General features: G+C 34.7%; 8 protein-coding genes across 13 annotated transcripts; 4 read left to right on the forward strand and 4 right to left on the reverse strand.

The window, feature by feature from the left end:
- Positions 1–8373: 8373 nt before the first annotated feature.
- Positions 8374–12568, forward strand: LOC114721879 (truncated transcription factor CAULIFLOWER A). The gene is made up of 8 exons (XM_028907773.1): positions 8374–8755; positions 10266–10344; positions 10773–10837; positions 11201–11300; positions 11395–11436; positions 11526–11567; positions 11670–11773; positions 12347–12568. Exons 1-8 carry the CDS (start codon positions 8571–8573, stop codon positions 12444–12446), a joined length of 717 nt encoding a protein of 238 aa, XP_028763606.1. The 5' UTR covers positions 8374–8570; the 3' UTR covers positions 12447–12568.
- A 3387-nt stretch (positions 12569–15955) lies between these two features.
- Positions 15956–17048, forward strand: LOC114721913 (uncharacterized). Its single transcript, XM_028907807.1, has 3 exons — positions 15956–16256; positions 16340–16425; positions 16527–17048. The coding sequence occupies exons 1-3, from the start codon at positions 15956–15958 to the stop codon at positions 16818–16820; spliced, it is 681 nt and encodes a 226-aa protein (XP_028763640.1). The 3' UTR covers positions 16821–17048.
- Positions 17049–17815: 767 nt separating this feature from the next.
- LOC114721876 (probable galacturonosyltransferase 11) lies at positions 17816–21699 on the forward strand. The gene is given in 3 exon segments (XM_028907769.1): positions 17816–18239; positions 19905–20862; positions 20865–21699. Coding segments are annotated over 3 exon segments (1605 nt in total). The 5' UTR covers positions 17816–18086; the 3' UTR covers positions 21359–21699.
- Positions 21700–23021: 1322 nt separating this feature from the next.
- On the reverse strand, positions 23022–26296 carry LOC114721878 (isoaspartyl peptidase/L-asparaginase). Of its 2 annotated transcripts, XR_003738121.1 has the most exons (5): positions 26016–26266; positions 25104–25337; positions 24096–24182; positions 23346–23950; positions 23022–23129 (listed from the first exon to the last, which is right to left on the reverse strand). XR_003738121.1 is itself a non-coding variant. In XM_028907772.1 (4 exons), the coding sequence occupies exons 1-4, from the start codon at positions 26175–26177 to the stop codon at positions 23465–23467; spliced, it is 969 nt and encodes a 322-aa protein (XP_028763605.1). In that variant the 5' UTR covers positions 26178–26296; the 3' UTR covers positions 23324–23464. The 2 variants fall into 2 exon arrangements, 1 of the variants encoding a protein (XP_028763605.1); XM_028907772.1 differs by lacking the exon at positions 23022–23129 and having other exon boundaries at positions 23324–23950; positions 26016–26296.
- Positions 26297–28489: 2193 nt separating this feature from the next.
- Positions 28490–41195, reverse strand: LOC114721875 (uncharacterized ATP-dependent helicase YprA). 4 transcript variants are annotated; one of them, XM_028907764.1, is made up of 27 exons: positions 40856–41194; positions 39908–40660; positions 39476–39584; positions 39281–39378; positions 38646–38801; positions 38022–38090; positions 36216–36332; positions 35987–36136; positions 35745–35876; positions 35586–35665; positions 35376–35470; positions 35208–35275; positions 34921–35022; positions 34766–34827; positions 33653–33760; positions 33406–33481; positions 32508–32644; positions 32202–32361; positions 31939–32118; positions 31708–31824; positions 31396–31551; positions 30851–31018; positions 30623–30735; positions 29652–29775; positions 29192–29287; positions 28965–29027; positions 28490–28885 (listed from the first exon to the last, which is right to left on the reverse strand). In XM_028907764.1, exons 1-27 carry the CDS (start codon positions 41015–41017, stop codon positions 28826–28828), a joined length of 3711 nt encoding a protein of 1236 aa, XP_028763597.1. In that variant the 5' UTR covers positions 41018–41194; the 3' UTR covers positions 28490–28825. The 4 variants fall into 4 exon arrangements, with proteins under 4 accessions (XP_028763597.1, XP_028763601.1, XP_028763598.1 ...); XM_028907768.1 differs by having other exon boundaries at positions 39908–40548; positions 40856–40936; XM_028907765.1 differs by lacking the exons at positions 28490–28885; positions 28965–29027; positions 29192–29287 and adding an exon at positions 29983–30028 and having other exon boundaries at positions 29664–29775; positions 40856–41195.
- A 5039-nt stretch (positions 41196–46234) lies between these two features.
- Positions 46235–50693, reverse strand: LOC114721877 (protein MICROTUBULE BINDING PROTEIN 2C). Of its 2 annotated transcripts, XM_028907771.1 has the most exons (6): positions 50357–50693; positions 49778–49861; positions 48033–48389; positions 47298–47516; positions 46920–47041; positions 46235–46541 (listed from the first exon to the last, which is right to left on the reverse strand). In XM_028907771.1, the coding sequence occupies exons 1-6, from the start codon at positions 50570–50572 to the stop codon at positions 46496–46498; spliced, it is 1044 nt and encodes a 347-aa protein (XP_028763604.1). In that variant the 5' UTR covers positions 50573–50693; the 3' UTR covers positions 46235–46495. The 2 variants fall into 2 exon arrangements, with proteins under 2 accessions (XP_028763604.1, XP_028763603.1); XM_028907770.1 differs by lacking the exon at positions 46235–46541 and having other exon boundaries at positions 46627–47041; positions 50357–50692.
- Positions 50694–60841: 10148 nt separating this feature from the next.
- LOC114721880 (uncharacterized) lies at positions 60842–63048 on the forward strand. The gene is made up of 4 exons (XM_028907774.1): positions 60842–61092; positions 61379–61820; positions 62348–62505; positions 62580–63048. The coding sequence occupies exons 2-4, from the start codon at positions 61446–61448 to the stop codon at positions 62689–62691; spliced, it is 645 nt and encodes a 214-aa protein (XP_028763607.1). The 5' UTR covers positions 60842–61092; positions 61379–61445; the 3' UTR covers positions 62692–63048.
- Positions 63049–64167: 1119 nt separating this feature from the next.
- LOC114721897 (dof zinc finger protein DOF5.4-like) lies at positions 64168–65925 on the reverse strand. The gene has a single exon (XM_028907788.1). The coding sequence runs from the start codon at positions 65424–65426 to the stop codon at positions 64476–64478; it is 951 nt and encodes a 316-aa protein (XP_028763621.1). The 5' UTR covers positions 65427–65925; the 3' UTR covers positions 64168–64475.
- Between the last annotated feature and the right edge of the window lie 4441 nt (positions 65926–70366).

The following is a 70366-nucleotide window of genomic DNA, read 5'->3' on the forward strand; positions in this document are numbered from 1 at the left end:
TTGTTATTCTTCAACTCGATCGGCTGTAACATTAGGTTATTAGTGTTTGCCTCTATCATTTTAAAAAAGAATTATTACAATTCCCATTTCATTGTTAGATGATGAATAGGGTTAGCTTCGTGTGATTTTCATGAAGTTGTCCCTGTTATTTGTGTTTTTATGTATATTGTCTCTTTCATCACAATCAATCTCTTTCTACTTTATAAAACACTTGTAAATTATTTCTGACTTTGAAGAATTGAAATGTTTGCGATTGAGGTCAGAAAAGACAATGAAAAGAAGAGGCGGGGGTGTATATAGAGTATATACGTACGTATATTGGGTGTGGGCGAAGGAGCAGAAAGAATCTATACTCCAATAATAATCATCCAAACTTTTGCTATGGGGTAAATATGGATCACAATATGACAATGTTACGCCCAGAAGAGACAATTCACCACTGAACGCGGAACATCCTCCGATCCACCGCCTTAAAAATATGTTTGAATTAGAATAATATTACTTCTGGTTTTTAATACAAGAGCTAGTCAACTAATTTTTAGTAGGTTTAAAAAGTTTGTTAGGTTAATTATTTGTAATAAATAGTTACTGTCTTCTCTAAAATATTTTTACTAATCATATGTATTAACTAGAACTATCATTTTATGAAACTTTTAATATGTGCAACTATTATAAGAACTGTTTTGAAAAAAATTAATAAATATGAGAGATAAAATAAATCAGAATTTTATATTTATGATCAAATTAAAAGCTGAACTAGTTTTTATATTAAGCATCAGAGTAGTAGAATATTGTGGCCAGCCCACAGAAATTAATTAACCCGAAGCTTATGATATTGTAATTCCATGTCTGTCCAACAACCAGACAAACTAAAGCACTCATTGTGTGACGCATTTCATTGCTGAAAGTAACAAGTTAATTAAAGGGTAGAAATTTGTGCATCATCATCATCATCGACCAGTAGCGCCAAGTGCACCATTTCAAATCATGTTTGCTCACCATTCATGCATAAACATGATTCTTATTCCTTTCATAATCATGAACGAATATGAACGGACTAAATGCTCTATCAAGCTACCCCGGCCATATAACATGCTATCTCTGATCTTTAATATAAGAATTAGTTTGATTTTTAATTTGATCCTAAATATTAAACTCAAATCCACTTTGTCTCTTCTATTTATCTATTTTTTTTAAGATAGTCGTTGTAGTAGTTATACATGTTAAATGCTTAATCAAATGACACATAATTAGAGAGGATATTTGAAGTAAAATAATACCTATTTATTATAAATAACTAAATTAATTTTCTTATTCTATTTAAATTAGTCAACTAACTCTTATATTAAAGACCAGAAATACTAACATGCAATATAGTGACTACTATTAACTATTCCCGAATAATAATGCAATTATATATGCGTTGGAAGAAGTAGAAGCAGAAGCAGAAATATTCAAAATGCTTTTCTTTTTCTTTTTCTCAATTGTTGGGGTTTTTACTATGACTTGATGTTATTATTATTAGCTACTGTGAGGTCAGATACCTTGGAAATTCACTAAAAACTAAAACTCTTACGTTTGTTTCGGATTTTTTTGTGTTGTTTTTTAATACACAAAAAGGGTATATCCCCCCCCCCCCCCCAACACACACACACACACATGTTACTTCTTTAAGTTTTAACTAGGTAAGTGCTGTGTGAAACCTATTCGGGGCTTTCTATTTTGTCCAAGTAAAATTCTGATGCTGGTCTCCATTTTTCCTCATTATTTTCTCCACCTTTGTATGCAAGTTTCTATACAATTGGGTTAAGATGAATAATGACTATATAAGGATCGATACTTTTGGGTCTAATTTAAAATTATCATGGACAGTATGCACGTACGTCAATTGTTTAACTTAATTTCTTGCGATGCCCGAGATACATTGATGTTTTTTGCTCAGCTCTGTTACTTTTGTTAATATTGGGAACTAGATCGGGGCGTGTTTGATCATGTTATCAAAGAAGAAACTGACACAGCTGTATATATATCATATAAATTATTATGTATAGGTTGGACGTATGTTCATTTGGGAAATTATTTTGCTGGAAATTGGGTCTCTATTCTATATCTCATATTCTATATACTGGCAACGTTTCTATTTCCGTACTGTAAAGGTCAGTAACACACACACACACACACACACACACACACACACACACACATATTTTTATGGTTTGGCTTATTTTTGATCGATGACGAAGAGCAAAGCCCTCATGCTATATATACCTAGCTAGCTACATTCTTGGGTATTTGTCCTTGGAGGAAAGCTTGTCCAGATTACTACATACACATAATGTGTTTTTAGTATGATTAGCAGAGAAAATGAGAAATGGTCTTGTGTATCCCGAGTTATATATCTTCGTATTTTGTGATTGAATTATTAGGTAACATATGTACAACACTAACACTAACTCTCTTTTGACGAAGAAAATATATAGTAGAAGTGAATGGGTGGGCATAGGGGAGGGAGAAAGAGGGACACATTGGGAAGCATGTCGCTCCCTTTTGTCGGAAAGTTAGCCTTAATGTTTGCCCTTTTCTTACTTTCACATACAAATCCTCTCCTCTATTCGCTCTAATATCCCTCATAAACTGTTCAAATCATTCATAGAGTATATTACTATCTCCGGTTTTTGAATATAAGTGTTAGTTGACTAGTTTGAGTAAATTAAAAAAATTAGTTAAGTTAGTTATTTGTAATAAATAGGTAGTGTTTTTTTCTAAGATATCTTTGCTAATAAAATATATTGGCTAAAACTACTATTATTATAAAACTACTTTTAAAAAAATAGATAAATATGAAAGACAAAGTATATTCAGGTCTTCTATATAAGATCAAAACAAAAGTCAAACAAACTCTTATATTAACAGTCGGAAATTGTATTTAATCTGGCAAAATCAATAACTTTTGGATTCCATCATATTGCTTTCCTTACGTGCATCTCATTTTCAACTTTTATTTCATCTTTAGTTTTTAAACTCTAAATCATCAATAATAAAAATAGACCATTTTCTGCATGAATTAAGAAATGTTTTTTAAAAAAAAATTACACTTTGGCATCGTGTGGTGATGCAACTGTATATTTTTTTTTTGGCATTTCCTGCTTCTTCTTTTTTGCATTTTCTGTTCATCACTTGACTTCATTATTGCAAAAAGTCTATTTTTTATTTTTTAGAGAAAAAATAGGTGAACATAAGATAGACAAATTAAAAGAAAATTGAACGTGCATGAGACAATTTATAAAAATTCTTGCTCCAATCACGAAAATCAAAAGAAGAGGGACAAAGTTAGGTTGTTGATTTGATTGGCATGGAATTTCAGAACCCAGAACAGCCGTTCGACTCGTGCTATACAGACAGGATAATCATACGCCGTGATAGGAGAATATAGTATTCTCGACATAAAACTTATTTAACTAAAATACTATAATCATTTTTTTAATATCTTCTCTCTCTTTTCTACTCAATTATGATTAAAAAGATAATAAATATAAAAATAGGTATTATATTTAGGACCAAAATCAATTCAACAATTAGGTCTTATATTAAGGATCGGAGTAGTATATATCATAGCTTTTAGTCCTGCATTTTCTTCAACAATTATGTTTTTGGGCCCCTTAAATCTCTCAATAAGTATTACTCCTTTAAGAAATAATTTTTTTTTGGAAAAAATAATTATTGATCTAATAATTAAAATACACGATTAAAATGGACTGTGTCAACATTATCAAAATGTGCATATACTCATTTTCTATACCATGCAGGTCCATGAGTAATATAAATACACACGCGCTTATAATATTTATATAAATGTTACTACTATATATTTCAAGTCGCTCAATCAATACAACATAAAATACTATATTATTCCTCCGGTCCCAAATATAAGACCCTTATATTAGTGTGTATAAGAGTTTTATATTTAGAACTGAAAGAATATACTATTTTGGGGAAGACGCATGAAGAAGAAACGATTAAAACTTTCAGCTCCCCTCATGGATCACTGTTCACAACGCAGAACAATAGTAAAAAATACTACATCTGGTCTTTAATATAAGAGTTAATTGACTAATTTGTGTAAATTAAGAAAATTAGTTAAATTAGTTGTTTGTAATAAATAGGTATTGTCTTTTTTCTAATCTAAAATACCCTTACTAATCAAGTGTTATTTGAAGAAATATTTAATATGTGACACTACTACAAAAACTATCTTGAAAAAAAGTGAATAAATATAAGAGATAAAATGGATTAGAATATTATATTTAGAACCAAATTAAAAGTCAAATAAGGGCTTATATTAAGAATAAAAATTAGGATTACTATTACTCCTATATAATATATCGGCCAGCGTTCAAGTTGGTTGAGTATGTTGACTGTTTTGCCCCGGTTTCGGTTTCAAGCCTCATTAATAACTCCTCCAAATGTTATATCAAAATAAACGTACATATACTCATTTCCTATCACCAAGGGCTATTATCTCAACTTCTCCAGTTATATATAACTATGCGTCCTTTTTTTTTTTAATGTAAATCTATAATTAATTTTATGTAAATCTATAACTAAATACTATTAAATAATGATATTTCAAAAATAGAACATAATCATATGTGATTGAAAAATCTGACATGATGAATATAACAAATTTGATATAAAAATTTTTCTAATATAAATACACTCACTATTTATTTACAGTCACTCAACGGATGTAATATGTGCGCGCACCCCAATGGCCTTTTGGTATCTCAAAAACTTGTAAACTGAAGGTAATATGCTTAATTTCGCCTGTAAACTGTTAGTCCTTATTCATTCAATTCTAAAAAGACTATATATATATACTCCTCCGATCCTTAATATAGAATCCAATTCTAGAGTTGGTTTTGGTCCTAAATATAAGACCCATTTATCATATTTATTAATTTTCTCTAAATTACCCCTATAGATATATTCTCAACCATAATCAAGTAGAAGAGGGAGATTAGGTATTAAGAAAGATGATTATAGTGTTTTAGTAAAAATGTGTCACTTTTCTTATAATTAACTAACTTATCTAACTTCCTTAATCTAATCAAATTAGTTAAATGGGTCTTATATTAAGGACCGGAGGAGTATAATATTTAAGTCAAATTATTTATATTTATTATGTCAAATTTTCTAACTATACATAGCCACGTGATTTTTTTAAAAAATATGAGTTTATAATCAAATGATGTTAAATGCTAATATTTCAACAATATAATAACACATGGCTGTGTGTGACCGAAGAACTTAATGAATATAAGAGAGTAGACCTAAATAGTGTCACGTTCTATATATATGTATAGCTGTTTGGTAATGGCATGAGACCCAGCCTATGAGAGGAGCGAAGCATGGTTTCAATCTAAGGCGAGGGCATTTTAATTTGCAGAATGATGAAGCTAGCACATCAATGACTTTTTTAAATTGTATGTGTGTGACTCTCTTTTGTCCACTTGATTTTGTGGTCATGTGTGACACCTTACTTAGCCGCTGTCCATTCCTCCATCTTATCACCTTTTATTTTTCTCATAGGTTCCATTTTTCAGTGCTTAAATTATTCTTTTTTTTTTTTTAGACCAGCAGTGCTTAAATTATTCTCCCTTTCAATTACGCAACGGAGTCATTGCTTTTATCTTCTTTTATGTCACCAATTAAGAGATGATGCAGCGTATTCAATTATTTATGACCTCATTTCCCACTTTTCTTCTTTCTTTATTCTTCAAACTTTTAGACACATTATTTCATATCCGATATTATTAGCTAGATTAAATTTGAATATTGTCAAGCCTCGATCAGAATAGTTTTTATGAAATTAAGATGAACCTTTTTCTTTTATATGAATCAGAATTTCTTTCTTTCTTGTTTTGCTGAAAATGGGACAAAGTCTCCGATTCTGCATTTACTTAATTTTGCAAGCATTGTAGAATATTGAAAAATTTCCCTTGAGACTAATTTGAATCACAAATTCAGCATAAAAAACCCTATCAATTGAAATTCCTTTGATCAATATCCTTTTTAAATTCCCTTTTTTTTTATCAATTGAAATTCCTAAGTGGAGGCACACAAAATCAAATTTGTTTTCTTTTTTGAGATGATCGGCACCAGAAGGGGCGCGTGTCCAATAAAGAGCGGGCAATGTACCAAGCAAATTTATAAATACACGATTGAATATGGTATACTTTTTCAATAACATCACAGTTAATTTTTTTGGCCCCCATAATATAACGTTAATTCAGTCCCAAATAAACAAAGGGGAGGATAAATAGTAACTGCAGGGAGTTAGTTGGGATTAAATTTTGGTAATAACTATAAGATTTTAATTTATTTTGTCTTTATTTTTTTTAAATATCCTTAGTGATTGTAAGAAATTTTTACTAAGAGATAATTTTAATCATTCAATAATATATATGATTAAAAAAGACAATTTATGCAGAATAACATCAATTTAACTAATTTCTTCACACTCTTATTTTAGTTTATTTTCTTGGTCGCTGATATCATGGAAGGGAGTAAGGGACACAGATTCTGGGCTTCTGACTGTGCTGCTCAGCAGGAAAAATGGGATGGGGTCCACCAGATTTTAGTGGGGACCGGTTAGCGTCTGGACTTTGGAATCAAAAATAGGAACGCGTACTCACTTACTGCCTTTGCTTGAGAATTTTGGGAGGCTTCTCATGACCTTCTTTTTGTAAGAAATTATAGAGTAACAATTTATTGTTCAGAGTATTTATTAGAATTTTTTATTTTCTTAAAAAATATACTTCTTGTTGAGATCAATTCTTAAATTCACTAATTAATATTAAATGAGAATATTTGAAAAATATATATTGTACCTGTTTGTGGATTAACAGGGGTTGGATAAGTGACCTGAAAATCTTAATAAGTTTGATTGTGCTTCACTCATTCGGGCTATTTGAAACTGAAAACCAAACAAGAGTCAAATCATATTGTCTTGACTCGAACATATGTCCTTTTTTTAAAAACTTTTTGTGAGATTATTTTTCTTGAGATTATTCGTTTATTATCTTATTCATACCATCTTTAGGACATTTCTCATCATTTCATTTTTTAAATCTCTTCACAATTTTAAAATTATTCTTGAATTATATTTTATGTAAAAATAATTGATGATTGTTGAGTATATATATTTTTACAAATAATTATATTCGATTCTATTATTATTTTCATAAACAACTGATTTTAAATGACCATAGTTATATTTTTTTAAAAAAATAAATTTTCAAATTCTTGGAAATATTTTTTAAATTTATGTTAAGGTAAGGCCAAACTCTTTTTTTGCCAACAATTTAAGGCCAAACTCAATCCAAACAATTGAGCATTAGGCTAGTCTTAATTGCACGTTGGACAGGATACCAAACAAAAGTGAAGTCGGGTTCATGTGTATCCCTAAATTAACTAATCTGGTGTTTCTTTTAAAGATGTCATCTCATGAATTTAAAATTAAAATTTGTTAACAACAAATAACAATTAAAGATCATATTTCAGCTTAACTATCAAGTTCTCCGTTAATAGTCAATGGGCATTATGCCATGCATGTTATCTTCATCTCATTACTAGATGCTTCAATAGAGATTAGAAAATAATTATTAAAATCGCACGTAAATAAATGAACCAGAAAGCACATATTAGTCATTGAAAGGTAATTTTGAAAAGTTTAAAAATATCGACTAATTCTTCTAACTAAATTTTTCAGTCCTTAATTTGTGGAAAGTCGCTACTCCCTTCAGTTTACCGTATAGTTATTACTAATAAATGTGCTTGCATTAATTATTTGTCATATTTTTTCATAATAAAATTTAAATAACAGGGTAATAAATACTACAAGAACTAGTTTGATTTTTATTGGTTCTAAATATAAAATTCTAATATATTTTATCTTTCATATTTATCTATTTTTTCTAAGATAGTTCTTATAATAGTTGCACATGTTAAATATTTTACCAAATGATACTTAATTAGTAAAAATATTTTAAAAAACATAACACCTACTTTAGCCAACTAATTTTTATATCATAGACTGGACCTGGTATTATAGATATAAAGGCATCTGCATTTACATCATTTTATATTTTTGAAAAAAATGGAAGAAAACAGGAACGGGCAGGAGGAGCGGGGGGGTCCAGACAACAATGAAATCCCTTTGAACAGTGAGGTCGTCCAATCCCAAGTCGACAACGTAAGATGAATCCACTGTGGTTTTTCAGAACCTTTTCCCGTTCTCTCACCTCCTTTCTTCCTATACCTTTTTTTGTTTTTTCATCCCAATCTCCTGTTTTTCCCAACCCCATAAAAAAAAGTCAGTAGTTTATTCCTGTTTGCCGATCGACGACTCCGCTTGACTCGCATCACCCGTAAACCTGGATTCTCACAGTCGCCTCGTAGTCTTGGCACGGAACACAGCATATATAGAAGAATCCCCGACTCCTCAATATAAGGCCAAGCCACTTGGAGAACCGAACAAGAACCAGAAGAGATAGACAGAGAGAGAGAATATGGGTCGGGGGAGAGTGGAGCTGAAGAGGATAGAGAACAAGATCAACAGGCAGGTGACTTTCAGCAAGAGAAGGTCCGGCCTCGTCAAGAAAGCCAGAGAGATCTCTGTGCTTTGCGATGCCGAGGTTGCTCTCATCATCTTCTCCACCAAAGGCAAGCTCTCCCACTACTCCAGCGACCCCTGGTATTCCTATCTCCCCCTCCATTATTCTCTCTTCCCACTAATGTATCTTTCTCTCTCTCTTTCTTTGCGTAGATATATTTGCCTTACCCGCTCACTATTCTGTTTTGCCCTTTCTCTACTGCTGGATTCATCCGTGACTAGCTAATTACCCTTCCACAAGATTGGCTCATTCATCAACATGCACTGCTCTCACAGATTGCACTATTTTATTTCGCCCTCACACTTGCATTATTTAATTCAATATTTAACTAATTGATATATACTTGATGCACAACCTACTACGACCTTGTCGTCGTTCCTTGGAAAGAGAAGGGTTGGTGTGTGTTTTTTCTTTTGTGGGGCGGCGGGTGGGGTTATTATCTCAAGAGGGTGTACGGAGTAATTTGCCTTGTTTATATAGAAATAGTGTTTCTCACTCGCCCCCATGTTAACATGTATACGTGACTTTGTCTTCTCGTCTCATCGTGGACAGACACCAATCTCAGGAAAGAGCAGAACTGTGACTAACACATAAAAGCTTATTTGTGAAATTTCAGTTTCCTTTATCAGAAAACCACTGCATGAGGGTATTGTCAAACACCTATTCCTTAGAATAGTTACTAATCTGCATTAGATTTTTCTGCGGACCATAGCGGCACTCTATTATTGAATTATCTATAAAGAATCCAACTGTTTTGCTGTTGAAGATCCCCTATTCTCTCTCTCCATAAAAATCCAACTGTCTGCGACACTATCTTAATTGCTTCTTTTTCATGAAAATATTGAACTTGTTAGACATTTCCGCGCGCCCTTCAAAAACCACTCAGTCGGACTAAATCAACCATTGGCAAATCTTAAAATATTAAATCCATAATCAATACCTTAATTCTCAATAACCAAATAAAAAACATGTTTTTAAATATGAATGAAATACCAAATTATGAATAAATATAGTGTAGTAGTTGTTTCATTTTCTTTGCATAAATTTGGAAATGATATCGATAAATCCTTATATATGCGGCGTACATGTTGTCTGATATCTATTTACTACATCAAGAAATGGAAGTGTAATACAAACAACTGTATGATTATGGATTTTTTTTTTTTGGTTTTTTTGTTTAGATGCAGTCTTGCAGATGTGGGTATTTAAATTGAATTCTTGAGAATCTCTTACCAGGTTACCCACAAAGAATACTTGATAACATGATAAAGGAGGAGCATATGAAAATTTACTCGACATATTTTGGTCTTGGATTAATATTTTTCTCAAATTAATTAAAGAAGCAGATAGAAAGTGAAAAGCAAATAGTAGCTAGTTTGACTTCATCTACTGCTCATAGGTAAATAAAATGAGAAATGACAGTGAAATGCTTTCGTGCATATAGGGGCACAAGGTGTTATAGTAGGACAAATACTCCATGATATGCTATTTCTATTTTCAAATGTAGTTTCGTCGAACGTAGATTTTTCATGTATGATGGATGCTGTGTGGATATAACTTGGTTCACTGCTTGGTTTACGTTGTGAACAGTATGGAAAGAATTTTGGAACGGTACGAGAGGCATTCCTACTCAGAGAGGCAGCTTGCTGCAAGTGATCTGGAATCCAATGTACGACACTATTTCTTCTATGCGTGTCTCAAGTTTTAAATTAAAAGTCCCAAAGTACATGATCCTTTAAAATTTTACTAATAATTTTGTTCATATAAATCAATCATGCATGTCTCAAGTCTTTTGCGGGGATCGAGGGGGATTCACTGTCATGTTTTCACAGTTTGAAAGTTACTAGTACATAACCTAAATTTAAACACAGTTTACTTTGACCTGTTGAGGCCAATTTTATGTGAACCCATTAGGATTAGAATACGAAGCTTACTATTTCTTCTAAGTTGATTTTACATTCCGTCAGATTAATCAAAAGACCTAGAGTGTTTTATATATATATATATATATATATATATATCCTTCATAATTACACCCTGTATTACTTTCCGCTTCAAATGGAAAAACCAACTAGGTGTATTTTCTTATTATCTTAGGACAACTGGACTTTACAACATGCGAAGTTGAAGGCGAGGATAGAGGTCCTACAAAGAAATCAAAGGTATATATATATGCTTATGAGAACTGCTTCTGCTTGGGTTTATTATATACTACTTCTAGTCTTTAATATAAGACATCGTTTAACTTTTATTTTGGTTCTAAATATAAGACCTCAATTCTCTTTATATCTCATATTTATTCATTTTTTCTCAAGGTAGTCCTTGTGATAATAATAGTTCTAGCCAATATACTTGATTAGTAAGGATATTTTAGGAAAAATAACACCTATTTATTACAAATAATTAACTTAACTGGCTTTCTTAATCTACTCAAATTAGTCAACTAGCTTTTATATTAAAAACAAGAGGTAGTGTGTGATTAGTGCGGATTCTGAAGGGTTTTTGAATGACTGAAACGGACACAGGCATTTCATGGGAGAAGATATGGAGGGCCTAAGTCTGAAAGAGCTTCAGAATTTGGAGCATCAGCTGGAGTCAGCTCTGAAACACATACGATCACGAATGGTAATGAAATTAAAATCATGGCACATTGCTATAACTCGATAAATCAACAGAATGTCAAAGTGATTATATATTCACGCAAGTGCTTCACTTGCAGAACCGGCTCATGAACGAATCTATTTCAGAGCTTCAGAAAAGGGTCAGCCTTTCTCACCTTCATGCGCTTCCTTTCCTATAAATATCCCAAACATGTAATGTTTTATGAATCTGTTACTTGTTGCATTATAGGATAAGGCACTGCAGGAACAAAACAACGTGCTGGCCAAGAAGGTAAAAATTTTGTTTCGTTTGTCAGTTACAGCTACATATAAATGGTTTCTGAATATAATCGGGTGAGTGAATATATATATATATATATATATATATATATAGATAAAGGAAAGAGAGAAGGCAGTGGAGCAGCAGCAGAAACAAGGGCCGGATGATTCCTCTGTTCTGTTAACACAACACCCATTGCTGCCTTTGAATATCATCGGGTAAGTAAAACGCCCCAAATCTTGTCTCTGGCGCTACAATAATGGGTAACTTTATATCTATAGTGCAAACCCTAGTTTTATTACGACGAGTCCAGAAGATAGTTATATTATGCCGTCTTCTAACAAAATTCATCTTAGCCTCGGTTTTTTAAAGCTATTATTTAATTTGTTTGGTCAAATAGATTCTCTTTAGTTACTTGTGCATCATGTAAATAATAAATAAGAATTATTTCAATGAGAAATATAGAGACATAATTCTAGGTTTCCATTATTATTATTATTATTATTATTTGTTTTAATAAGAGAGGTTAGCATGAATTATATTCTCACTTATATATAGGTTATTCTGATACTTTTATAACACGGAATTAATCAATTATAATTACGTTTATGGACCAAACTACATATGCATATGCATACCTACTGCTGATTGCTAGACATGATTATTCGAGCTATCTATCATACATTTATCTTGGTCTCCAAAGTATATTTGAAGAAAGAACAAAGTGCATGGATGATTCTAATTGAAGATGATATAAACATATATGTGTGTGTGTGTGTGATGAATTGCAGGGGATCAAGAAGTGAGGGTGTAGATTATGGAGGAAGTCTGAATCAGCCTCGACCAAATAACGCGCTGCTTCCTTGGATGCTCCGCCCCCTCAATGAATAGAACCCAGCACTCTCACACGTCCCTCTATTGCAGCTTTCATTGATCACACTCTTTCTCCTGTTAATTTCAATCATGGCTTCCCCCCAAGCCTTCTCCCATTATGATTATGATTATGATTATTGTTATTATGCATAAAGGTCATTTCCCTCCCCCTCCTCCTCCCCCACTTTTTCTGTATAACTCCACCACATGGGATTTAACCTTTATGCATTATATCTCAGACTCATTTTAGCAACTGTGACCGTCTATTGTGTAAGTTAAAGTTTGTGTGCGTGGGTATGAAGTGCTTGTATTATTTGTTAGAACAAGAGTATACAATAAAACAGGCAGTCGCTGGAGTTAGATGCATGATATAGTCTCAGATCGAGTGATTAAAAAATTAATCACAGCATATATAAGTTTGTGGTGAGTCCGTCCAAAATATAGCTTCAAACTGTTTTGATGTAAGTGACAAATCTTAGCGCACGATTAATGCAAAATTCTATTAATGATAAAGAATCATACTACAATCTATGATCAGTCCCTTGCGTGGTAATTACACAAGCATTTGCTTTCATTCTATATTCTTAATGTGCAAGAATAGAAAATTTCTCAGCTTCCAATTCAAAAACTAGTAAAATTAAATTTAAGTCTTTCAAACTAAATTCAAACCAGCAGGAAATCAGGCTTCCCCAATTTCCATCCCTCGCTTTCATCTGCTCACTTGTCGTTTTGACCCACTCTGACTCTCCCTCGGGCTTAGCTCTCTCTCTTTCTGTTTGGGTTTCGGGTGTTTGGGTCTAATAGACCAAGAGCTGCTCATCCCTCACAACCTTGCTGACTGGGCTTTCAAACTAGAAGTTGACAACCAACGAGACTTGAGTTTAGTAGAAAGGGTTAGTTTCTCACAACGTGACAAATGAAAATTCGAATAACTGTTGGGAGAGGTGTCCTCATTTAGTGTCTGACAATACCTCAAATAAGATTGCCTCTAATAGGAAGATACCTATACTTTAGCCCAAAAAAAAAAAACACTAGAAGGTGACATCGGACAAGTTTGTTTTATTTTTGCTTTAAAAAACACTAATAAATAAATAAATAAATATAAACCCAAAATAAAATAACATTATGAAATGACAACGTGTATATATATATAGAAATAACTCTATTTTTTATTTATTCATTAGCACGTGTCATTTTTGAAAATATAATGCCTATCAGAAGAATGAAAAGTAGATGGGATAGGTCAATTATTAAAAAGATCAACTTATTTAAAATAATTTTAAATTGAGAAAAACTTAATTTAATGATAATTAAAATACATGAAAGTATTGATTATATTATACTGCCTCCACTTCTAAATATCAGAATTAGATAAAAAGTTTATTTTGATTTTAAATATGATACCTAAATCTATGGGAGAATTGCAATTAGGTCCCAGTCAAGGGAATTAAATGCAAAAAGGTCCCTTAAAATCATGAAATTATTCTGAAGTCCCAAGGGAGTAATAAATTTTATTTGTTTAATTACCAAATTACCCTTCTTTTTTTTTTTTTTACTTTGTATTGACAACTCAAAAAGCAGTGGTTGACAACTCAGGGTGCAAGAATTGACAACTATCGCGGCTAGTTTGACAACATATTTTCTCAGCATATCACACCATAAGTTGTCAAATCAGCTGCGATAGTTGTCAATCCTTGCACCCTGAGTTGTTAACCACTGCTCTTTCAGTTGTCAATGCAAACTTAAAAAAAAAGGGTAATTTGGTAAGTAAACAAATAAAATTTAATGCAAAAAAATTTTGAGAATTTAAAATAATTTCATGATTTCAAAGGATCTTTTTGTATTTAATTCCCTTGAGTGGGACCTAATTGCCATTTTCCCTAAATCTATTAAAGACAATAGTCTATATATTAGAGGATCCACTGGTGAAAGTCAGAGAGAGGGTGGGGGAGCATTCATGGCTCGGCATAAACAGACAGACAATAGAATGATAGATCAATTTGAAGAAACATAATACTTTTGATCCTAAATACAAGAGTTAGTTTGATATTTAATTTGATCTTAAATATAATATTCTAATTCATTTTATCTCTCATATTTATCTATTTTTTAAAGTAATTCTTATAGTAATTGCACATATTCAAGATTTTATCACATGATAGTTCTAACTAATACACATGATTAACAAGGGTATTTTAAGAAAGATAACACTTATTTATTATAAATAATTAACTTAGTAAACTTTCTCAATTTACTTAAATTAGTAAACTGATATACTACCTCCAGTCCTAATTATAAGATCCAATTGACTAATTTGGGGAGATTAAGAAACTTAGTTAAGTTGGTTATTTGTAAGGAATATGTGTTGTTTTTCCTAAAATATCCTTACTAATCAAGTTTGTTATCTAGAACTACCATTGTTAGAAGGATTATTTTGGAAAATATATAAATATGAGAAACAAAGTGCATTAGGGTCTTATATTTAGAATTAAAATAAAAATTAAATAATATCTTGTATTAAGTATGAGTATTAAGGATTGGAGGTAGTATGGAAAATTGCGGAAACAATTCAAGCTGACATCAAACGTGTGTTCCACGCTCCCCTTTTTACTCGGGGCACATCCTTCCCACTATTGCCATTGTTTTTCTCATAACAGTCAACAATTAATTAATTAATTAACATCATGCGGCACATTAAAGTTGGAGCCTTCCCGTCCGTGCCGACACGTACGTATGGGATCCGTTTGACTTTCACATCCCATCCACCCCCTCTTCTACTTTAATTTTCCTCTCTTCTTAGACTAACTTTTCATTATCATTTATCACCATTATTTATTTATTTATTGTTCTTCAACATTTTAAATTAAACAACATTGTTTAATGATTCTACCTACTTTTTATATACTATTCAGCAACACAAGCATCCTCCGTTGTTGCTAATCATATCATTTCTGCCACCGAATTACTTTTTAGAGCAAGTTTATATCCTTCAGGTTTTTATTTATATTATTTAAAACCACAGCTTTAAGTTAATTCAATTACGGTTTTTCATCTTTCTTTCAAAATAACATATTGGAAAGAACACGACCGATGACTTTACTCTCACCCCTCCGGGACAGTCCTTTCAATATAATCAATCAGAGTGAAAAATCCTCATGTACCCTGGCCATGAAGGTCCATCCATCCTCATGATTCCTCCAATCTAAAGATGAATTTCCGCAGAGAATCCTGCAGGCGTGTGGAACCATTAAAGAGAATTTCTGCTGTGTTTGTCGTCTATCATCCAAATTCTTCGTGGCTGGCACGTCCTCTGACAGCCCCACAACGAAGAAATACTATAATCCAAACAAGCCAACTATTAATTGGTGTGTTGAAACATGTTCATTCATGGTTTCAAAGTCAAGGATTCCGTACATATAACGTCCTCCATCCTCCCTCTTCTTCCTTCTGCTTGTTCTTCTGCATATATATGTCAGTTAACACGGCTCAAGAGCTCTGCAAGTGAGGAATAATATTCACTCAAGAGAATGGGCAGAAGGCGATTCAGGCTGAAGCTCAGCTGTGTGAGCGTTGCGCGGGTGTTGTCCGCGTCATCGTTTGGATCCAAATCCTCCTCCGCTTCTATCAAATATGGGGACACGAGCGAATTCCCAAACGTTAGCCAGCAGGAAGATAGCTGTTGCGATATCGATGAGAATGGGAATAAGATAATGGTGGTTCTGAATTCCGGCTTTGAAGCTAAATGTGCTCTGGATTGGGCTCTCTCTCACGCCGTGCAGTCTCAGGACACGGTTCTTCTTCTTCACGTAGTCAACCCCTCCTCACAAGGTCAACTATAACTCATTCCACATGTCTCTCTTCTACTCCAAACATGGATCAAGCAGTACTGATAACACGTGTTGTGATTGCAGGTACAGAGTGTGAGGAGAGGCTTAGTCTGAAGACCTGCCAACTCGTGGTTGATATGAAAAATATGTGCCGGATGAAGAGGCCAGGGGTAAGTTTGAAAGAGGACTTAGGATATTTTGGTTAATTAGGTTCGAGTTAGTGAGATGATATATAGTGAGATGAGGATATATAGTGAGGTTGGTGTTGCAGGTGCAAGTGAGAGTGGTGAAGGCGGAAGGAGAGGAAGAGGGGAGAGCAATAGTGGAGGAGGCAAAGCGACAGAGAGTGGCGCTGTTGGTGATAGGGCAGAGGAAGAGATCCCCATGGAGGGGCTTGTGGCGGAGGCTGTGGGCCTGCAACAGGGCGGCTGCGCCCATTTCAGTGGCTGATTATTGCATTCAGAATGCTTCCTGCATGACCATCGCTGTTAAGAAGAAGAACAATAAGCTTGGAGGCTATTTGATCACTACTAAACGTCATAAAAATTTTTGGCTTTTGGCTTAAAACTACTACTTCAAATTAAGTTTCACGTTCCAGTTTCTGTATCTGCAACAAACAGCAGCGACCTCTCATATTGTTGTAGTATTATTAGCAGGGAATTCATCAGACCGCATGTAATAATTACACGCAACTGTTTATTGATGATCATAAATTCTAACATGATCTGCACGCAAAAGCCGACCTGAGACTAATCGATCACTCTTCATACGATACCTCTTATCTCTTCACTTTAACCACTGTCCATCTGGGCAGGATGCTGATTTATTAGTTATTACTGAGTCCGTCCATATGCTGAAATGTGAAGCTCTTTGAAGTTATGATTTTATCTTATGCGCTATGAGCCAAATTTAATTTTTAGTGTCATAAGCCACCGGCCATATATGTAAATGAGTTTTAGTCACCCATCTAATTTCAGGCATAAGTACTTGATTTATGATTTGCTAAAACTATAAATCAAAGTGCTTTGAATTTTTGTACGTTGAGTTAAATTTAAATATTTTCGATTTTATTAAAAAAATTAATGAACGTAGTTTATATCAGTTGAAATTCAAAAAAATTACAAATAATGCGTCGTTGACATTCATATTTACTTACAAAATTTAGCGATCACATAGATAGAACGTGCATTTGTCCAAATGTAAACATAAATTTTTCAGTGTTTTTTTTTTAGACTCATCCTTTTTACCCTTTTCATTCAGATTGACGTATAAAACGGGTTTATAATTTACTTTTCTTATTTATCACTTGATTCTATTCGTTTCCCTTTTAGACCAACCAAAGCAGCTAACTTCATCCCAATAATTTTTTTTTTTTTTAAAATGGGATGGTGATATACATAATTTTTTTAAAATCTATAATTTTATTCTTTCTGCGCCAACTTCCCCGTTCCCCTGGCTCCAGCAGTGAGCTTTCGCACAGAACGGTGGTTAGTTTATTTTTCTTTTTCTTTCTTCGTTTTTTTTTAATGGCTTTAATCTCTACTCGATTTACTGTCACTAAATGAACAGATCAGCATTCCCATTGCTCTTTTCCTAAACAAAGCCAATTGTTTTTCTGATTCTTGCTCCTTCAATTCTGAGTCCCAAGAAAATGCATGAACTGGATCATTACAGGGTCTGCGCCGTGAAGGCCAAGAAGGGCGTAGAGTGAATATTGCTGTCAAAAAAGCATTTTCTCCTTCTCTTGTGGCTTGTAAAACCAATCCCATCCATATTATGGATCTTTCTGAACCTTGATTCGGTGGTGAATTGTGGACGCAATCGGTGAAAAATGCGACGACGGGCGGCCGACTATCGGCGCCCGGTTCGACGGAGGTTTTCTTATTGGATCTGGTTGCTTCTTGGCTTGTTCTGTCTAGCAGGCTTTGTTTTGTTTGTCGTACAACACAATCACCACGAAGATCGGGGTGAGCTTCCCTTTCTGGTAAGAAAAACAGAGGAGCCGTGTGTTTCTTGTTTTCTTTTTCTGCGTAAGTGTTTCTTTTATTGGGCACGTTATTTAGTTATTAGACAAAGCATTTTTAAATATCTGAACCATAGGCTGTTTGAACTGGATTCGTAGTTTTGGCTTTACATCATTCATACACACACTTCTATGAATTGAGTTTTATATTAATTGATTGATTAATTAATCAGAATCGTTTATTAAGTGGTAAATGTATTAACTCCTAACTATTAGATCGTATTTGGGACTCCGTGTTATGTCAGCATTGCAAATCAGTAGATTCTGATCGTTGCTGAAATGATAGAATCGACTTTGGCTATTATCTGCTGTTTTGCTGTATTGTTCTGTTTTATAATGCAGTGTATATACGTTTAAGTAATAAGTTCTTTTGCTCTCAATGTGGTTCAAGTGTAATCAAGAATCTGAATCATTTGCATTCTCCTTCGCTACGTATCCATAAGTTTCTTATGTGGACGCTGCAAATAGTCAGTAGCTCACATTGTTTCTTCCTCCTCCTCCTCGCTTTTCTTCATATATCTTGACGGTATGGAATATGTAACTGTGCTTATGGTCTTTGTCTCAGGAACCATAGGTAGCTATTGATTATTGATGTTTTCGGTTTTAAGTTTGGATCACAACTGATATGATCAACTGCAATGGAATATGAGGATACTATGTAAGCCAAATTTAAATTTGATCAGAAGATGGAACAATATCTTCTTGTTAGTTTCTCTTGTTAAACCAAGCCTAGTTTTAGTGCCGATGGATTTTCTTATCGCTGTGATGTAATTTTGGGCGCAAGGCTGACTTGGTTTTTCTTCAAGACATGTTGCTATTTGGGGGGGGGGGGGGGAGAATAGGACATGTATTTCAAAAATTACTTTTTTCCCTTCCCTTTTGCTGGATGAATCCTTGTATTATGGACATCATAGTGTGTTTTGCTTTGTACTGTCTTTGAACTGCTGCATTGACTTTTATGAACTTTTAATCGTGCAATCTTTTGTTTTATTGCAAAAGATATTCTTCTTAAACCATGAACTGGCTCTTTGAAATATGCTTAGTTATTCTGTGATTCTGTCAATGCATGATATGTGAAAAGGAAAATTTAAAAGAAAAGCAGAAAACACCCTGGATCTTTTTTTGCTTTGATTATGTACTCTTATGGAAGTTTATTTATGAATATGGAGCTCATCAGTCCGATTTTCTTCTATCACGTATAACTGTTATAAAAAAGGGCATTTACGTTGAGGTTTCCTGATAGCATTATAAAAGTTGAGTGATTGGTCATTTGAAGCAGCAGATATGAAATTGTAAACATGATTGGGGCCCCTTGACTCTCTATGGAATGGTTAAGGGGAGGTGGTCTATGGTGATGTCTTCTGAGATGGATGTGAAAAGTCGCCTAGATAGTTTTTGAATGAAAGATGAGGATCTTAGACATTTGATGTATCTTTATGCTCCATTATGACATATGTAACTGTAGCTGTTGATGCTTCTGTCATGAACATCGACTTGACAATCGTGTTTGGTAGTCCAAATGATTGGATGACTCTTATTCCTACTTAGATGATATTGCTTAATTGCTTTCTATTTACCAATCCCGGCAGTGGGCACTAAGCAAGTGACTTTCCTCTGCAGTTTCAGGAGAGAGATGAAATAATGGAACCCGCTGATAAGGACAGTTTGAATTTTACAGAAGAAATATCAAGCGTAACCTCATTTTCACGGCAGTTAGCAGAACAAATGATTTTGGCCAAGGCTTATGTGATAATTGCCAAAGAGCACAATAACCTTCACCTAGCCTGGGAGCTTAGCTCAAAGATCAGAAGTTGTCAGCTCTTGCTTTCTAAAGCTGCCATGACAGGAAAGCCCATCACATTTGAGGAAGCAGAGCCAATTATAAAAAGCTTATCTTCTCTAATTTTTAAGGCACAGGATATCCATTATGATGTTGCAACCACAATAATGACAATGAAATCACGTATCCAATTTCTTGAAGATCGAGCACATTCAGCGACAGTCCAAGGGAACTTTTTTAGTCAAGTAGTTGCTGAAGGCCTACCCAAGAGCCTTCATTGCCTACAAATCAAACTTATGGCAGATTGGGTCAAAATGCCATCCTTGCATGAACTTGCTGATGAGAAGAGAGGCTCCCCACGTCTAACGGACAACAATTTATATCATTTTTGCATATTTTCAGATAATGTGCTTGCTACTTCTGTTGTTGTGAACTCCACGGTCTCAAATGCTGACCATCCAAAACAATTGGCCTTTCACATTGTTACTAATGGAGTTAATTATGGAGCAATGCAAACATGGTTCCTCATTAACGACTTTAAAGGGGCCACCATAGAAGTGCAGAATTTTGAGAATTTTCATTGGTTGAATGAATCTTATTCTCCAATTGTCAAGCAACTCCTCAACGCTGATTCACGATCCTTTTATTTTGGGGTGTATAAGGATTTGGATGTTGAAGCAAAACTGCACAATCCTAAGTATCTGTCTTTACTAAATCATCTTCGGTTTTACATCCCTGAGATCTATCCACAACTTGAGAAGGTTGTATTTCTTGATGATGATGTTGTTGTCCAGAAGGATCTGACCTTCTTTTCTCGTTGGATTTGCATGGAAATGTGAATGGTGCTGTGGAAACGTGTCTTGAAGTATTTCATCGTTTTTATAAGTATCTCAACTTCTCAAATTCAATTATAAGCTCAAAGTACGATCCTCAGGCATGTGCGTGGGCTTTTGGTATGAACGTTTTTGACTTGGTTGCCTGGAGGAAAACAGATGTGACTGCAAGATATCACTATTGGCAAGAGCAGAATGCTGATGGGTCACTATGGAATCTGGGTACTCTGCCTCCTGGTCTTCTAAGTTTTTATGGTCTGACGGAGATACTTGATAGGAGATGGCATGTTTTAGGATTGGGGAATGACGTAAATATTGATAATCGCCTGATCGAAAGTGCAGCAGTTATTCACTTTAATGGGAACATGAAGCCTTGGCTGAAGTTGGCTGTCAGCAAATACAAGCCACTATGGGATCGGTACATAAATCAAAGTCATCCTTATCTTCAAGACTGTGCCACAGGTTGAAATGCACTACTTGATTGTCGAAGAACTTAGCAATCTCAATATTATTATTTTTTTTTACACTTAAAAAACACAGCTGCCTTACTGTAGCGACAGAATTAGACGATCTTGACTTCTCTAGAAGTTCCCTTGTTTTACCTTTTTTCCCCTTTTCAGTCATAGTGACAATATCCTGAAGGAAAAATGATGCTTCTATACTAAAAAGTTCAATGCTAGGTGAAGAGGACGTGGGAGATTTTTTTTTTTTGAGGGGGAGTTTCTTCCCCTTCTGCAAGCTGTAGAATTCTGTAGTAATTCTTATAATTTTTCAGCCCTTTCAAATTGTAATGTAATTGAACAGATTTTTTTCTTTTTTCATTTGCATTCTTTTTGCATATTGTAATGCAATTTTTTCATTTGTAATTGAATATATTGGCCCGTATGTTGAGACAAGAAGAGTGTCTCTGGATATTGTGTTTTGATTATGCTGTCTTTTTACAATGAACTAGTGGCTAAGTTTTGCTTGATGATTCAGTCCAAAACACAGATTTGACAATATTTACTTTTGCACTAGGGAGTTCTCAAATTTTTAATTGATATCAAAGTGTAGTTGACTTCAATTTTCTATTTTCGTTATGAGTATCTGGATTCCGCTCCTAAATTTTATGCAATTAGAGAAAGGGTGAAAGGATTTTACTCACGAGGAGGAAGAGGGAGAGAGCCTAGAAGGGAATAAATAACATCAAAATAAAACAATCCCAAAAGGTTCTGTGGAGGAGTGATAATCCTACCTTTGTTCTATTTGATTTTCAATCTGATCTTAAATATAAGATTTCAATCTATTTTATCTTTCATATTTATTCATTTTTATTCAAAGTAGTCCTTGTAGTAGTTGTACATATTAAAGGTTTCATCAAATGACAATTCTACTTAATATACATTATTATTAAGGGTATTTTAGGAAAGATAACACTTATTTATAATAAATAACTAATTTAACTAATTTTCTTAATCTCTTCAAATTAGTTAATTAAGTCTTATATTAAAAATTAAAAGTAGCATGATACAAAACCTGAGTCCGTACTTGTTTCTCTGCAACCTCAAAAATGTCGAGGCCTGCTTGGCACTTTAGCCTAAGAATTTCTCCTTTAGCAATTAGCTGATAGTCTAGGGCCTTTTTTTTTGGGGGGGGGGGCATGGCAGATGGTTTTCAAATATCGCAACCATGTCAGAGATACTTTAACTGATAGTTTTCAAGTGACAGGTTCTTATAATATTATTTATTGTTCTGAGCATTTCTGTCATTTTGAATTTTTCTTTTACTCTGTGTCGATTCTTTTGTTGCTATTATCATCCGTCGTTTTTCTAATCCTTATCTTGTATTACAATTTAGAAAACAAGTCAACTTCGAATCATTTTTCTCCCATCCTCTTATTATCTCATCATGTTTGTGTGAATACATAAATATCTTTAGTGTAATCACCCTTCAATCGATCTAAAGATTTTCTTTCCCTGGTTTATTTATTTCCTTGGCGAGTTCGTCATTTTTTTCATGTTTGTCAATCATAGCAAACCAGGATGTTTCATAATCTTTTGTTTTGTTTCATTGAGGTCGAATTTATCCCAATTGGTGTCTACATCCTGAGTCTATTTCACTATTTCAGGCTTCTCACTTGTTTGTATAATAAAAGGAACAAAAGTAGTACTATTGTTGGAGCACTGAGATTCGGGTCCCACAGATCAACAAAACAATTTTGTGCCTGTTTGAGAGGGTTTAAGGGCTTGTTTAGAATGACTTATAAGTAACTTTTTAAACGTGATTTACGGAATATGAGATAAGTATGTGAGAAGAGTTTTGTCTCAACTTGTGTGAAAGTACTTATAAACACTTTTGCAATGTTGATCCAAACAAGCCCTAAGAAATTCCTTATAAGTATGTTTCACATAAGTCGAGATAAAACTCCTTTCACACATTTGTCTCGTATTTTATAAATCACTATTAAAAAGCTACTTATAAGTTGTTCCAAACAAGTCCTATAGTTGGGCGACATGCTCTTATTGCAAAATAACGATAGACGTAATGAAAAATACAGGTTTTCTAAGCCAGCAAAACAGAATCCTCCAGATCACTCAATTCAGGCCAAAAGACCAAATTGCAATCTCCGAATAGCCATCTTCAGAAGCACATGCTCGGAACATGCCAGTAGTGTTATGAGACACGGAAATTTCTCCTTTTGCAGACACAGCAACCAAGCCAACAGTGCCTTTTGGGGTCCGTTCCTCAACAACACATCTAGCAGCTTCTTCAAGAGATAGGCCTTTGAACTCCATCAGGGCTGCCACATCTCTTGCAACAGTTCCACGTATTATTGATTCTCCTTTACCTGTGGCAGAAACTGCACAGAGCTCATTTGCATATGTCCCCGCTCCGATGACCGGCGTGTCGCCAATTCTACCAACCATTTTGTTCACTAGTCCACCAGTTGATGTTGCAGAAGCTAGATTCCCCTGACTGTCAACAGCCACGCACCCAACTGTTCCTAGTTGACTATCACCATTAGCAATTGGTGTTTCCTTCTTGGAATCAATTTTTTGGATGGGTTGTGTATAATCGACCTGCATATTTATGAAGCATAAAGTATGTTAACATCTTAGGGCAAGATAATTTCAGATTATTGATGGAACATAAATATCACATGCTTTGAGCAATACTCTGCATAAGCCTACTCTTCATGCACAGAACCAGGCAAAAACCGAATACCTGAACCCTATTTGCTTCCTGTGCCTGCTTTAGTCTTTCAATGTTTTCCGCGGTAATAAAGTGGCTTGAATCGATAGTCTCAACACCCTGTAAAACAGAATGTCTTTGAAGATAAAACGCAGAACATGATTATTTAGTTTGAATCAAAATACTCTACTGCGTCTTTCTTGGTGGCTACTTTTATGGTTATGCTGTTCCAGTGGCGAGTGAGAGAGGAGGAGGAGCAAAGATTAGATTTTCTATTGGTTTTTCACGAGACAACACCTTTTTGATGGGGGACCGATATTGCCCGAGGGTCGTAGCTGACACCTTCCACAAGTGTTTTAAGCGTCTTTCAACAACCATTCGGTTCAAGTGCAAAGGTTTCAAGCGTGTTTTACCATTTGAACAACTCCTTTGCAGTCTGTATGCTAGTCATGAGTATAAAGTAGAGTTGGATAGGCATCAAAGAAAAAACAGTAGAGCTCGATGAAGGACCAGATTCCTACTGCAAAACTAACTTCTCCTTATAACATCGATGGTCAAAACAAGATTTCTAAGTAGGGAGATACTTGCATGGTCATGGCGTGCACATTTAGTTTGTGCTTTCAACTGATAAAAGATGTGCAGCAAATATGAAAAATATTGCATAGAAGGTCCCCAGTCTGAAATTTCAAATCAACTCGTAATTGGTCCCGCGTGCAAACAGCACATGCGTGGCATAATGGACCAAGTTATCTGAGATGCATTGATGGAAACAAAATTTCACTTGCAGAAATTCTTAATTGCGTAATCAAAGTTAATCATTGCCACACGTTGCTGTCTGAAATCGGAATTCATTTTAATTATATGTTAGTAATGCTACTCCATTTCGCAGGGAACCAGCAGAAACAGTTAAAAATTCAGCGTATAATCCTAAGAAGGTGAAGTCAATCCGTTCCCCCGGGGGGGGGGGAATGAAATCAATAAATGGAGGCTGAAATAAACATACATACCAAAAGAAATCATCTAATAAAAGCATGCACTCACTTGTTCTTTAGCAAATTCCTCTGCTCCGTCAAATGCTAGATATATATGAGGCGTCTTCTCCATGACCAATCGAGCTAAAGATATTGCATTGACAACCGTAGTGAGCCCCGAAACAGCTCCACATTTCTTGGTATTGCCATCCATGATAGAAGCTTCCATTTCAATTGTGCCTTTGTTTGTCAGCACAGATCCCCTTCCCGCATTAAAATGTGGACAGTTCTCTAATTCACGAACCTATACAGAGACAATTAGAAGCAGAGCATACTACAAAGAGAGATGGGATGGAGGACAGTGTCACACTCATCCAATGAAAAACTCGATTGCAGCACCATTCAGGCAGTATTCAAACGCTCAATTAGAACCCAGAAACACAGAATCTCCCCCTTTTTCCCCATGAATTGTCTAAATATCTGTAAAATCTTGGTTATAAAATTGACTTTGAAATGGTTCTCAATTCACACACTCACGGAGGCCGAGAGAAAATCAATTTATCTTACTTCCAAGTGACCAGTCAGAGAGAGTGGTCCCAATTTCGCATCTTCGTTGATATGATATGTTCTTTTCTTAATCTAATGACTCATTCCTCGTAGTTTTTAGCTCTGGTCGTATTCTAATTCTCCCGGTAGCTAGTAACATACGACACAAGTGTGTTTTAAGGCATCACTGTAAAGCAAAAGGCATCGAGCGTAATCTATGACAACGTCATTCTGACTTAAAAGGTTGATAAACGAAGTCCTCTCGCTTACACGACCACTAGAAATGAAACCTAATAGAGAATCAAAATTATTGAGAATACACTATAAGCACATGCATTTGGGGCATGATATATCACTGTCATGATCAAAACAGAACCATTCGTAAGCAAAGCTAGAGCAAAATATTACGAGGGAGAGAAAGAGGTCTGGATCTTACCACAAGCTCGACCACGTCTAGGGGAGCCATTTTGGATTTGAGAGCTTCGACGCCGATCTGAAGGCAGCGCCGGAGGGCTTCCTCACGCGGCCGACGGCGTTCCGGCGGCAAGGAGAGAGGAATGTCGCCGGCGCCGCCATGAAGAGCAATAGCCCAACCCATGTAGCCTCGGCTGCGCGCCACACCCTCAAAGTTGTATGAAGTGTCGTGCAGCACAAGCCTGAGGTCTGAAGAAGAGGCTTGCGTAATAGAAGAGACAAGGTGAAGGCCGAAGGGGAAGGATCTTTAAAAGCCGCACACAAATTCCGAATTACTCCGGGTGGGGTCGATTCTTATAATAAACGGACAAGCAAGATTGCGGGAAACAGGTGACGATGGGGCCCACTAACGTCGCATCTGTCCCTACCCAAGATCCCATCACTGTGTGTTCAACTTCAACTGGATTCGATTCGTGGCAATCTGTCATTGGGTTTCTCGACACTTTTCTTCTGCACTTTCAACCCCACGCTTTTGGTCGTAATGACGTAATGTGACCGATAAATTACTTCAGCATTCTTCTTCTTTCTCAAAATGCATGCAATATTAATTAATGGTGATGGCTACATAAAATTGCACTCCCTTTTTTCTACCATGAGGATGTTTTAAATAAACTAGGCGATCTTCATACTAAATTTTAAAATAAATCATATTATAAATTATATACTTTATATTAGTTATTCTTTGACAAATATAATACTACTACTATTATTATTATTATTATTATTATTATTATTATTTCGTCCTTCACGTATCAATTTTTTATTATCTGCGGTCCTTAGCATTCTTAGATTACGTAATTCACTTATAAAAAAAATTAAATAACCTCCCATTCGTAAGCATGGCATGAATTTTTTTGTAACCTTTACCATAAATGTTTAAATACTGTTTTTTTTTTCTTAAATAAAATCAATTTTTTTCCAGCTAGGATTTTTCTTTTTACTTCACCTACTGCCTCGTCCTCTCATCCAGGTATTTCAAAAAACATCTCACCCTCTTTTTCAAATATACAGCTATCATCTTCAAGTCACTGGAGTGGACTACTTTCTCAAGACTCCAATCGATGTCTCTCTCAAGACCCATATGGATCAAAAGAAGACAACAATCACGACAAAGAACTCCAATATGTCACAAAATTATGAGTCTATCTTTAAGTAAAGAAAAGGCTTATCTATTATGAATCTATTTTTAGTACAAACGTGCTTACTTTTGTTGAGTATTTTTACTTTATGTCACGTATTATAAAGTGAGATGGATTGCAATAATTCAAGTTTGTCTTGTAATGAGTCACAAAGTTTATATAAGCAAACCTATGATGTTTTGAGGAGGCATCGAGTGTTGTATTTATGAATGAAAATATGTTTTTTCATAAGATCTCTCTAAATCTCCTCCCTTTGTAAAAGCTTATTCCACGTGCTCCAAGATTTAACTATGCTCTATGCTTGCCTCATATAAAGATCCTGTGTATAAGAAAAAAATTTGACTATGACCCTGTGAGATGATCTCTTAATAACTAAAGAAACTTTAGTAAAAAATTTTACATGTTGTGGTTCAAATGTGGTCTGTGTAAGGCTACAAGAGCCATTTGGCAAGACCTGAACATAATAAAACTTGTAAATCTCTAAACTAAGTCTTGGGGGTTCCGAGTAAACTTATCCGTATGAGAAAAACTTTCAGTATCATTAAATCACATTATCATTAGCTTTTTATTACAATTTAGCCCTAGTACCTAGGTACCTTTTCCATTCAATCATCTTAAAAAAATTATTTTTAACCTATTATTTGTGATCAGTAATTTTTTAAAACTTCATTCTTTTGAAAATTATTTCTTAATTTAACCTCTCAATTTTTTGGATGCGAATATCTTAAATTTAAAACAATTATAGATTTCTTTATATTAATCTATTACAAATTTTTACACAGATTGTACTTCCTCAATGTTCTATAACCATCTATTATTACAAGATTACAAAGTATAATCACATAATATGTAAATTGATAGTCTATTTTATAATAAATAGATAGAAAGACTTCAATCAAACTATTATTATATTTATAGAAAATTAAAAATTACAGACTAAAATAAGATTTCAATCAAACAATGATTTGAGAAATCCACCAAACTTGATAAAACTTATGGTTAACTTATACTCCTATACTTCTCAACTTATAAGTTACTTCTAACACTTCTAACATGTTTCATATAAGGTAAGAAAGACTTTAAACTCTATTAATTCTATCTTAAAATTCAATAACTTTTTAACTTTATTCCTATTTAATATATATAATTTCCTGATAACAAAAGCAACACAAGAATAAATGACGAGTAACATAGTATATTCATACGAAAAACGTTTCTCTCTGCCTCATAAATAAAATCAAAAAATTCCTTCTCTCTTTATCTTATAAATAAGAGCATAGGAGTATTAAAAAGGTTCCCAAAAAAAAAAAAAATTAGCAACCTTTTGAGAGGCCAGTTTAGCTAGACACATTTCTAGTTGTTATTTGTTTATGATTTATCTCTCTCCATTTTATGATTAGGAGAAAAGGCGGATATATATTGGGTTTTCATTTCAATCTCACTGTCTCCAACCTATCTCCACGATACGAATGCTCAAGGTTGCCAGGGATCATACTAAGTTTGGTGAAGTAGGAAATGAAACACTGTTTACATTACTACACAAATAATAAATTGCATATATTTACGGGGATAAGCTCGCGAACCCGATTAATATCACCACAAGCCAACCTGACTCATCAAAATGAGACTTCTTTCAACAGACTTCAGAGCACTCGGCCAAGTCCCCGAAATACTGCTCTGCATCCAGAACACCCTGAATGGACAACATCTCAGGTCATCATATGAAAGCAACTGCAAGCGCAGGTTAAAATTCACGAGGTTCAGGAGACAACCTTGATGATCATAACGGCTGCATCCTTGTGTATAACTTCATTGTACTCTTGGCAAGCAAAGCTCTGTAACACGCAAAACATTTTATATACAATCTAGCTGTAAAGTTAGGTAAATTTACTTGGTATATTTCACAGCTTACCATTTTTCTTCTTAACCATAACTAGCCTACTAATTCAACCAGAATAAGCAGGAAATAAAGAATTAAAGACGAGTTTTGGGTAAAAACCTGAACGCAGTCAGGACAACCCACTTCCGCTGAACAATGGCAAGATGTAAGAAGCTCTAGCGCAGCAGCCAACAACTTTGGGAAAATCCGTTGGACCTATCAAACATTTTATCATATTAATACAAACTAGAAAGGATATCACCAAATGGCGTAGAGGAATATTGTTAAAAATAGATTGCAGTCTTCCACAGTAATGCACCATGCATTAATCAGAGTGACAACAAAATGGAAGCGTGTATAGGGTCCACATCTTTTCTTTCCTTCGACTACCTAATTTTTCTTTATCTCTTCCTAAATGTATCACACTATGCATTTACTTGCTGATTCAGATGCTATTTAAAACAGTAAATTATCATCCAAAACCACCATAACAGAAAATAATTTAAGGAAAATAGTTGGAAAAAGACAAAAGAAGCAAAATATCAACTTCATCATTAAACTAAAGTTTAATGCCAATCACCTGTAAAGATAAACCAGATCCTCCAGGATGTTGATCATATATTAGAATTCTCTCCGGTTGATAACGGCGATCATGAGGATTTGGACACTCAGGAGCCAAATCAGACAAGTTGCATGTAATATATCTATAAGCATAAACACCATAACATAGAAAACCGAGTATAAATTTATAACTTACATGATGAAAAGAAATAGCAGCTCTAATATTAAAAAGTAGCATCATAGTTTAGCCTAGTGCCCAACCATTTAGCTAGATAGAATGTCTAGACGTTTTTTAATTTTAATAATGCAGCCACATGATCAAATTTCGGGCATTTCTTAAAGTTTAGTACATGATATCTTTGACCGCAATTTTGTCTGCCCCACTGAATTTTGTTCCTGCATATCCAAATGGGTACAAGTCTACTATTATCCTTTACTGCTCTTCCCAACTAACAACTTCTGGGAATACACACCGCAAAATCTCTAGTTTTCTAAAAATGACCTGTAAAAAAGGAAGCATCGGTATGCGTGCTGAAAATGGTTTATGCTATATTCTTCTATCCCATTTTTGTTCAAACAGAAATGTCAGAGGCAGGTCACCAATACAACAGTTTACAAGCAATTTTGCTTTTACAAACATTAACGGGATTAAATAATTTTATACTATTTATGTGCAAAACTTTCACTAAAAAACAGTAATCTTAATTCTTCTGGAAAAAATAGTATTTATAATTTTAATTAATTAATTAATCTCAAGAATAAGTTTGTATTTTACTGAATATCTAGTCATGCTTAGCTGTACAATGTGTAATTTGTAAATAATAATTTTGAAACACACAAAATGTAGCTTAGCAATCACTATATCTATATATAGCATAGCATATGGACAGACATCAGGTGCAAAGAAATAGATCATCATTCCACAGAACTGGAATATACCATATCATGGAGAGGGCAAAACCCTAGTATGGAAATCTACAAGAGACTTACAGAGGCACTACATTTAAAACAGCATGTGATGCAGCATGCAGACCTCCACGAAAATCATAGGTTTGCTTGACTACTGCTTCTTTTATTGATTGCGACACTGGAATCCAAACCGCCTGTTAGAGGCAAAAAACACGAGTATTAGTACAGAATCAGATGACACTAGAGTACTTGGAATTAGCACTCATAATTTTTTCAAAAAACCTAATGACTAACGGTGCTCAAGTTTACCTGTGACTCATATGAATATTGAGGAAGTGATAGGTCAACAGTATCAAATATTTGATTGCTTCCTCTCCAAATACGATAAAAACCAAACCAAGTAGTTGTTACTTTGCACAAATCAGCACGAGCATTTGTGTTTGGAAGCATATCAGTGGATACCTTTGTTGGATAAGCCTACAAATAAGCGCACCTTATGAGAATACGTAACCATAATATCATTAACATATCCAATAATATAAAGTGGACTCCTCACTAGTAAATTTAATTAAAACTAAATGGAGAAATTCAACTAAATCAATGGATGTGCATGTTAGAATATGACTGTTAACTTCTCTTGATTTCCAAGGGCAGGTAATTTACATTTCATTCATCCTGGTCGATGCAGTATATTGAGCATGTAATACCAACAGATAAGCCTGAACCACCGTTTCCGGTCATGCATATACATGCACAAATCTAAAGCACAATTAATAATGACCATTGCAATAAAATATATTTAGAGGCTATCCACATGAATCATGATACTGCGTTGACAAGCAGGAGTCGCATACTATATTGCCCCCAATGACATGAATGTCAGTGAAATCTCGAGTCTTCGTGTAGTACTTCAAATCAGCCTCTTTGCAGGAAGCAACCTTGTTGGATAAGTCCAATTTCTCGACCAAATAGGTTTTACCTTGGCACAGGTACACAGCTCCTTCATAAACCTGAATTGAGAAAGAAAGAATTAAAGAAAAAGTAAATATAAAAGTTTGTGAGCAGAAAACGTCAAATAATACATAGTAACTTACATAACCTAAGTAAAGTTATTCCCCACCTCCTCTGGGCGGGGGCCAAAGAACATAGTAGGAAGAAGTTATTACCTGAAAGAAGGCCTTGCTCTCCTCTATCTCTTCAAGGACTTGTTTTCTCTGCTGATCTATGACCTCATATCTTATAGTCTCTATTGCTCGGATGTTGACAGCATGTGAAGGCAATTTCTGGAAGAAAGTTAAATGAATAGAATAAGGGATCAATCTCAATGTTACAAAAGTTAGAGATCAGGTATGACCTCAATCAACCAGAAAGTTTCATAGATTAAAACTTGTTACTACCTCAGGACCAATATAAGTCCATATTCTAGTAGAAGAATCTGATGATTGCTCGTAACTCAAGTATCCTCTAGCCTTTAAAGAAATTAAAGCACTCCCTAAGCAAGAACCAAAATACTGCTCATCATACAACATATTCAAAGGATGTTCATGAGCTGCACAGACCAAATGCTGTTCCAGAACCTGAACAAAGTTTTGTCAGGGTAAGCCTAAATACTAAACAGAAATATAGATGTAAGTAGAAAATAAGTCTTGAAGTAGAAAACCTGCTTGTTTTGGGCATCAACATGGCAGCATTCAATTGGTCTACCAAACAGTTTTTCTGGATGCCTCATAAAGTATTGATCAAGAGGACTTCCAAATGCAACATACACAGCAAGAGATGGTTTATCTCTCCTTCCACCTCGGCCAGCCTGTTGCCACAAGCTAACAACAAAGTAGATTTAGAAAAGAAAATGAAAAAGGAAAAAAAGATCAGACAGTCCCAAACAAAAAAATAAACCAGGGAAAAAGGCCAACTCAAGAGCATTGGTTGCAACATCAATTTACAGCAGAAAGTGTGATCAGTTTACCTGGAAACACTACCGGGAAATCCTAAATGCAGGGTCACATCAATTTCTCCAACATCAATGCCCAACTCAAGAGCATTGGTTGCAACAACACCGCAAAGTTTACCACCAAAAAATTCACTCTCTATTTTTCTCCTTTCCTGTAAATGAAAAGCCACCAGCAGTATGTCTCAGAATCATGTGACAAACAAAAATTGATTAGCAGGTAATGAAATAAAATACAACAGAATGACATTGCACATGCATTATGATGAGAAATGGGTGAAACCCTACTGCAGATGTTCAAAACATTGAAACAAACCAGTAAATTGGCGAACACAAACAAAAGAGGAAGTAATACGGGCTATGTTGTGCCATATTTACGCTCCCATGAGCCTTCTGATACAATCCCTCCAGCATATCCTCTGTACACTCATTTCAGAGGCACGTAGGAGTTTGCCATTACCAGGAGAAAAAAGAGGGGGGGGGGGGAGTCATCAGGTAGACAGAGGGAGTGGTTATCGACCATAAAAATTGACTGAGTCATAATTCACATTTTCTGACCCACTTTTGAAAAGCCTGTGAAACTTTTATATCTTGCAGAGGGGAAAACGCTCTTTAAAAATAAATCCTTAAATACCATTTATGGCAAGTCCCAGCTGTGTTATATACTATATAGGTTTCTATTAAATCTTAACTAACTATCTTAGTCTGTTAAAAGACAAATGTAAGTGACATTATTTTATATGAAATAGAGTACGGATCTGGAACTAGGTAAGAATAAGGAATAAATAAAACTGAAGACCACATAAAATAAGGACTTTACTCCCCATGAAATCAAAGTACACAAAAAGTAACATGGATATACGTGTGTATTGTCAGAGATCAATATTTAAAAAGAGAAAATAGAAATAAAACTAACCTCTGCAAGGTAGCCACCACGATACGCGCATATCAGATCTACCAGGTGTGGGGCAGTCTCGTGAAGGATCTCCTGTCTATGACATATAAAGTGATCAATGGTACAAGCTTCTACTTTCATTTAAGAACTAAGTAACCATTAAAACTTCCAAAAACTGAATAACACATTTTTTATTTAATTTAAAAAAAAAAGACTATCTTCTCATTCAGAACTAAACTAGACAAATGCAAAAAATTCATTGACATACGTATAGGATAGAACAAGTTCACAAAGTTTCCGTGATTTGCAAAACGTTATGCAACGAAGACCATGCTGAACCATTTCCGCAAAGAGCCGTGACACATCCACAATTGAACTGCCAAAGAAGAAGAAGAAGAAGAAGCATTCACATAAAGATACCAAAGAAATACAATAAACCCTAAAGAAAGCGCACATTATGTTCTTTTACATTCTTTTGAGCATTTTCATCATTCATAACTGTTCATTATTTAAAGCAGCACGTTGACTTGAGTGATGATTTGTGCCACTTAATATGAATGACAATGTAAATGTATTAATCTTGTTGGGACCTCAACTATAGTAACATATATAGAAGAGAAACAGAGAAGAAAATAACACACAAATCAAATCTTGTTTTGGTGACTCAAATAGACCCACTTCACTGTGACTTCGTATCATCATTTTTCTATCAAATTTTTAACTGAAAAGTTGCAAACTACTCACAAAATTTTCAATGAAAAAAATTGTATAATCCTCTCCAGATACAATTTTGAATGGAAAAATTGTAAAATCCTCCTCAAAATTCACATATACTGAAATATCTGATTACTCTCATGTATAGTCCTACAGTTGATTGTGATTCCAAGAGCAATCGATCACAACTACCCTATACCCTGATTACACCCTTGTGGTAATAGTGTGATAAGGCTAGTTTGATGGTGAAAAACCAACGCTTAAAGGATCTATTTATAAATAAAGCTTATCCCTTCTCCTAAACTCCTCATCAATGTGAGATTATAAGTACTTTTCAAAAAATCTCATTATCTGAAGTCATAAGCATCACTTGTTCGTCTAGAAATCACATGCTAATTTCAAAATTTTAGATATTTCTTCTCCCAGTATGGGACTTGGGAAAGTATGCGTAACAGAACCTTCACAGTTTATGTACTCTCCCAGAACAAAGATTATGGCTTTCCAAAAATTTCCTCCCCCACAATTGTCATTTTCCACATCCAAGCTGAAGCCTTATTTTGATTAATTGAAGCGACAGATTAAGAAGGAAGAACATACACACAGACTTATTTTAAGAGATAGTAGCAGAAAATTATAATGCTCATTTGGTACATAGAGGGGTTATCACCTTGAACGAACAAAGTTAACACTTTCACCAGCAGCTGTAGCAAACTTAGCTCTTTTCAAGAACTGAAATCAGGCAGTATCAGCATTTCATTGGTAAAATATATGATTTCAACTAATGTCGTACAAGCTCTAAAGCATGAAACCATCATAACTAACAGGTTTTGGGCGCAATATGGGATTCCAAAGGATAAATAGCTTCCTTGCAGATGGACTGCCATCATTCTGAACGAGCTCCAGTGTTGGTAAATTTGCAAGTTCCTACAGCATTAAAATTCATGATTAAATCTTACCATAACAATATAACAATTCTTGGATAATAACCAAATTACCTACAACACAAGGCATGCCCGCATTAGGTGGTGTTGCTGACATCTTTATTTTAATAACATGGCAACAAGTTGAAAAGATGTAAAATTGAATCAGTTTGTCATAGACATCTTTACCATAGAATGCTCACGAGGATTTGCAGAAGTTGCAGTGGAAAAAACAAAAGATGGAACAGTTCCGTATACTGCACATAGAAGAAAACATCATATCCATATTTCCATTCAAACTGAAATACTTGTATGAAGACACTTCTTGAAACTTGAAAATCATGATGAAGAATGTACCATGTGTACAGAGCCGCTTCAGCCTCCTTAATATGAAAGCAGTATGACACCCAAATGCTCCCTTGTAAGTATGAGTCTCGTCAATTACTACAAACCTAATGAACAAAGACATTCAGTAAATCTCTTGGCAACAGAAACTGACATCTTCATATTTGATATAGATGTTGAGGAGAAATTCAATATGGTAAAACAATACAGAAAAGACAATACCTGAGATTTGATAAAATCCGACAAAATCGCTGATGATGAGGCAAGATGGAAATGTGCAACATATCCGGATTTGTGATCAACTGCAGCATAAGAATGACAAATGAGGCTCATTTTACCCAAATCTGTCTGGGATGAGAAAGCCCCTACTTATTATATTACCAGCCTAGAAGTATCAAGTAACCATGTTCTCTCATTCTGAGAAGTATCTCCATCATATATACCAATATTGAAGTCAGCATCCAATACTTTTGTCATATATGCCAAAGCTCTTAATTGATCTTGAGCCAATGCCTACGTGCATTGTATATTCGAACCACCTTATTAGATCCTCACCCCAGTCAAAGAAAAATGAAAAGATTATGGCTATCCCAAAGAATATAAAAGTAGCCAATGCAACAAACCTTTGTTGGGAATATGTAAAGAGCACATGATGATTGATTCCTTGACAGCCATTCCAAGACTGGCAAGTTATAACATAGTGATTTGCCACTGGATGTCATAGTTGAAACAACAACATTCTTTCCAGAAAAGGATGCTTCAATAGACTCCGCCTATGTACAAAATACAGAAGAATCTGATGATGAGAAACTATTATCTAGAAGACAATGATTCCCCTAATTCAAGCAGTACCTGATGACTATACAATTTGGAAATTCCCATATGGTGTAGTACAGATTTCATGTTTTCTGATAATTCAAGCTCTGCATAAATTGCTTTTCTGGCGGAAATGTCTTCAATGTGCACAATCTGCATTAGTGTTTCTCCAACCAAGTTACTTAGGGCATGCCAAGATGCTTGTTCATCAATACGAATAGAGCATCAAGGTTGACAGTATATATATCATTGGATGCCCCTATTCTACATATAAATTATTGGCTGTTGACAAGCAAAGTGTGGTGAATTTAGTTTTCATGTATAATATTTTAAATTGAAGTGGGACATCTGCATTTGCAAGAAAATTTAGCGGAGCTGCACTATTTACAGCTTCTGAACAGCATAGCTCTCTATACTTCTGACAGGACCCTCTAATATGACAGCACTTAAAATCAAGAAATAGAGAACAAAAACTGACATAAATGAAACTGATCACTATATTGCTGTATAATAAGTCAGATTACAAGGGATAGGGTGATCTAAGACACACAAATCACACTCTCACGCTCAAATACACAAACAACAATGGACTAACAGTTACAAGCCTAGAAGAAACATAACACCGACCACAACACAAGGGCTCCACAATGGCTCTACAAACCCACGAAACAGAACAATGCTTGCCAATCTTTCGAGAGGTTGGCACTCTCCTCCCCTAAGGGCCTGTTTGGTTTGAGGGGAGGGAAGGGGAGGGAGGGGAGGGAAGGGTAGGGGAGGGGAGGGGAGGTTTTATCCTCACCTTGTTTGGTTTGATTAAAAAGGAGGGGAGGGGAGGGTATTTAATGATCCCTTGTTTGGTTCAAGGAGGGGAGGGGAGGGATAGTAATAATCAATTTACCATTTTACCCTTATATATTAGTTTATGTTTTTTATTGATATATTATATAAATTAATTTACATCTTAATTTAAATTATATAATTTAATAAAAATTCAGTCTTATTATGTTAATATGTGTATTAAAAAATTGGTATAGTAATTTTTTATTCTAATTAATATAATAATATATTTAAAATAATCAAATTAACAACTTTTATATGCTCTAAGAAAAATGAAATTTTATTTTCTTTAGGCTATCTTTTTTTCCAGCTTTAAAATATATTTAATAAATAATATATTTATAAAAAACAATTAATTTTATATATTATAATTTTTTATTTTTAAATAATTTTTATAATATATTTTTAATTATAATAATGTATATATTTTTTATTTTTTTACTTAGGATAATATATTTTTTATTTGAAATAAATATTATAATAATATATTTTATAGGTAGAAGTAGAATATTAAAAAAACTATAAGGGCATAATAGTCCAAAATTTTGGCTCCCCTCCAAAAACCCCCAATTTGGAGTGGAGCCAAAATGGGGGAGGGGAGGGGAGGGGAGGGGAGGGGACATTTTAGCTCCCCTCCCCTCCAAAATTTTTAACCAAATGAGGGGAGGGGCTCCCCTCCCCTCCCCTCCCCTCCAACCAAACACACCCTAAGGGCCAAATCACAGTTCCAACTCTCCACATTTCTACTGAACCCAAAAGGATGATTTATAGGCCCGAAGAAGTGACTTTCCCATTCTCCAAAACAACCCTCAAATAGCCTTTGACCTTAGTCACCCTATAGCAACCCTATCTTTCTATTTCTTCCAAAATAGGAAGCCAAAGTTCTGATCCACAAAAGCATCTTTTCCCTTTTCATGTATTTTCCTAATTCTCTAAAAGTAGTCCTAACAACTTCCCATAGATTTTATAGATATTGATTGCAACAAAAAATAGTACGGAGAAAACCTGTCCTTCAGAGCCAATTCCTTTTTGAAGATGTTCAACCATTTCCATGGGCAGCAAAGATGACGTTTCCTGCCAAAGCCATGAATTAATAGACTTGCAATATAGTTCTTTTTTTGGAAACATAAATTGCAGCAGAAATTATCACCAAAGCAGAAGAAATGAAAGCAAGAAAGTTGAGCGCAGTTTAATTCTCCCAGCCCATAGGTTAATAGACTGGCAACATGTTATTTACCATTCCAGCATTACTTGAAATTATCCAAACCTAAAACTCAATGGTACTGTTCAAAACTAACTCCCTTGCACATGAAACCAAATTTCTTCTGGGGAAATTTAGGACGTGTGCAAAACACATGCCATAAACCCAACAGATATAGAATCTGCTATCTTGCTTCCACCATACTATTTGGGGTAGAAAGGGGAATACTCATAAATTCATGATATAAGACTCACTGAGTGAGGAAAAGTAGATAATAGAACTGCATCAATAGCATTGACCACTAACAACAACAACAATAAACACAGAAGTACTGAGGTCAGAAAATAAAACATTGATCGATCAAACCATAGAATTAGTACACATGAAATTGCAATAAATGTGTAGCATGAGATTATATGAACATATACATGACACTTAACACGATCAGAATCAGATTTTGAATTATTCAAGCTTCTCTTCATGGGTTTTGCTATTCTTTGATTTTGAGTAGAACCTTGGTCCTTGATGGATGCAACCAAATCTTCCAAGGAAATTTTCAAAGCCATCTCATCTCCACAAGCACTCTGCAAATTAAACAATTCCCATTATTCAACACCACGTAGAAATTAGTTTCTGCCGTTATTGTGAGCCCAACTACTAATAAGGGTTTCATGAATAAAACCACGACAATGATGTAAATTAGAGGCAGCTGAGTATATAAAGATAATCACTAAGCTTGCGAAAAGAAAGAGAAGTGAGAACGACACTACTAAGGAAATAGTTACAGCTTCACTACTTCATTAAGATTAGACACACGAAGGAAAAAAATAGATCAATCTCAATCTTATGCCTTCCTCCACACAGATCATCAACTGTTTGATCAATTGTCATGGCTGACCACAAGTAGAACAATATTCCAACTAAAAATAGACAGCGCCTATCTCAAGTTGATGCACATACTACAAGGTGGAAGTCAAAGTTCATGTGCATGAGCATATCTATTGCAACAAGGCTAACTGCAAAGAGCAAGAAATACACGGTATCATATGTTAAGTAAAGATACCAGCAGCCTGGAAAATGCCATCCACAGATTGTTTCGAAAGGAACCATCCCTTCTCTTCAATGCACTAACAATCTTTGAAACATGCAACCACTTGCGACCTATTAAACAGGATATTTCAGACAATATATAAAGTGCAGTATGTGCCTCTGTGTGCACGAGGTAAACCACAAAACCAGAACAAAACAAAGTTAATACCTCTTTCGGATGTGTCCTTTTTTTTAGTTTCATCTCTTGCTGAATGATTAATGATGATCATCACATCATCATAACTTGCGTTCTTTATATCATCGGAAAAACATATTAGCTATAAAGGATACAATCCACAAATTAGAGCAGGAAGAGATAAATAATTAGTTCCACTAATGTGTGACAAATACATACTAGGAAATAAGAATAAGTTCAGGCATTCAAAAGCAGACTACCCCAAGAACACTTATTTTTTTCAATCACAAGAGGGGGGGGGGGGGAGGTTCATTTCAACCGACTTACTAAATAGTAAGCATACCATACTTCATCATGTGAATTATGAATTTATAAGGTGAGGGTAGGTATGTATAAAATATAGGCTTTTGAAAAGGATAAACCTTCAGGGTGAAAAAACAAAAGGAAAGTATTTAATCAATTTACCTCCGGACAAAGAAGGGAAAGATGTTTCATGTCCTGAATATCTAGTTTAACTCCAAATTTTCCAAGCTGATTCATGGCTTTTTCCAATAGATTTGAAGCTGTTTTCTTACCCTGCCAATGAAGCCACGACGAAAAAATATTTATGAAAGTAAAAGCCTTCATCACTTTCTTCAACCACTGGGGACACAAGCATGAACTACCATTATTCACATAAGACCCCAAGTCCGCTCCTTTCTGACGGGCTCTCTTAAATAACTTGCAGTGCCCAAGAGGCAGATCTGATAAACAAGTTATTGAAGCCAAAACCTTAGCAAGGATTTCACAATTGTGTTCTCCAAGAGCATCCTCAGTCTCACTAGTATACTGCAGTTTACTCAATATTAGGTGATAAGGAAGCTCTATCTGCTTATCAGAGCCAAAATCCCACTTGGATTTAGACTCGGGACAATTAGGACTAGGGGTCTCCGCCGTCGTTTTTCTATGTTCATCAGTAAACATGTCGAACTTCAAATGAGATGCATCGTCGTCATTTTCTGCATCGCTCCGGGTCTCACGTAAATATGATATATCCTCCATTATATTGGACCAGGTAGAATCAGCAAGATTTGAAATTGAAGCTGTATCAGCTACATTGGGGGGAGCTGCAAAAGCATCACATTGGTTTGATTTCTTGGTAAACGGAACTAAAACAAGGAAGTCACCGGTCTCGATGGGGTAACAATCAATCTGACTGTGCAATCTCAATTTGTCACCCTGGAACCAGAACCTCGTTATCCCATTATTGATTATTCATTATGTGAAGTAGATACGTCATAAAGATGATAAACTGGCAGACTTTAAAAACTGTAGAACAAAACAACTTAGACGGTAGAGTGAGTGTGGGAACTGAAGAAATGGAATGGGAATGAAAGAAAAGAAAATTTTGTGGGGAAAGTGTGAGAAGAATACCTTAAAGAAAAGGTGAAAATTGGGGGAGTGAGCGGCAGGAGGGAAGGTTTGGTTGAGTAGAAGCTTGAGTTCTTGAACAGTGCTGCTGGAAGGGAAGCGAAGGACGATGGATTCAGCAGAAAGGGTTCGGATTTCAATTTCTCGGTGGGTGTTCTCTGCCATTGTCCGCCTGAATCTCGAAGCCGTTGCGCCTGGCGGGAAGGGCTTATACCGCCTTCATGATGTCCCAAAAAGTTGCATGATGCTTGTTCACCAAAAAAAAGGAAAGAAGTCATATGATGCTCGGCGCGGTCAGAAATCGATTATTATGGCATGGTGTTTGGAAGGAACCAAAACCACTTCTACTACAGTAATGTGTAACCAACCAAAGTTCAAATTTAGGCATTAGCGTCACAGTGTCTTACATAAAATTGCCTATAATATTTGTAATTATTATAAAAAGAACACCTCACACATTTAACTCAGACCACGCAAGATGATTTAAAAGAAATTAATTTGTTTCTCTAACAAAGAGGAAATAAAATTAGGAAAATGATGGGCACTTTTCTACAGACCAAAAAAAAAGGATTTGCGATATTGTGGAAAACTTTGTCATCAGTGGTGAGCATGCCTGTAAGGGAAAAACGTTGCGAGCCAAAGTAAGGGGAAGAAGGAGTGGGTCAGCCTTTGATTACAAGTGTGTAATATGTTGCTAGGTTGATATTATGTATTTTTTTAATGATTCATTATCCATTCCAATCCACATTATTACTTTAATGTTATTTACAACATTTTAACAGATTTTAATACTATTATACTTTCAAACTAACTTTTTGAGACGAATTTTAGAAACTAAAATTTAAAATTCAAGGATAAAAAATGATATTAATCTTTACATTAAATTGAGTTTGCTATGTTATGTGGGCTTGATGCTGTGATCTATTTTAGACTTCGAGCTAGCCCAGAGCCTTCAGACTCAAGCAGCACGGGGGCCATAATCTATCTAGTTGCAATTCGAATTCGAATGCTAATGAGCCTTGCATTCTCTAATGAAATGCGCAAGGAAAAGACTTCTTTCCTTCACACAAACTCCATTGGTTCTTACTTGGATTATGACAGATACTGTCTCACGCATAAGGGTGGTTTCCGGATTAACATTTCTTTGCCATGTAATGTTTCATTGTCTTCATTTTCATGCTTTCGATTGTGCTCTGGTCAGCGAGTGCATCTTTCGGTCCTTTTGGAACATGCGGGTAAACTTTGCAGACGTCGTGGCTTGTTTGGCCCTTGCCTGCGAGTTGCTCGAAGTCGGTGGATTCAGTGTTCATTCAAAGCAAACCCAAGGGGCCTCATTTAGCCCAAATACTTCATTCAAGCATTCATTACAGCATCAAGAGAATATTAGGCTTCTACCAACAGGAATTAGGTCTAGTAGAATGAGCTAGTCCCTCACAACAGGAGGAACTAAAGTTCGAATTCCTGTTGAGAAAGGTGTCCATATTTAGTGCCCGACAGTGCCTCGAATAGGATTCGAATAGGATTGTTTCCAATAAGATGATACCTATGCTTTAGTCAAAAAAAAAATGGGCTTCTTATTTGGCCCAATACTTCTATCACAAGGTCCAATCATCAGAATCAAGCCTCTCGTTCTAGCTGCTTTGTTTCAACTAATCTTAAACGGGGGATGAACAATTTAGGAGAATGTCTTGGGACAACAGCTTCTCTTATTAGCAATAAAAACAAGGAAGCCGAGGGAAGATCGTCTGATTTCGACTCCAATAAGAAACTTAAGTCTGATCCATGTATGATTTGATTGTCTTTGCAACTAAGAGAAATAATTGTCCTCATTCTTTTGAGAATGGTTCCAAGGGCATTGCGAAGGTTCAATTTCGTTGCCAAGACTAGTTCTCATGCAGATTGCCATTCAAAAGTTTATCCTTCCTTCTCAAATGGAGCCATCAAGCTATGATGAGGGATCGTCAGTCAAAAAAAGTGATTATAAATAAGAGACGTTGGTTCCTAATGCTTTTCACCAAATTGCTTAGCTTTGGATATAATATTATGAAGCTCAGCGTGGGGAGGAGAGTCGCAAGCGGAGAAGCTCTTTGTATGTTGGTAGTGATTCTGCGTTAGTAGCTTCTGATTCTGACTCTTTGCTGAGGTTTAGTGAGTTTTCTGCTAAAAAAAAAAAATTGCATTTGATAGAATGAAGCTTTGGGCAAAGGATGGCCATGGAATAAGTAGTGCCATGGCTATTCATGTTAGTTTTAGGCTACTCTTATATTTTGTTTACAACCGTGAGCCTGTTTGGCAAAATACACAAAAATGCTTTTCAGACCCAAACCATGATTTGGGCCAGAGATTTGCCAAATAGGGAGGAAAATGAACAAATCATGGTTTGGATCAAAACTATAGTTTCAAATGAAGTGGATTGGTTTTGCTTCTGACTCAAATTTGAAAGTCGTTGGTGTGATGATTATGCTTGTCAGAGAAGACCCCAATGGTATATAACAAAAAACTCCCCTCAATTATTCCTTCCTTCTTTTCACTCTCTTCATTCTGCCTTCAGTCCCTCACTCCTTCATAAATTAGAAACCATTCCACCTTTGCTCCCCCCGAGACACAACGCTTGCCGCCGGTGAAGTGGTCGTCAAGTCGCGATTTGAAGGCACTGGTGAGGTATTTCTTAGCTCTGCAAAAGACGATCGCGCCTTAGGTGGTCCGATTTGTCTATCATTGGTTTGCAATTGTTAGTGTGAAGCATCCTCCAATGGTGGTTTGGTGAGGTCGACGTCAATGGTTCCCTTGCTTAGATCCGCCACTCAGGTAAGCTCTCCCCTCTTGAATAATCATTTCTTCCCTCATGTATTTTCTTCATTCATGCATTGCATCTATCTCCTTCATTAATTTCGTTCTCAAATTTCGCTTGATGTTCTACCATACTGTTAGTGCATCATTTGGTGCAGTTTTTTTTTTCTTTTTCTTGGTTCATAGATCTATTTCCTTCTCAGATTTCCTTTAACCTTAGTTTGTTTTTTGTTTCAATGCTGGTTTGAGGGGGTCTTTTGCTTGGTTCATAGTTGTGGTTGACGTTTTGCTTCATTGGTGGGTTGATATTCAGTACTGGCTTCATTCGTTTTGCTTGGTTCAAAGCTGATTTCATTTTGCTTGCTCTATTGGAACCATGTCATCTTGTTACACTATTCAATTTCAAGGATCTGAGTTGCTTTCGGAGACAGAGAACCTATTTTTGGTCCATGCAGTTTACATTAGTTTTTTAAGATAGACATATTTGTAATCCTTGTAATTCTTTGTAATCCTGTTTTTAATGAAAGTTTCGGATGTTGTAGCTTAGCCGCATTCAAGTATTAACACAAAACACGAGTGTGATTATGTCTAAAAAATATCATGCCATTTCATGCTTATAATCTTCATGGAAAATTAATAATTTTCTATTCACAAAAAATTATTCATCTTCTCAAAAAATATATTTAATCTTATATTTTATTAATATATATACACATAGTAACAATTAATTAATGGGAGAATTACAATGAAATCCGAAGTAAGAAAACAATTGAAAAACAAGTCCCAAGGGTTGTTATTCTCACTATAGGACATGTTATTATAGGCTGTTGAGGTTGTTATTGGAACCTTTTAGTAATTATTTCTCTTCTATGAGATTTGATTGTAATTCTCCCTTAATTAATTATATTAAAGATCGGAGGTAGTATGTTGCTCTAAAAACTAGTTGTGAAAAAACGTTATGGGATTTCATGTTTAAAATTTTAAAGCAAATTAATATTTTTCTGTTGGCGAAAAAAATAATCATTTTTCTATAAACATATTTAATCCTATATTTTATAAATATACATACACATATTAATTATTTATTAATTACATTTTCTTGTATATTATTAATTATGTTGGTAAAAATTTATTATTAACAAATTTATTTCTTCAAATTAAAATATATTATAAAATCTATCTTTTATGTAATTATCATATTAACTTATACCCTTTTTAGTAATTTGCACATATAAAAAGTACTTCTGATAACAACTATCCAAACACTCTCACTTTATCAAAATCATTTTTTTACAAAATATATTCTCAAAAATAACTCTTTTCTCATAAGTTATTTTCCAAGCCATTGTTTGGTTTTGTCCAAATACCTCATGTAGCGTTGCCTAGGGTGTTTACAGGATGGGACGGGACTGGGATAGGCCTGTCCCAGTCCCATCCAATTGAACAGGGACAGGACACGGTTTTTATCATGTGTCCCGTCCCGTCCCATCCCAATCGGGATGTCCCGCTTCCCTTTTTTTGTAAAAAAAAAAACTATAATTTTTTATATGAATTTTTTATATGTTATAATACATTGGGCTTCTAAAGATAAAAATATTATTAAAAAATATTACGTAGAAAGCTCTATTATATAGTATAAAAAAGGTGTAAAAACAATATTGTAAAAAAAGTTAACGTACAAGAAATACTATATAATGACTTTAAGAATTATTTTATTGAGGAAGGAGATTTTGCTGAGATAATATTATAACTTAAAGCTAAAAATCACTATAAAAATAATAACTATTATTATTAAGTAAATTGAATAATCTAATAATAATTATTAATAAATAATTTTTAAAAGAAAAAAAAAACCCTAGGACGGGACGACCCTGTCCCACGTCCCGTCTCGTGCCCCGTCTCATCCTGAATTTTTTTTTTTTACCGTCTTGTCTCGAACTCATTGAGAACAGGACGGGACGACCTGGACAGGACAAATTGAACACCCTAACGTTGTTTCTAATCAGCTCCTTTCATCAACTTTGGACCGGCTTCATGTTCATACATTTAGTTCCCCCTTTCTATCTCTGGCGTATGGTACCAGGGTTTTTTCCAACACCCCAAAGGGTATGGATGTCCTGAGACACTGGGTCTGCCCTATGCCTTATAGCAGCGTTACTTCATGGAAGCAGGTCTGCGAGTTTTTTCGCAGGATGCAGTTCCAACTTCCAAGGGTATTAGAGCTTTCAGAGTTATTGTGTATGGAGAACGAATGGTTGGTGCAAGCAGCAACCTGTACTTTGGGCACGCTCACATCTGTTGGCCAGATTTGGGCATAGTACCAAATCCTTGGCCTCTTGCTTTCAACGTTGGGTTTCTATGATTTTCCATTCTGGCGTTTTACCTGTTCTTGTTTTATGCTTGGATCTTCTAGTTTGTTAACTTTTTGTTCGATGTGTGTTTCTTCATTTGTACTTGTTTTCTGTTGTTGGGCTTCACAGTTGCTTACTTTTGGATGATGAAGTTGTTTAGGTATCGTTTTATCTAGTTTTTAATAAAATTGTCTCTTATTACAAAAAAAAAAAGGGTGGCATTGCTACAACTATACATTAATTTATGTTTAGTAATGAACATAAGTACATAACATTCCACACATTGATCCAAGCAATTTCTTCACCAGGAAAAGAAAAGGAAAAATTCGCCAGGAATAAAGCGACAAACGGCAGGGTAGCCGTTTAATAGCATTTGTCGATAAATAAAGGCACTAACGTCCCTAATCACAATCTCATATAAGCACATCCACCTCGTGGCAACAGGCACGCAACATAATCTCGGAAACGCTTCAAATGTCGACAACGGAGGAGGTTACACATCCTACGGTAATAGCAGCCCCAAGCCAGAGACAGAAGTGATGACTGCCCTGTACGGAGGAATCCACACCTCGTTCAGATATAGTCAAATCTCAAGCATTTGCAAACTTGAAAAGGATTTGGGAACTCATGAGCTGTGGAAATGCAGTTAGACCCCCTCAGGACGAATTTTCACCTTCACCAAAAGAGCTCTAGTTTATGAAATTAAGATCTTCCAAACGAAAACCATGCTACGTATTTGCATATCAAATAAGCTTACAATCACAAATCACTCTCTCTTGCACAGATTAGCGGGCACATGGACACGGTCGATCAGTGCTACCATGATTTGTGAGTAAAGGACCTTGCGTGCAAATATTAGGGAAAAGTGCTAGTAATGTCAAAGGCTAAGATTTTGGGTTTTGAAAACGAATGATTGAAGGTGTAACCTAGCATTGGAGGCCGCAGCAAGAGATTCTTCGTCTTGTTTTTCCTTGGCCACAGCTAGCGCAGTAATATAAGCTTTTCTTGCTTCTTCCATCTTCTGCATCTCCATCTCGTCCAAATCATCCTGTTCAAGCAGAGATGTTTACTTTTAAAGTCAGCATGAAAGATGGCCAAAAAAATAGTCAACATGTAAGACTATACATTTCTTCTGCTTTAAGACCAGGCTGTTCAGTAAAATAAACGAGATTGAGGGACTCATGGGTCACGATTTCAGGAAGTTGACCTAGATCATACAGTTCAGTGTTGGAAACTTCGCCAAACACAGAAAGCATGCAAAATGAAGCTGCACATCATGGTTGTCAAAATATTCATGAACTCACAATACTAGGCACGTGACTGAATTCATATGGCTTGAAGTCATAGTCATCAGTGTATTCAGCAGCATCATATTTAGTCAAGCCTTCAAGTAGCAACATGAATGATGAAATATCCCCTTGCATGGAATCTATCTCTTCTCGAAGCATCTCCACTTTCTTGTTGGATGTCGTTGCTTCCCACTGTGTCTTTTCAAGAACAGCTTGCTTGTCCGCGAGTTTTATCTGTGAAAAAAGAGGGACAGGTTAAAATTTATCCTCCAAGAGGGATACCTTTTTTTGGCCTTTATTGTATTCACGATATGCCAAAACAGAAGTTTTAAGCATTACAAAAAATGTTTTGATCTTGAATATTGACGGATCCTGATGAGGATAGAGTTCTCTGCACACCAAAATGAGCCTTTGCTAATAAATCCAGTGTGGCACAATCTAAGACAACAGCCAACATTTCGAGAACATCGTTATCCTTGAGTAGAACCAGAACAAACAAAATCATGTTGGTGCTGACTTTGCACCTATGAAGCCTTCATAGGTGCCCCATGCATAGAGCAGCCCATATCCATCACAACTCTACAATTTAACCTTCAACACCTAAGGCAATCATGGCTTTCATTTTCCAATGACATGCAGAGGCATGCGTCAAGTACAAGTTTGAGGCGACTAATCCACCTCACAATGAATAAACTCAGCAATTTATTATGTCAAATTAGAGATGGAACAACAGAAGTAGTAGAATGGCACCTTAGCGTCAGAAAGTTGATGCTGAGTAGACTTGAGTAAAGAGTCCTTCTCTGAAGACTGGCGCATCAGTTCATCAATTTTTGTCTTAAGATCAGTCAACTGGATTCTTGAGTTGTCCGCTGACTTTAGATGTTCATCTTTCTCCAGTAATTTCCTCTGCAGATCCTCCACCTGCTCCTTCAACATTACTAATTCTTCTCTTTCCTTTTCAGATGTCAAAGCTCTTGAAGAAAATGTTGGTAAGCTGTCTGTGTCAAGGTTATTACTATCATTTTTGCTCTGTTCTTTTTCTCCATGGTCTTTTTTCTTTCTGGCAGGAATAGATTGACTGGTGTTCCTACCTTTTGAATCTGCCGTCTATCGTGGGACAACAAAAATCAGCTATGATGATCATGGCCAATGAATATCAGCAGAGACGCTGCATTCAAAACAAACTAAACAGACTCACAAGAAATTGTAACTTGAAAAAGAAGAGCTTCAGATGACCACATGAGCAATAGAAAGTAGTAAAACCAATGAAATGATGACAATGAAAACAACAATGTTCGAACAAGAATAGATTAATAATACAGCTCTTTGTAAATTAAGCTTCAGCCATTGAAAATGAGAATAAAACAGAGTGATAGACCTCAATACAAACAGTGTGCAGTTCAGCCTGGCTAATCTCTGGCTTGCCCAGCATCCACTGAGAACTGTGTTCTTTTGATTTCAATAATAAAATATTTCACCACCAGTCATACTGATAGGCCTCATTAATCTCATCTAAACACCATAACTAAGGGCTTTCCAATCTAAAAGCTTGAACTGAAGTGATTTAAACAAAGGTAAAATGAGAAATAAAAAAAATAACAGGTTAGAAAAAAGACACCCATTTTAAAAGCTTATACAATCAAAAGGCTGCGTCTCAATTGTAGAATCCATGTCGAATGCTCACAGACAACAAGGGTTACTGCATGTAAATCAATATTGACAACGCAAAATGTACAGAAGAATTAAATCATTCAACGAAGGATTAGAGGAAGGAAATTGCTAAATCAAGTGAGATGGATGTATACTCCATGTCAACCAAATTAACTCCAGGAAACCGCTAGATAAATGAAGATATCAACTGAAATGATAAGAAAGGAAAGAGAAAAAAAACTTATAAAGAACAACTAATCCCACATACCATTCAAGACAAGAAAAATGATCTTTGCCCAAGATGTGCTTTAAATAAAGCTATATCACATCAGAACCAATATAGAAAAGAGTTTCTCAAGGGTATGTCTGGCAGTGAGGGAGGAAGGGAAGCGGAAAGAAGGGTCGGGAAGTGATGGTCAAACTGTAATTTCCCTTCCCCTGTTCAGGAAAAGTTCTCCTCTAGAATTCTCCAAATTAGTAGACCTTAAAATTTTAAAGAAAAGAGGATTTTGGATGTGTTAAAAAATCCTAGTCTTGTTGGGTAAACTGAATATTAGGATTAAATACTGTATATTTTGCTTTGTGCATTAATAAAGGTATTTTTTTGCCTCTGTGATGCCAAACAGACCCTCCTTATAACAAATTCCCAGACAAGGGAAAGGTTTTGATGAACAATTCAATTTCCCTCCATTATACCCATTCAATCATACCCCAAGAGTTAATACCACAAAATATGAAATTCTGACTAATAATGCGCATATAGCATGCATTTAGAAAGTGATCAGAAGCTCAGAAACTCAAATCATGAGCTAAACAAATGAGCATAAGAAGTCTTGCAGTCTTACTCTTTTAGATAACGTTTCTCTTGAAGGTGTCTTGGTGTAGACCATAGAACCACGGCGGGTGAATGAACTGCTTGCTTTACGATCCTAATCATGCTTAAACAATAGGAATCAGAAAATTGACAAAGAAACTATTTGAAGTTCCAAACAATAGGAATCAGAAAATTGACAAAGAAAATATTTGAAGTTCCACATTAGGACACGCTTGACAAAAGAAAAGAAAAAACACGAAGAGAGATGGAAAAGGAAAAATAATTAAAGATCGAATTTACTGCAATTTCATCGTTTGCAGTTCAAATTACCATCTTTACAGCACAAAGATCACAAAACAAAGTTTAACGGTCCAAGTTATAATATTTCCTTCCAGTTCCTTCATTTTTACTCTCAGGAATCAGTTTCCCAACCAAGAAATTCATTTAACAACCGGGAACAGCCAACTCGCGTAAATCATCCTAGAGCTGAATTTATCCATCTCACATAAAAACTCAACATCGAAATACCCTCCAATGCTCCCATCAACCAATAATGAGCAACTTTTGATTCTATTATACAAAGAAATTATAAAAGGATAAGAGAAATTACGATGAGGGACTGAACGAGCGGAACAATCTCGACGAGGTCGTTGAAAAGGACGCGATCCAAGCTCCCATTAGCTCCGGAGGCAGTGGAGGAGTTAGCAAGCGAGAACTGAGCTTGACGTTGAGTGAAGGACGAATTGTCGTCCGCCGAAAGCCAAGAATTTGGATCGCCGAAATTGGAATTCTCTTCCAAGTCCATGAAATGCTGCCCCTCGTACATTTCTTCCTTATCCTGATTTCTCAAACAGAGGATCCAGATGAACAGGCGGAGATTGGGTTGAGAAGAACACGGACAGAGAGAGGGTGAGACTTGAGAGATGAAGTAAAAGCTCAGCCAGCAGAGTCTGAGAGACCGTTTTGAAAATGGTTCGCTTTCGTTTCCAGAAATCCTGGAATGACAACATTGCCCCTGGATCTTTCTTACCAGTACTTTGCCAGCGCTTACCAACACGGTTCTACCGGCTAGAAATATTTGAATGAGAAAAACGGGAAACGAAAAATCCTCGTTACTGTATCCGTCTTTAATATAAGTCTTTAATATAAAATTTATTTGATTTTTATTTTGACTTTAAATATAAGACTTTAATCACTTTATCTCTTATATTTATATATTTTTTCAAAATAGCCCTTCTGACAATGATAGTTTTAGTCAATACACTTGATTAGTAAGGATATTTTAGGAAAGACAACATCTATTTAAGACAAATAACTAACTCAACTTACTTCTTTAATCTCTTCAAATTAGTCAATGGACTCTTATAATTAAAACTAGAGGTAGTATAAATTAGAGTAAAATATTCTAACTACTCATCTGTTTTGTCTTAATTACAAGGATCTCTTTTTTATTTAATAATATAGATTTTAGTCTCAACTATTATCACTGTTAAGAATAATCTAAAAAGATTCTTAGGTTAATATAATATCTGATCCTTCAAATTTGCTCTCATTTTAGTTTTGACCTCTTAAATTTTAAATTATAGGTTTGGTCCTTAAAGGGATAAAATGGTCTAAATTTTATTGGATTATAGGAACTAATGTTATACATAAAAAAAGGGAAAATGCAAAAAAACCTTGGAATTGTAAAAACGCAGATAGGGACCCTTGACAACTTCACTTAGGTTTGACGAATAATATGCCCTGAAGTTGTCAAAACCCAAAGTGAAGTTGAAGGGTCCCTATCTGCGTTTTGCAATTCCAAGGTCTTTTTTTGCAATTTCCCCTAAAAAAAATTGGGAGACCAAAACTTATGGTTTAAATTTAAACGATTAAAACCAAAATGAAGATAAACTTATATGACCAAAGTTATATTACCCAAGATTCTTTGAGTATATTTTTCAATTAAAAAACATATTAAAATAATCTTGTTTACTATTTTATTTTCATTATATTGAATTTCTAATTTATCTTTAACTATTAATATTTATTGATGATCTATTTAATATTTTTGCTAAATTTATTAAATCAAGACGTAACTTTATAATTTAATTGAAAATACATATATATATATAATAACAAAATATTTTCAGATAATATATATTTAAAAAATTATATTACAAGTAAGTTTTAATAAATAAATTATAAGAAAAAAGTAAAAAAAAAATGACTGTTAAATTTTAAAATTTAAATCAGCATTAATTACTACTCTTTAAAGAAAATTATTATATTTAAAAAGTAAATAACAACATATTTTTTATAATAATTTCTTATTTAAAATTTTAAAATTTAATAGTCATTTTTTATAGATTTTTTCTAAAAGATATTAAACATTTAAATTTATTATAAAATAAAAATTTATATTTATAAAATTAATTAAATTTATAATATGGTAGTCGATTTAATTGTGTAACAAAAAAATATTGAAACATGTATTAAAATTATTTTTTAATTTCAAATAAAGATATATTATATGTGATTAAATAATAATATTAAGTAATATTTACTTTACGGAGGGAGATTTTGATTAAAATAATATGTCAATTTTGTAATTTAACGGTTAACTAACGATTGAGCGGACGGAAGTTAAATCTCAAAACTAAAAAAAAAAATTTGTATAATATATATTTTGCTTTTAAAAGAGGTTCATGCCTTCATATTAGGGCTGCACATGGACTAGACTGGACTCTTGCCCAATGCCCAGCCTGAAGAATGAACGGGCTGAAAAATACAGCCCGTTGCCCAGCCCTACCCATGAAAAAGCCCTATTAAGTTCGGGTTAGGCAAATGCGGGCTGGGCAGGACAGGTTTTCATGCCCAACGAGTCAATATACTACATTAATTAACTAATATTTGTATCTCTTTAAATAATCTAATGTAACTTTATATTAAAATGGCAATTTGGCCTTAATTTTGTTATTAATAATTAATATACTATGAAACTATTTTTTGTAGTAGCTAGGAGAAGTGAACTATGACAAAAAAAAATATTGTTTGTATATTTTATTAAACTTAATTGTTTTTCTAGTTTCTAACTCTTAAAATCATTCAAAAATAAATAAGTATGATAAATACTGAATATTAATGTAACAATATATTTGATTTAAGAAATAAATATGATGCAAATAAAATATATGTAAATAAAATTATATATATTATTGCGGGCAGGGCCAAATGGGCAGGGCAGCATACCGTGCCCAATGCCTAGCCCTGCCTAACAATTTGCCTAGCCCGAACATGCTCAATAGTTCTTTTGGGTCATTTTTTTAGGGCGGGCTGGACTTTTTTTTACGGGCTTGGACGGACATTGTAGGCAATTGGGCTTCATGAACACTCCTACTTCATATAGGTTTTCAAAATAAAAAAGAGATATCTGTAATTTAAATTAAATAGAGGATGTTGATGTATTTTATTCTATAAATTATAACCGTTATTTCGTAAAGATGGTAAAAATTAAAGGCATTTATAACAAGAGATACTTCATGCTGAAAAAAATATAAGATACCCTTCTTATACACAAGTACTAAGTAACAAATTTACAAACATTAAAAAATTTAATTAAATAAGTTATTTATAAAAAAATGTTTTGATTTTCTCACAACACTTTTTGAATAATTTGCATTAGATACTACTACTTCAGAGAAAGCTTTTCTTTCTGTTTCATTACGTGCAATCAAGAAAAATATTTTTAAAATTATAATTATAAATTTAAAAAATAAAGAGATTAAGGTCTCATTAACAACAAAGCAAATCTTTTTGTTAGTTTTTATATTTAGAATTGGAGAGTAGTTAGAAGGTAAATTACTGGAGAAATTGTATAGATATATTCTAGTAAAAGTGCTCGCTATCTAAATGGACAAGTTATTGATTCTAGTAAAGGACCAGAATAGTTTTCATAAGAATGTTTTATAAATGGATACAGTTTAAAAATTACTACTTTTAATCTTAAATACTCATCCGGTCCTTAATATATGATCCAATTCTTGAGTTAGTTTTGGTCCTAAATATAAGATCCATTTCTCATATTTATCAATTTTTTCTAAATTACCATTATGGATACTCCATCAACCATAATCAAATAAAAGAGGGAGATGAGGTATTAAGAAAGATGATTATATTATTTTAGGAAAAATGTGTCATTTTTCTTATAATTAACTAACGTACCTAACTTCTTTAATTTAATCAAATTAGTTAAATGGGTCTTATATTAAGAACCGGAGGAGTATAAGATATAATTTGTTGTTTAATGATGACCGGAGGCAGTACTTAAATGCTTATACAATCACTGTTCTTAAGAACTTGAAATCGTCCGCTTAAAAAAGAAATAAAAACTGTCCACTCGTCTTACTATATTTACAACTTTTTAGAAAGAAAGTATTTTGCAACTGCTTTTTTTTTCCTTGAGATAGAATATAGCTGAAAATTTAAAGCCAAACTTATGTGTTTTCCTGGCCAAAAAAAAATGTGTTTGTGGAATTTAAAACTTGTAAAATGAACAAATTGTAAATTTAAGAAAATAGGAGTGAAATTTACAAAAACCTACAAATTAATTTTATAACTTACGATTTTGAAAATAGGAAAGAAGGGGTTCAAGTGCAATTTACCTCTTATCAATTATCACGCTGTAAATATGAAAAATAGGTAACAAAATCACAGAAAGCTTTAAAAATGTGTCCATTCACTGTAAAATTGAGAGGGGAATTAGTGACAAAATTTCTGTCTGATACATCGCAAATTCAAGAAAATAAAGTCTACCAAATTCTTTTGTTATGCAACCAAAAGAGGTTAAATCTAATAAAAAGAGTTGGCCTCTTACTAGAATCCAACTTTGACCCTTTATCAAGAGACATTTACTACCTAGTAATAATTTGAATAGAGATATCTATAATAAGAAAACACCCATGCTTATTTGAAATTAAAAAAAAAAAAATTTGTTAGGCACGTCTCCTGCCTCCTATCAGATATTATCCAGGAAAAATCTCAAAAAAATATCACTTAAATTTCAAAATCTCAAATCAAGAATTACTATCATTTGTTTTCAAGTATAGTAAATTGCTATTAAAGTGTAACAAATAGGATTGATTTGGAATCCTGAAATTCAATAAGTTTTTTTTTTGTTGGAATTTTCTCTATTATTCTCCTCTTCATTTTAAGGGGTGTTTGGAAATCAGAAGAAGCAATTTTAAAAAAAATATTTTCATGTAAATCGAGATAAAACTCTTCATATATATATACACACATACATACTTATTTCAAACTTTGTAAAATGACTTTTAAAAAACTAATCAAACATCCCCTGAATATTTTTGTCGTTTGATTGTGACTTCATTAATTGATTCCTCCATCTCCATTTATCTTATTCATGATTTTAGTTAAGAGATAACTAACGTGAGATTTTAAAAAAAATTAATTATTAAAAATTTTTAATGACAAGTGAGCAATAACCAACATGTTATCATTTTCTATATTCAAACTTATCATTATAAACTACTTAATTGTTGTTATTATGAGACTTCTTTTTTTATATATTTTTTATTGAGACTTCATAATCGAACCAAAACAAACTTAATTAATGTGCTATCATTGCTCCTGCAGGGTTGATTTGCTATATATAATATATATATATATATTCAAATTTTAACAGTCTAGACATTTTTATTTATTATTTTATTAAAAATCAATAAAATGTCATCGTGGGAGTTGTTTGTCACACTTAATACTCCTCCGATCCGTAATATATGACCCAATTTTTGAGTTAGTTTTAGTTCTAAATATAAGACCCATTTCTCATATTTATTAATTTTCTCTAAATTATCTCTATGGATAATTGGATACTCCCTCAAGCATAATCAAGTAGAAGAGGGAGATGGAATATTAAAAAAGATAATTGTGGTGTTTTAGGAAAAATGTATCACTTTTCTTATAATTAACTAACTTACCTAACTTCCTTAATCTAATCAAATTAGTTAAATTGGTATTATATTAAGGACCGGAGGAATATTAATTTTCATTTAATCGTTATCATTAACTCGTTATTCTTGAAGCTTACAAGTATTTAACCTAGACCATCTTTCTTTTGACCTCATTAAACAGCAGCCGTTAGAGTTGTAAAGAGAGAAAACAAGATCATCAGTCACATGGTTTGAAAGAGATCACATTATTCCTAGCTAGTATATTTATAGTGTCTGATTTGGTGGCATTGCAGCTAGCTCGAGATGCAACTCATGCTTCAATAAGTCTTTGAAATGTTGACCATCTTTAAGGTATATTGGTTGAAGTGTTCAGGTTTATTTGTTTTAAATGTTGTTGGGTTAGTTTCTACGTTAGTTTGTCATAATTTGTTTACGCTTTCAGACTTTGGGCTTCCAATGGTTTTTTCATTTCATTACTTAAATAAATTGATTTTTTTATTTTAAAAAAAATCTAATTATAGTGTGTCTTTGTTTATAATATATTTGTAATTTATAATGTAGCTTTATATATGTGTGTGTGGGTGTCACATTGACGTCAATATTCTTTTTTTTTTAATCTCAACAATTGAACGGTCACAATACATTCATATACCTCCGCACACTGATCGAACATTAGTTAGAACTTTTGAAACTCGTGGATGAGAAAAAGGTTGTCAAGAGCTTATAGTTTAAATTGACACCCTATATTTTCTTTTATGATGAAAGTTGTGAATTTTATATCCCATATTGTCAAACAGGGATAAGCATTAATTAATTATAAGGATAAAATTGATAAATAATCATTAATTACGCTTCAAATGGTTTCTATTTTAAATCCAGCCATTTTCCTAGAAGCAACTTATACTGTGAATTAAAAAGAGTTGCTTGAAATGAACTTTATTTCCACACGTTATGTTTATTACACGAGTGATACCTCGAAACCAAGCCAATAAGCTAGATATATGAAGAAATCCAGTCCATGCTCCATGCCAGTGGAAGTTTATTAATAATTGTTATTGCGTCTGGTAGGCACACGGATAAATTATCTGTAACAGATTGGGGTCCTGATGGCTGCTTTAATTACTACTCGCGGACAGGAAGAGAAAGTTTTTTGTTTTGTTTTATTTATAAGTCACTTCATTAAATTTTTATCCTGAATGTACTATATTATCTTTTATTTATTATAGTATGGATAGTTATTTTTTTTTAAAGCTGTATATATTAAACAGGAGTAAAGTTGAAAAATTGCTATATTTTAATGGAGAGTTAATATAATTTAAGATTTTTCTTGATTTGTGTGAAACATGTTAGAAGTGCCTTATAAATAGGACAAGAGGAGTACTATTATTCCTAATTGTGGAGTTCACTTCAACCCCCCGGCTTCCATTTTATAAAAGATTCACATAATGAAATTACGTAGTTTAAAAGGGGTTAACATTAATTAACAGTGATAAATATGTAATATATGTCAAATATAGTGAGAAAAATATAAAAGAACGTCTGAAAAAAGATAATGTAATAACTAATTAAGAGTAGAATTATTTTTAAAAAATCAATATTCAGATAATCTTGAACTAAATCTTATTAAAAAAAATCTGATCGGGCTGGAAAAATAAAAAAGAATCTGATCAGTTTTAAAAATTTGAATCTCGTAAGACAAAAAATCGGAGGGAGTGGCTTTTTACACTGTAATGGCTAGCAAACCCTTCCGCTCGACGCGTAACCTATATATTTCGTGACTTTGATGAAATGGATAAATATCTATTGAGAATAACATTTTATTTTTCACATGTATTTGCTATGGCGTCGTTAAACTGCTTTATTTACAGTATCAAATATGTTAGCAGGTTTGAATCTGGAAAATGTTTATATTTGGCGGCATTTTTTGGTTTAATATCCAATTAAATTATATTCACAACATATCGCATCAACTTTTTGTATCCTGCTTTACATTAGGACGCCAATTTGTAGTTTTGTATTACATGATTAGCGGTACCCGTCCCCACCGTCTCGTACCGGTCCTGATTATTTTGAGACAAGACCAAATAATAATTGGGATGAAACGCAGGACGAGGTCATCTCATCTAGAATATTTATTTATTTATTTATTTTTAAAAATTTACTTAATCAATTAATATTAGTGCTTGTTTTTTAGTGATTTTTTATGTCAAAGTCTCACTTGTAATTTGAGATTTTTGCATAATAGTTTTTTTTAAGGATTTTTATCTCTCAAAAACTCAATGAAAATTAAAAACACAACATAAAGAAAAGAGTAAAATACACTAAAAGCCTCTCTGTTTTACTTAAATTAGAAAAATTTCTCATTTATTTTGAAAAAATATATATATAACCTTTATTAAAAGTAAAATGTATGTTACACAAACTTCTCTTATATATTTAAGATTTTATTTCTATCTATCAAATTGTTAGTTGACTGTTTGACTTTTAAATTTTTATTTTAACTAAAATACCCCTCCGTGACATGAAAGTCCTTCAACATTTATATTTGTAAAAAAAAGTAATTGTTCATACAACAAAAAAATAATTTTAATGCATATATTTTCAAAATTTTTAATATATAATAAAATTTATTAATTTTTATTATATTTAAAATTTTATGATTTTTATTTTTCCATCTCAATATTGAAACTTATTTATTTAGGTTTTTTTTAAATGGCTACGCAATATATTAAATACATATTTTGTCCATTGTATAATATAAATTATCTAAGTTTGAGAGATTATAGAAATTATTTGAATTCATAATTTAAAATTTTTAAATAGAAATTTTGTTTGAAATATTTATAACTTATTTAGTCAGTTATACATTTATTTTAAAAATTAATTAAATTTTTATTCAAGTTTTTTATGTCTACATTAACTAAATTATTTAATTTTCTATCCCAATATTATAAAAATATTAAAAATTTATTTTTAAAAATAAAAAGAATTAAGAAAAAGGAAAAGATTTAAATTCTTCAAAACTTTTTAACTAAAATTTAGGGATTTGATATTGTGAAGGGTAAATTAGTAAATAAAAATAGTTTTAATATAAATTTTAATTTAAAGATATCTTTTTAGAATATTCTTAATGAAGCTAGTGGTTTGAACTTAAGCATATGTTTTCAAAATTTAAAAAAAAAAGTCTGTGTAATCAGAGCAAAATGCAAGAAATATCAAAGTATTTTACTTTAAACAAACTATAAATTCTAGCCCAATTTGCAATGGTTTAAAAAAAGCTAAAATATATATTTGGTCTTTTAACTTTATGTAAATTTTCAATTTGGTTCCTTAACTTTATTTTTAGTCTTTTAATCCTAAAATTGTTAGTCTTAAATGATGATTTTTTGTAACAATCAGTTGTTTTGAAAATTAAACTTAATATTATAGCATTTAGTAATGTTTTATTAATATTAAAGATCTCAATATTATCGGTTTTTTTTATTGGTTCTAAGGTTAAATGTCTAAAAATTTATTTTTTTTAAATTAAGGGACCAAATGAAACTTTATGTAAAGTTAAACAATAAAAGATATACTTTAGCTTAAAAAAATGATGGGATGAATTTGGCCCTTCCTGTCCCATCTCGTGAATATTCCTAATTCTTAGTTCTAGTAGTTTCCAAAACATCATGGAACTAAACCATGAGATTATGACAGCATAGCCCTCACGATTCGAACAATCCGTTAGTGAGGGTGAACATGCATGGGTACAGTTAGATTAAATTATTTTGTCTAAAACGTAAATAGCTCCCAGGAAATTTATGATTAAGTATTTAAATTAGTTAACAATTATTCCTTCACTTTACCTCTCATATTTTTCTTTTTCTTCCAAAATAATTTACGTAACTTAGAAATTAATATATAATTTAATGCTATACACAAATATTTTAGTAAAATCGGATCACATTTGTTATAATTAACTTATTTATTCAACTTTCTTGATTTGTCCAAGTTAATTGACTCTTCTATTAAGAAATAAAGGTAGTATATCGAAAGATCTTAATAATCTTTCACAAAGAAAAGAAATTACCATCAAATTTTAAAACCTTACCTATAATAAAATAGGACAGTTATTATCACATTTCACAAGAGTCAATATCAATATAAAGTATAAAATTTACATCAACCCACAATATTTACGAATTATGAATACACCGTTTATCATGCATGAAAAGTTTACTACTTAATTATTTTGCATGAAAAGTATGCTATTTAATTATTACTAAAGACACTTAAAATGAATTAAAATGGTATTTTTTATTTTTATAGTAATTCCATTAAATTTGATAATTTTTTTAATTATTAATAAGCATGTCACAGATGTTTTTAATGTAATTTTTATTTGGATATTTAAATGTCACTTTTCTGCATATTTAACATACTTCTATTGCTATTAATTAAAAAGTAGTTTTGTCTATGATTAATTGAGTATAAGAGGTAGTATTTTTTACTTAAAAAATACTAAGTTAAAGTACAAATTTATTCTAAAAGTTTTTATTCAGAAGCGTTAAGCGTATAGAAATTTTTACTTTTAGTACAAATTTGCTGTAAAAGTTTAAAATCGTAGTAATTTTATCATTTATTGGTAAAATACTCACATTAATCATTAAAATAGTAATATTAATCATTAACATTTTTAACAATAGGAGCAAAATTATTACAATTTAAACTTTCTGGACAAATTTATCTAAAAAAATAATTTCAGATGTCAAGCGTTTTAAGTAAAAATTTTCAGAGTAATTTTGTAACTTAATCCAAAAATATTTTTTATTTCGTTGTCTTTTTTTGTATTTTAGGGATCTAATTCTAAGGAGCCAAGTTCCTTGCAGATGAGAAAGGTTGAATGCTTTAATGGCAAAATAATAGGCAGAAGGAATGAATTCTCATGAAAGAAAATCTCCAATCTTGGCATCACTCTTATAATGGGAAACCCATTTACTATAATCCCAATCTCACCGCTTTCCAATCCTGCCACACACGGGATAAACCTCTCAACTTTACATTCAAAATCCCAGAAACATAAAAGGGCTCTCCTTTTTCCTGTCGATATCATGCGATTTTCTTGGCCGCCAAACAGAAATAGCATGTTTCAGATCAAACGGCAGCGTATGAATCATTTAAAAAACCATGAAGGGCATGTATCAGACGTGACAGAGAAGTAGAGACGCAACGTTTGGTTTTGGAAAACTGGCTGTTTGGTATACAATTTAAGGATATTAATTAGATTGAACCGTCCATTTATTGGTACTCGAATTCATTTTCTCTGGGGGACTGTAAGTTTAATCTGAGTCTTGCTGAAGGGAGATTCATCGGCATGTCGAGTGATCCATCGATGAACAGCCAGCGCTAGTTTGAGGTAATCTGTCATGAGGCACTACTCTGCTTTCGACGTTGTCTTTTCCTTTCAGGGCCTGTTTATAGATGACTGATTTGAATATCTAGGAGCACAAAGGATGGTATAACCATCGAAGCCTGTTGATTTGAGATTTCGTTCACTAGAAGATTCAGAATCAAATAAAAATGCAACATAAAATGAAATCGAATGTTGATGGGAAATATGAAACAGTCTGTCTCACTGGTCTGCCCATGTAACCCTTTCAAGACTAGACAGATAACTCCCCTAGACTTTTAAATTTGTGCAGATAAGAGTTTTGTTACGAGGGAAATTGATAATAAGTTGTTGGAAGAAGCTGGAATCACAGGAATTTCATGGGCAGTGAAGAATCAGGAAGTCAAAAGCACAAGAGGAATAAGAGTTTTGTGATAAGAGAGGTTCCAATACAGCGGGCGAAGATTAATAATGATGCAGAATGGAGCAGAGGGAAGAGCTTCTGTGAGATGGAGAAGGCGATGATGAGTGACTATGATACCCCTGAGCTGGTGGTTTTCCTTCAGGAGGACAGAGGAGCGTCAGCAAAAGACAAGTGTGCGATGGGAAACTGTGAATGCTATGAGGAAACGGCGGAGACATTGTCTTGCTCCTCTGCTTCGAAAGTGTCAGACTCCACATGTCGGAATCCTCGCACCAACAAGTGTGGTTTCAGAAACTCGACGATGATGGTGGAAGGTGACCACCCCACTGAGGTGAGACATCTTAATCTAAGGCTTGGACATTTTATTTGATCGCATCCAATGGTAAATGGTTGATGTGCTTCGAGAATGATCTTTTCGTGAATCATGATGATTCTGTTTAGCCCGTGAAAACGTGCTTAAACAGAGAACTAGGAGAATCAAGTCAAAGAAAAAACTACGGTCTTTCCTGCGTTCCCTGCTGATAGTGTTGGTCCACCAACATTTCAATTGCTAGGGGATTTCTGCCTTGTAAACTAATTTAGGGATTCAGTTGCAATCAAGTTAAAATTTAGGAACTGAGTTATGAATGAATCAAAATTATTATAACCACATAAAAGATTAATTTTTCTTGCAATAACATTTATATTTGATACTCTTTATATTAATTTTTTAAACGGATCAAAATCATCCACTGTTTTTTTTTTTTCAAAAGACAAAATGGTACATAACATTATTAAACCCTAGTAACGTTGACATAACCTTTATAACTTTTAAAATGTGTGCCGAATGCGATGTTGTGGGGTAAGTGTAATGTGCAGGGCAGTGAGAAAGAAGAGGAGGTTGTGAGATTATTCGACAAGAAGCAGGAGGAGTGGTGTTCGTGCGGCATAGGAACATCAATAAGGTGTGGCAGCGTGTCTGCGTCTCACGGGTCCAGTGACAGCATGAGCAGCACCCACTCCTTTACTTTTCCCATGTAATTGCTCACTCTGCTTCCTCTGTTCTTTTGTTGCCTTCAAGTGCTTCCGTTTGATGATAGGGATGGCGCAGATTGCAGAGAGAATGGAGCGGAAGCCCCGTGAGGATGGCGGAGCCTGACGCTGCCTCGGCGTCAAGAAGGCTTCGATGGCGGAAGATTCTGTGTCCCTGCTGCAAATGTTGATGAATAAAAGGACTTAAAATTGAGTATGAAGAAATAGGTGAGGATGCAAGGCAGAAGGCAAATGAGCCATTCTATAAATGCTGCTATATAATTAACACCATATTATCGAGTCCTTTGTTTTTGATGGAGATATATGGCAGCTTTGGTTGCTGGCAGTTTCCCCAGTTATCTTCAGATTCAGTTCTAGCCCGACCATAATCACCCTATACCCTTGTCATCATTCATATTTTTATCTGTGTTGCTCTTGCCAACAACCCCTGCTCATCACCATAAATCCAACGAAACCCTATTCCCTATTCGAGATCAACATTTTTGAGGGAAACCACTTGCCCTGTTGCCATTTATGCCACATCCTATCCTTAACATAGTAATCAGGATTTAATTTGCTCTTAAATATAAGATTTTAATTAATATTGTTTTTTACGTTTATTTATTTTTCATCAAAGCTGTCTTATGGTAATTACACATGTTGAAGAATTTTTATACTCATATACATGATTAATAAGAATATTTTTAAAAAAACAATATTTATTTATTATGAATAATGAATTTAATTATTTTTTTAATATTTATAAATTAGTTGTTTAACTTTTATACGGAGTATGGGGGGCAGCATCAACAAGGCATCTGGTCCTATATTGACAAACACCAATTAAAACGAATAGAGATGATAAACTTTTCAATTGAATTTTTTTTTTTAAATGAAAAACATTGAAGCACTCCAGCGGATTGTTTACATCAGGCAACTTTTAGAAGGAAGTCATAGTTATCATCTTTTTGTGCAATATTTAATGAACTATTCCAAGAAAAAGACATCAACACCACAATCCATTGTGATGAAAAATAATGGAGGTTAAAAAAACTTTTTGGGTGGTGGTGAGTTAGTTAAAAAAGAATTATATACTAGCGCAGACAACAAGAGGAGGGAAAGAAGATGGGGTAGGGCGGGGGGCGTGCACGTGGAGAAGGGAGCCCACAACAGCGGCCACGGCGTCATAAATCAGCGTCCCACCGTTCCGTTACGCACTGTCGGGCTGTTCCATGGAATTGGAATCCCCATTCCCTACCCCAATCACTCCAACGACTGCCCTACCGCCACCTGACCTTCATCATGGCCATGGCGCATGCCTCTCTTCCCCAGTCCCGGCCCCACCTTCCTTCTCACATCACCCCCCTTGGCATCATTATTCCGCTTCTTCTTCACGTGCCTCTTCCCCTAATCCTTCCTTATCTCCTAATCCCCTTCCTCCGTCCATTCACCTCCACCTACCCACCCACCCACACACAAAATATCAATTCGCTATTCATACTTGCCACTACTGCATTACCATTCATTCAAACCCTTCCCTTCGCTCAGCCATATGCCCACGTCATCCTTCATATCACTTCCTACTTCCTGTGTTCTTCCCTTTCTACTTTTATCGATCCACCCTCCAACGCAACCCAAGACATTCCAGTCACAGACGCAACATATCAGAGCTATATACCAACTTATATAAAAGATTCCACATACACATCTCTCACACCCTTTCCTCATTTCAAACTCGCAACTCATAACACCCCTTCACATTACAATAACCCCAAAAAAAAAAATACAAACCAAAAAATAAAATAAAATATACATCGGGTGATTCGCTAACTGTAGGATTTCTTCCCCCCGCTTTAGTTTTTCCATTTCAGATTTCCTCGTGTTTTATGGATTAAGATCATAATGAACCAAAAAAGAAGTGATGAAAGTGAAAGATTCATTTCCGGCTTCCCTTTCCTTGTGTGTGTTTCGACCTTCAGGGTAGCTGAAAAAGACTCGAATTGTCTTCATTCCACTGATTGTGACTCCACAAACCCTGATCGACGGTGTTCCCAACATCGAAAAAACTTTGATGATCCGTGCTCCCCTGCCAATCCCCAGGCACCGTCTGCTCCATCAACGATCCAGTCGTCATCGTCCTCATCTCCGGCCACTTCAACTCCTGCTGACAACGGCCGCTCGTGTTCATCCCCTTATGCCACTGGCTGCACAGCTGAAACGAAGACGCGTCGGTGATATTACCGTAGCCGAACGCCAGGGTCTCGTTGGTGGGTGTGATCAGGCTCGTCAAGTTCTCTATCTCCGAGAAAATCCCGAAGTCTCCTCCTTGTTCAGTGACGCCTGGTTCCGAGCTAGGCTTCGAATCAGAATGGACGACGGGATTCGAATCCTGAAGATTGTCAAACAAGTTATTGGACGTCGAGTTGGATGAAGGAGCTGAAACCGCTTCTGTGGTGACGGCGGCGGCGACAGCGGTAAGACTGGAGTTTTCACTGCTGGAATGAGAGTTGGACGTCTTACCCTCGCGCTCCGGTAGCGATGATGACGGGGCCGGCGGTGGTGCTTTTGTCGCGGTGGCGGAGGAAGTTTCTGAGGAAGAATTCTTGGGCTTGGAGCGCTTCGCTTTCCGACAACCGCCGCCGACGGGGACGTTGCGGAGGACGCCGCCCTTGGTCCAGTACCTACGGCAGCCCTTGCAGAAATGGCGCGGCTGAGAGAGGTTGTAGTTGTTGTAGTAGCAGAACTTGGTGTTGAGGGAGTCACACCTCGGGCACTTCAAGGCCTGGTGGTCCTGGCTGTCGTTGTTGCGAGGATGGTGGTGAGGTCTGAGCCTCCTGTTTCCAGCAGCACCCCCGGCGCCAAAAAATCTACCTCCGGCGACGGAATGCATTTCCTGCATTTCGCTCAAAACCAACCCTGGCTCCATGCCTGATGCCTCCGGTGGTGGGATGTCAGAATCCAAGAATCGAGGGGGAACGATTTAAAAATTGTTGCCTTGAAAGTCGGGAGGGTAAATCTCAGGCTAAATACGCGGGAAAATGTTGCTAATGTTGCCGACTTAGAAGAAAGGCAGATTTTGTGGCAGTGATACGGCAGTGTGAAAAAACAGCACAAAATCAGGCAGGCGAGGGAGAGAGCCGCAGAGAGAGAGAGAGAGAGAGAGAGAGAGAGAGATTGGTTCCCAGGTCTGACAAATATCCCTTCAGCTAGGCTATGCACTGTACGCTGATATCTTCCACTATTTCTGATTTCTGATAGTATTAGTCACGGAATGACCAAAACAACCCTACAAGGAAGTGAAAACTACAGAGAAGCGAGAGGTTTGTGGAGGTACGAAAATGCCCCTAGTGGTGGCTGGGATCAACAGTCATAGCCTCGTACGAATGTTGGAGTTGACGAGGGAGTAGTGGGAGCCGTGGGATGAGGGGGCCACGTGGACGGAGACAAAGGGAGGAGGAGTATCATTCGCAGAACCGGGTGGTGGCCATGTCGGCCACCTCACATATTCTAGAGAAAAATTACGGTCCTAGTCTCCTAGACCCTCACTCCAATGTTTACGCTGAAACACTAGTAGCATCAAACTTGCAATTATTTCAAAGAACAAATGCGTTTTTCTTTTTTTATTTTTGTCCTCTATTTAAATATTATTCCTCCGATCTTTAATATAAGATCCATTTAACTAATTTGATTAGATTAAAAAAGTTAGGTAAGTTAGTTAATTATTAAAAAAAAGTGACATATTTTTTCTAAAACACCATAATCATCTTTCTTAATACTCCCTCTTCCTCTTCTATTTGATTATAGTTGAAGGAGTATCTATAGGGGTAATTTAGAGAAAATTGATAAATATGATAAATGGGTCTTATATTTAGGACCAAAACCAACTCAAGAATTGGGTCCTATATTAAGGACCAGAGGAGTAATTGCTTAGAAATTAAACAAGTACTAATTTTATGTAGAATATATTTTTTAAAAATAAATATTATTAATTTATTGATTAGTATACCTAAAAAAAACTTGTACTAGAATTTATATTTAGAAAAAAATATGAAAATTCAAAATTAAGACTTATAGTTAAGGGAAGAGAAAGTGTATCTTAAATTTAAAGTTGTAAACATAATATCTTCAAAAAATTTAAGAACGATATATCGTTTACTTACCAGATTTTGTCAAGGAGAACGGAGAGTCGTCCTATATTCTTATAGTCGTATTGCTCCGCTACTCGCATTTGGGTTCGTTGGGTGTCGGTAACGGGAGGGAAGAGGCACGCACTCCTTATACGCACACGTATTAGCATGCTGCCTCTTATTTTTAATATAAAAATCAATTAACTAATTTAAATATATTAAAAAGGAGAAAATGTATCTCTAGTTTCTTTTTTTTTTTTTTTTGATAAACTAGAACTACAAAAGAAAGGCTACACTACAACTTGGTGCCCGATAATGGCGTCAATAGTATCCCTGCTCATGATTTGCAAACCCATGGCTCCATTGAGAGCTAATTTGGCGAGAGTATCCGCTTTTGTATTCTCAGTTCTGCTTATTACTTGGAAGCTACATTCCCAGTTCCATTTCATCATTTCTTGGACCTCCCGGATGCTTTGCCAGTCCTCATGCAGGATGTTGTCTCCTTTAAGGAATGTCTCAATAACCTCAGAAGAATCACAGCGCAAGACTACTTTCCGAAATCCCAAGTCCCAGGCATGTTTCATTCCCATCAAGCATGCCCAGATTTCAGCCGTAACATGGTCTCCATGGTCCAACTTTAGCATGAAGCCTTCACAGATTCCTACATTAACTCGCTTGGTGATGCCACCACACGCCACTTTGCCCGTCCGTGCCCAGAATGCACCATCAACCTCTAGTTTCTTAGGTCCTGCTTATCTTTTCCAAAATTAGTTAAATTAATTGTTTATAATAATAGATATTATTTTTTTTAAAATACTCTTACTAATTAAATGTTATTTAATGAAGCATTTAACATATACAACTAATATAAAAATAATTTGAAAAAAATAGATAAATATGAGAGATAAAATAAATTAAAATTTTATATTTAAAATTAAATAAATTTTTATGTTTAAGTGTTATAAGTAGTACATGTTTGTCAGTGTTATGTTGTTTATGTAGATGTGTGTAGTAATGGAAGGAATTTTGATTTAAATTGATTGATCACGTGCAATTTCAGAAATAATTGATTCATTAATGAGAAAATTACAAAACTTTGTACTCAAGTTGACTCAGCTCACAACTTTCAGAGTTTAAGGACAATAATTGGCCTCCGGTCCAAAAAAAAAAAAAGGACAATAATTGGCCACATGAACTACACTTTGCTTTATAAAAAGTCAAAAACTATATTTGACCGACTCATAATAACGATGAGAAACAAATCTCACACCAGACAGGCTAGTATTCACACACACATATAACTCATGAATAACAAATCAGCGCACAGAGAAGATATACAACTCAATCATACATATGAATGAGCGTGCCATATCAAATTTTAGACCCCATGAAGAAGTATAGAACAATGCCCACTAAAATATATTAGAAATAATGCTACCTCAAGTCATAATTATAAGAACTAGTTAACTAATTTGAAGATATTAAAGAAATAAGTTAACTTAGTTATTTGTAATAAATTTGTGTTATCTTGCTTAGAATATCCTTACTAATCAAGTATATTGGTTATAACTGCTATTATTAGAAAGACTACCTTGGAAAAAATACATAAATATGAGAAACAATATAGATTGAGGTATTATATTTAGAACTAAAATAAAAGTCAAATAAGGTCTTATATTAAGAACCGGAGGTAGTACAATTCATACTTAAATTTAATTTGTGCAAATGTTTACGGCAGTGTGTGCTAATCCACGACCGACGGCGAGGATGCATGTTGCATGGAGCGAAAGTCACTGTCCAGCTGACCCGGCAGTGAGAGAAACGCATAGATTTTGTCTGCTGGATCTCTTGTTTATGAAATTCCACAATTTTCTCAACCACAGATTTTTTTTTTTTAATCTTTAATTTGACCAATCATATCGACCTGTGACTAACGTTCCCATGAACATACCAAGAATCGCGACCTTTACATGACCAAGCATGGAGTTTTCTTTTTCGGCCCAGTGAGTAGCGAGGACGTAGGAGAGACGAAGCAGTTGGTTGATTTTAGGCTCAAGGTTTTCCCACTCCTAACCATTATACCACTCAACCTCTTAAATAAGATAAAAATGAAGTCGTGAGAGTTGATTAGATGGTGACAAAGCCTCTAAGACTGGCTCCAACGTGACTGCCGCTGAGTTGATTTGGGACCTCTGCGGATTCAGTGTTGTAGCCCTTCAGACTCAGACAAGGATAGTCATAAAAATTCATTCGAACGTACAGGAGAGCAAGAATCTAATCTCATTTGTACCACTAAATCATCAGTGTCACAAACCCATGCATGGGAAGAATGAATAATATAATGCTGCATGCGTGCCACATTAAGGCCTATCGGTGATGCCAAACACAATTTAGGAGAGCACCGATGCTGATAGCTTGATCAATGGATGCAAACATCTTCACGTGCTCCTGGGACACATCTCTCATCTCCATTATATTCTCAATCTATCCCCAGCTCACATCCATACCATACCCTCGTTTATTATCATCAGCTGCATCGTGCCTGGGAAAACGATTTGGAGGGTGGACATAATCCCCGAGATTGCACAATATCCCAACCATGGTTTCTGGGGCATAAAGTTAAGTGGGTGGGGCAAGCGTACTTCTGTTGGTACCCTCTGGTGGGCGTCACCATCACCGCCTCCATCCTAAGAGTAAGAGCAACCACCAGTAGCCCCTGGGCCCCGCCATCATGCCTCCGCTGGCCACCACCTCCCTCTCCCCCCTACTGCTTCCCCATTGCCCCCGCATCCATCCCACGTTTTGCACACAAAAAAAAAAAGGAGCAAAATATCCCATCTCATTTATGATTGATAAAGTTGTTAAATATCGCATCGACGTGTCACGAGTAGAGAGCTTGGGTGAGTTTTTTTAACCCTTTGTCCCCAGGAGGGAAGTAAATGAGGGAAACTAGGAGGGGAGTTAAGGGCCTGTGGGTTTGGAAGGGGTCATGCATAGGTGGGCCTGGTGGTGCCCGAAACCCTAGTACTTGCAATACAGGTCAAATTTGGAGCTTTCGCCAATCAATCACAATGGGCCACCCGTCCTTGTTTTGTTTCCCCCTCTCCATTTAGCTCTCTGCCGCCGTCTTCTCCGTGTTTTTTAATGATCATCTTAACCAGTCAAAATTCTCATTAATTACTCTACTGTAGTTGAGAGAAAGATACTCCAAAAAATCACAATAAAGATAGAGAATAGTACCCAGGCAGCCTGGGAAGGCGGAAAAAGAAGAAGACGCAAATGGATCACAATCAAGGCCACGTGTACATGTAGGTAGCCATGGAGGAACGCGCAGAGAGATGATCCTGTTCAAGGGTTTGTTGGCCACCTTCCATTCCATCCACTTACAGTCGTGCAACTTCATTTGTCTAAAGTTGGTTTATATCACTTATTATTTGGGGAAAAAAAACCTGATATAAATAGTAAAAAAAAAAAGGTTTAAATTATAAGAATTAAGATTAATTAAAACCATGCAAATCCTACGAATAATAGCCAGTCCTTTTGCATCCTAGCTATTCAACAGCTACACCAAATAGAGTGAGGTCCATTGGCGGGGCAAAATAACAATGAGATTTGCCGGCCGGTGGGTTATTGGAGATTTCAATCATTATAGGGTTGATTTTAATAATTTCTTGAATCTCAAGCCCCTGGCCTCATATTCTCTCTGTGTATACACACAAACACACACACATATATACAT

The sequence above is a fragment of the Neltuma alba genome, unplaced genomic scaffold (genome assembly GCF_004799145.2).
Source record: "Neltuma alba isolate B1F8T4 unplaced genomic scaffold, ASM479914v2 tig00012074_pilon, whole genome shotgun sequence".
Taxonomy (NCBI): domain Eukaryota; kingdom Viridiplantae; phylum Streptophyta; class Magnoliopsida; order Fabales; family Fabaceae; genus Neltuma; species Neltuma alba.

Coding starts and splice junctions, on each gene's coding strand:
- LOC114721879 (XM_028907773.1), top strand. CDS start 8,571: ATGGGTCGGGGGAGAGTGGAGCTGAAGAGGATAGAGAACAAGATCAAC. Junction 10,838..11,200: donor GTCCTACAAAGAAATCAAAG/GTATATATATAT, acceptor AAACGGACACAG/GCATTTCATGGGAGAAGATA. Junction 11,568..11,669: donor ACAACGTGCTGGCCAAGAAG/GTAAAAATTTTG, acceptor ATATATATATAG/ATAAAGGAAAGAGAGAAGGC.
- LOC114721913 (XM_028907807.1), top strand. CDS start 15,956: ATGGGCAGAAGGCGATTCAGGCTGAAGCTCAGCTGTGTGAGCGTTGCG. Junction 16,257..16,339: donor AGTCAACCCCTCCTCACAAG/GTCAACTATAAC, acceptor TTGTGATTGCAG/GTACAGAGTGTGAGGAGAGG. Junction 16,426..16,526: donor GCCGGATGAAGAGGCCAGGG/GTAAGTTTGAAA, acceptor TTGGTGTTGCAG/GTGCAAGTGAGAGTGGTGAA.
- LOC114721878 (XM_028907772.1), bottom strand. CDS start 26,177: ATGGGTTGGGCTATTGCTCTTCATGGCGGCGCCGGCGACATTCCTCTC. Junction 25,338..26,015: donor TAGACGTGGTCGAGCTTGTG/GTAAGATCCAGA, acceptor GTCTCTGTATAG/GTTCGTGAATTAGAGAACTG. Junction 24,183..25,103: donor AGGAATTTGCTAAAGAACAA/GTGAGTGCATGC, acceptor TCTGTTTTACAG/GGTGTTGAGACTATCGATTC.
- LOC114721875 (XM_028907764.1), bottom strand. CDS start 41,017: ATGGCAGAGAACACCCACCGAGAAATTGAAATCCGAACCCTTTCTGCT. Junction 35,276..35,375: donor GAAGCGGCTCTGTACACATG/GTACATTCTTCA, acceptor TTCTATGTGCAG/TATACGGAACTGTTCCATCT. Junction 31,552..31,707: donor AGAGCAAGGCCTTCTTTCAG/GTAATAACTTCT, acceptor TTCTCAATTCAG/GTTTATGAAGGAGCTGTGTA.
- LOC114721877 (XM_028907770.1), bottom strand. CDS start 50,572: ATGTACGAGGGGCAGCATTTCATGGACTTGGAAGAGAATTCCAATTTC. Junction 49,862..50,356: donor CGCTCGTTCAGTCCCTCATC/GTAATTTCTCTT, acceptor AAGCATGATTAG/GATCGTAAAGCAAGCAGTTC. Junction 48,390..49,777: donor GAGAAACGTTATCTAAAAGA/GTAAGACTGCAA, acceptor GTCCCACGATAG/ACGGCAGATTCAAAAGGTAG.
- LOC114721880 (XM_028907774.1), top strand. CDS start 61,446: ATGGGCAGTGAAGAATCAGGAAGTCAAAAGCACAAGAGGAATAAGAGT. Junction 61,821..62,347: donor AAGGTGACCACCCCACTGAG/GTGAGACATCTT, acceptor TGTAATGTGCAG/GGCAGTGAGAAAGAAGAGGA. Junction 62,506..62,579: donor CACTCCTTTACTTTTCCCAT/GTAATTGCTCAC, acceptor GGGATGGCGCAG/ATTGCAGAGAGAATGGAGCG.
- LOC114721897 (XM_028907788.1), bottom strand. CDS start 65,426: ATGGAGCCAGGGTTGGTTTTGAGCGAAATGCAGGAAATGCATTCCGTC.